General features: G+C 33.6%; 4 protein-coding genes across 5 annotated transcripts; 3 read left to right on the top strand and 1 right to left on the bottom strand.

Annotated features, from left to right (window-relative positions):
* Positions 1-24,090: 24,090 nt before the first annotated feature.
* Positions 24,091-26,200, top strand: LOC123654044 (fungal protease inhibitor-1-like). Its single transcript, XM_045590006.1, has 3 exons — positions 24,091-24,198; positions 24,882-25,081; positions 25,698-26,200. The coding sequence occupies exons 2-3, from the start codon at positions 24,883-24,885 to the stop codon at positions 25,814-25,816; spliced, it is 318 nt and encodes a 105-aa protein (XP_045445962.1). The 5' UTR covers positions 24,091-24,198; position 24,882; the 3' UTR covers positions 25,817-26,200.
* A 5,692-nt stretch (positions 26,201-31,892) lies between these two features.
* On the top strand, positions 31,893-52,105 carry LOC123653845 (sterol O-acyltransferase 2). The gene is made up of 9 exons (XM_045589824.1): positions 31,893-32,110; positions 33,571-33,722; positions 37,242-37,378; positions 43,115-43,257; positions 48,320-48,449; positions 48,890-49,036; positions 49,614-49,751; positions 50,076-50,253; positions 51,772-52,105. Exons 1-9 carry the CDS (start codon positions 31,893-31,895, stop codon positions 51,927-51,929), a joined length of 1,401 nt encoding a protein of 466 aa, XP_045445780.1. The 3' UTR covers positions 51,930-52,105.
* Positions 52,106-56,279: 4,174 nt separating this feature from the next.
* Positions 56,280-60,408, bottom strand: LOC123653590 (syntenin-1-like). Its single transcript, XM_045589581.1, has 4 exons — positions 59,913-60,408; positions 59,499-59,830; positions 59,137-59,400; positions 56,280-58,154 (listed from the first exon to the last, which is right to left on the bottom strand). The coding sequence occupies exons 1-4, from the start codon at positions 60,144-60,146 to the stop codon at positions 58,106-58,108; spliced, it is 879 nt and encodes a 292-aa protein (XP_045445537.1). The 5' UTR covers positions 60,147-60,408; the 3' UTR covers positions 56,280-58,105.
* A 1,722-nt stretch (positions 60,409-62,130) lies between these two features.
* On the top strand, positions 62,131-69,450 carry LOC123653589. Of its 2 annotated transcripts, XM_045589578.1 has the most exons (6): positions 62,131-62,360; positions 62,557-62,756; positions 62,839-62,949; positions 65,441-65,611; positions 65,689-69,086; positions 69,166-69,450. In XM_045589578.1, the coding sequence occupies exons 1-6, from the start codon at positions 62,323-62,325 to the stop codon at positions 69,175-69,177; spliced, it is 3,930 nt and encodes a 1,309-aa protein (XP_045445534.1). In that variant the 5' UTR covers positions 62,131-62,322; the 3' UTR covers positions 69,178-69,450. The 2 variants fall into 2 exon arrangements, with proteins under 2 accessions (XP_045445534.1, XP_045445536.1); XM_045589580.1 differs by lacking the exon at positions 62,557-62,756 and having other exon boundaries at positions 62,288-62,360.
* Positions 69,451-72,089: the final 2,639 nt, after the last annotated feature.

Raw genomic sequence — 72,089 nt, 5'->3', positions numbered from 1 at the left:
GTGGAGGCCTATGTCCAGCAGTGGACTGTATAGGCTGTAATGATAATTGGAAGTGTGATTCAAAGGGTCGGCATGAATCGTGGAGGTGGTGCGAGACAAGAAAGAATATATTAGTAGAAAACCAAGCAGAACAGAAGAATGCCGCGAACGAACGTTTATTTAACCATATACGCTTCGCACAAATTCTTTAATAACTCTTTAATCAAATTGCTTCTTTTGTACAATTTTTTGTTATTTAGGATTGTTAAATTAATATTATTTTATTAAATAACAAACAAATATTATTTTTATGGAATCGACTCAAAATGGAATCACTCTAAAATACTTTAGACGAATTACCCTAACGAATTAATAATTGCACATGGAATTGTAAGAAAAAATGTGTATGAGCTTTGAAATTTTTTATCAAAAAAGAATAAACAGTACTTAATTATAGTAACAGTGCTTATATCTCAGAAAATGTTTATCTACCATAACTCGAACATCACTTGCTGTCGCCACCGCTTGTCCTCCACATCCCTCGCTTTCTTGAATCAGTTTCTTTATATCAGGATATTTTTTTAAGCCCGATATAACTTTGAATTGTAATAAATAACACAATAATTAAATGTTACCTTAGTCAACACATTACTTTAGACACTCAAAGTCGTAAAACTTCAACTGATGAGCTCCACTATGTCGAATCTCGCCATTTTTAATCGACTTCCAAAAAAGGAGGAGGTTCTCAATTCGACTGTATTTTTTTTAATGTATTAACACCTCAGAACTTTTAACCGGGTGGACCGATTTCGACAATCTTTTTTAATCGAAAGGTGGTGTGTGTCAATTGGTCCCATTTAAATTTATTTGAGATTTAACAACCACTTTTCGAGTTATATCTAATAATGCGTTTTTACTTGACGCTTTTTTCGTCGACCTACGTTGTATTATACCGCATAACTTTCTACTGAATGTACCGATTTTAAAAATTCTTTTTTTGTTGGAAAGGGGATATCCTTAGTTTGGTACCATGATAAGGAAACCAGGATCTGATGATGGGATCCCAGAGAAATCGAGGGAAACTCTCGAAAATCTGCAATAACTTTTTACTGGGTGTACCGATTTTGACTATTTTTTTGTTGATCTACGTTGTATTAGTCGTCGATGAAATTGAAGTCGGTTTTTTTTCGTTTGTGAGCAAACACAATTATTTCTGTTAAAGTCTACAAAAAATGTTCTTTAATTAATATTGTAATCATATATTCAATGAAATAGGCACGATGTATATGTTTGCCCTCTATATATTTACAATAATTCTATTACGAGCAAGGAGAAATAAAATAGGTCATTGCGGCTCACTTGCTAGCAAAGTTGACCACGCGATAAAAGTAAAAACATTTATGGAATCTAGTATATATACTTTATTGTACTTAAAAATACATATAGAAACATTAAATAATAATAAGGTTTATGGCGAAGGTGGACTTATCTCTAAAAGAGATTTCTTCCAGTCAACCCATGGTCATGAGTAAGTGTTTCATATAGCGATGCAAACAGTGCAAGAAGTATTTATTAAGAAGAAAAATAAAGAACACCAAAAAAATAAAAAAATAAAAGGTAATAAAATTTATATATATTTAAAAATGTAACATACTACATACTAAAAAATACATAGAAATAAACATATACATACTATAATATATAAGTAAATACATACATATATAATATATAAAACAAAGTCGTGCTAGTTACACCATTTATAACTCAAGAACGGCGGTTTTTATGATATTTGTTTTTTTGGATTTCTCTTAGTCCCGAATAGGATAATAAGTATTAATAACATAGGAAACCTGACGAAAACATAAAAAAAAAAAAACAACAAACATTTAATGTTCATCCCGTTGATACGGTAAACTCTCCCTTAAAATTAAAGAACGTATATAAATAAAGCTTTCGAATATATATATATATATATATATATATATATATATATATATATATATATATATCGACCGCGTATCGTTGGTCCATCGGGCCTGAGAACGTCCCAATCTGCGTTTGCCAACATGCGGTCGGTACTCCAAGACACGTCTGCTCCAGCGGCCACGGATATTCATTTGTATTTTTCTTTGTAAGGAGTAAAGGTAAATAAAATTTAGATAACTCCAATTTAGATAATAGGTTTCCTTTTTATGTCTGGGTTGTCGGGAAGAAATGGCGAATTAGCCATAAGTAAATAATTAAATAAATAAATAAAAAAAAATTAATTCAATATCCGTTTTAAATATATAAATACTTGTGGTTAATGTATCCTTAAATGAAATTCTTCGTTTATATTTTTTTTTATTCGAATTAACGTAAACAATACCTAATTTCGTTTAAATACATACATTTCATCGATGTGTATCCCGTAGTGATACAATAAACATCCTGTTGATATTAATTAACGTTGGATGAAATCAACCATTATTGACGTACATTAATATATCCCTCATAACTTTAATTTATAGGCAATTAAAGAAAATCCTCACGTATTGCATATAATATATATTTCAGAATGTAGTAAAGGAGGCAATTAAGGAAAATATATCAAAGACTCAAAGCTAAATTGTAATTATAACATAAGTCAGTTCATTTTCTGTGTAAGTATGCATGCGTTGAATTTAATAATTTAATTATAATGTCAACTTTGAGACAGTGGAAAATGCAATTACACCATTTATTAACCAGAATAAAGTCGATTAAACAATATAAAGTTAAAATTATTTTGAAAATTTAAACATTGCACATAAACTAAAACCCACTATCCTTGCTAGGAAAATATTTTTTCCTAGTTGTATACTACTATATTAAACACCGAATCCAACACAACCATTCTTTGTAACTTATTTACATTACGAGACGCTTCCAATCCGTAGCTGGTGCACTCACTCAGTACAGCTTTATCAATTTTAAATAAAAAATATCGACTTGAGAAAATATCACTATATAATAAATTAATCCCTAAGAAAAATCAAAAAATATTTTAAAATGCCAATCTATTTTATCGCTTTGAGAGTAACGCCAAGTTTTAGGGCTTAGTTGTAACATTTTTATCACACGTATTATTTTACTGTCGTAGACCTCTACGACACCTTAACTATGTCAAACTTTTAACTACCTTAACTGTGTTACAAAATGTATTTAAAAGCAGATAAATATATATTTTGTTAAAAATGAGATAAATAATTAAGCTAGGCGAACCTCGCGCAATTTTTTTTCTTATCAATCGTAGTTTTTTTAATCGACTTCAAAAAAGGAGGAGGTTACTCAATTCGACCGTATATATATGTATATATATATATATATATATATATATATATATATATATATATATGTATATATATTATGTATGTTCGGGAATAACTCCGTCGTTTATGAACCGATTTTGATAATTCTTTTTTTTTGTTGGAAAGGAGATATCCCTATTTTGACACCATGATAAGGAAACCAGGATCTGATGACGGGATCTCAGAGAAATCGAGGGAAACTCTCGAAAAACCGCATAACTTTTATACTGGCGTACAATTTATGGCAAAATTTTAAATATCTTTTATTGACCTTATTAACGAGTGATAACATTAAAAATCGAATAATTATGCCAACTTACAGTAAATGTATTAATTTTGGGCTAAAATTATTACAATTACTTACTAAATAACAAATATAAAAACAATAGCTTTTAAAAGTGAAACCAAGTCAAACGGCGCTGTTTCAAGGTTATGTCAACTGTTAGTTTTTGTAGTGATGTGACAAAATAACGAGGCAATTGTAATCGAATATTTTTGTAATCTGTCGGTGTAATATAAAATGAAACGTTATTATATAATTTTATAATATATAATAGTTAGTTAATAATAAAGCTAGTACGTCCAAACAAAACTTAAGAAAATTAGTGTCATAATATCAGTCAGATGAATAATAATTGTGTTTGCAGGCAAACGAAGAAAAACCGACTTCAATTAGGTACCTATATCGACAAGTAATACAACGTAGGTAGACGAAAAAATAGTAAAGTAAATACGCATTATCAAAGATTACTCCAAAAGTTGTAATCAGATCTCGATGAAATTCAAATGTGACCATATGATAAACATCGGCTTTCGATTACATTAAAAATTATCAAAATCGGTACACCCAGTAAATTTTCTATTTTTTTTTTTTTTTGTATTGCTCGAAAAACCTATTTTTAATGTATATTTTCGTAGAAAAAAGAGAAAAAGCTATAAAATACATATAAAACCACAGTTTTCGTGAGTTTATACTCAACATCGGCACTTAACAAATCATTCAGCGTAAAAAATCGAATGTTTAATTTCGGTACTATACGCTGTTACAAGGAGCGTGTGAGCAGGACGAAACTACCGCTTACCGTTTTTTCAGAATTTACAGGCCAAGTATCGAAACGTTGTAAAATACTTTGACGTAGGTACTGTATCGGAAGTGACACTTCCGATAATTTACTAAGTAATATATAATATATGTACAACGTAAAAAAACGTAACGTAAGTCGAAAGAGTCACGTTCGATAAACTTTGATAAAATTATTCCCAAGTAAATAATCGAAACTGCCTGTTTCGATTGTTCACACTAATTGATGAACGTAGTGAAGTATTTAAACTAACATTTCTCAAAAACTATGAAGAATTTTGGATAAAATGACATATACATTTAATTTTCGATAAAAGTTTAGCATATATCTAAAATTATTTGCAGATAGCATAATAAATGACAATTTTGTACACAAAATTAACCTCATAGTGCTCTTCTGTAAAGTGCCTTTTTTCAAGTCCGATATTATACGTAGGGACAGTAGATATATACGGTCGAATTGAGTAACCTCCTCCTTTTTTGAAGTCGGTTAATTAAAAAAACTTTGAAAATAAAATAACTTATCACTTTGATTTTGAAAAATATGAAGATGCTTTTAAAAGAAGCATGCGAAAAGTCACAAGAGATGACTGGATGAAGGTGCTTGAAAAAACTAAAAAGATTATATTTGATGACTTTAACCGCGATATCCGTATAGATACTATGATTGACAATAATTTGATTATACACGTTAGTGAAGATGACTGCGACTCCTCAAGCAAATTGGAAAATTAAATTGTTTGGCATAGTCTTCAGTTATGTATTTCATAATATACATTTTCCAATAAATAAAGCATTTCTATTTTTTTCTCTTTACGATTCAATTCAAATAACTGATTCATTAAAAATTTATTTACATTGTGAATATTTATTGAATATATTGAAATATAATTCCCATAAAAAATAACAACATATAAATTAAATTGAATAAATCGACTCATCCGTAGAATAAAGTCCGATCTGTAGATTTGATAGTTTTCAGTAGAGGCTAAAGAAGTTGTTGACTTTTGTAACTCTTAAACGGTAAGACTTGACATTTTGATTTTTTGGTATGTTGTTACATTGCCTCTGTCTTGTAAAATGCTTTATAGCGTATATTTTTAAATCGTTTATTACACGAGATAGTGAGTTCTATGTTACCATATGACGTTTTACTATGGAATAACTTGGGTCCGTAGTGTATATTATACATTGTTTTACGGAAATGTCTAAAATAAGCGACGTCCCATATTAAAATGTTTCGTTTTTTATTGGAATTACCCATAACTTTAACAGTCCATTGTGAATAATAACATTGAAATATGAAACATAATTTTAGCCTAATTATAACTAAACTCTAATGTAACTATATAAAAGACGAAAATTATATTTTAATTGTTTTTTAATTTAAAAAAAAATCACAAAATAGGCATAGATCAAGTAAAAAAAGGTAGATAACGCACCTAGAACAGAAAAGTGAAGCCACTTTTTTAAAGATGTGTGAGTGAGTAAAGTGTTGACACCTTTTAAAAAAACTCCCTAAAATTTTTATTAAACAATTAATTTAATATAGGTAAAATGGGTATGTGAAAATAAAAACCTGTTTATAGTTTTAAATAAATTTACTAAAAATAAAACAAAAAATCGGTAGAATAATAAAAAAATATATTCGTAAGATCGTATGAATGGACACTTCCTATCCCCTCTGTTTATCTCTTTTCAGTTTGCAGTCGGTTTTTTTTAACTATTTTTCTTAAACCTAGAATCCTTTATGTTGTATAAGTTTTTTAAATTTTTGTCGCTTAGAACTCAGAGTCATCGTCATTGTTTGCATTTTACTGATATGATTTAGTCTTATGTTCAAATATTTTTCAATCACTAATCGTATTAAATTGACTTTATGCGCATGGCCAGCATAATCGTGGTCATTTTCCAAGTAATGAAAAGTTCTGTTATTACCTGTAAAAGAACCCAAAATCTGCGTGACTATATAGTTATGCTGGCTTTCTCTCACCAAATTTATATTCTCCATGGACAGTTTTCTTATTATGAGTTCTCAAGTTGCGCATATGTCAAAAACATCTTGGGAAGGAAAACACAGTCCACCTTTATTTCGAGCCAGGATTAATTTGTGGAAGTCGTGTTCTTCTTCAGACATTAAACTATTGAGACACTTTTCACATTTTAGTATCTTTGAAATGTAGTGTACAGTGCTACCAGCGATATAACCAATTATTATTTTTTTAAAATCATCGTATTCCGCAACATTCAGAGTGCTTGCGAGTTCTGCCGTATCTTGTTGTATTTTACGGAGAAAGTCTAGTGAAGCTAATTCGTGTTCTATTGGATACTCCTGTTCTTCATGTCTATAAGATGTCCTGGTTGAATCAATAGTTGACACAGTTGTAGATGTACAATTTAAAATGGCTACTTCTTCTGACGGGACACAGTTCCCAGTGGATAAGCATTTTAATTCGAGATGGAATGGAATGAAAGAAAGATGGATGGAAGAAAGATCAGAGCTTAATCTACCATGCTGCTCTAATGCGGATCGGCGGATATATTCTATGAGTAACGATCATAGAAATCGCAGGTGTACATGATAACAAGCGGGACCAACGGCTTAACGTGCTTTCTGAGGCACGGTAGGAAGATCCACAAGGACTGCACAAACACAGCAAACGTCTGTATGGCCAATACAAATATTTGTCATGTGCGGGGATCGAACCCGCAACCGCCAGCGCAACAGCCACAAACCAGTGTTGTGACCGTTACGCCAACGCGGCGTCCTATATAATTTTAATATAACATAATTATACAGGAAGAAAAGGGTGAACTTTTTATTTGAAGTCGGTTAAATATACCTTTTTTTGGATATCCTGTTCTATGGACTCTGCGAAGTCCATGTTTTGTATCATACATGTCAGCCTTATCAAAATGGTCTGAACAAACCACACTTGATGAGGATGGCTGCCATTGTGGTTCATTTCGGCTCAGTCTTACAGCCGCTACCCATTCACCTCTTATTAAAATATTCGTTGGAAACCTAAAACCATGAAATTTGATAGTAAAATATGGGTACCTAGTTTACTCAAAAATTGTAAAAAGTTAAAACATAAAACAAACGAGTTAATAATTCATAAATATATTTTGATTTTTTTATTTTCAATTTATGTAACATAAAATAACACGAGAAAAAAAAACAATAACTATGTCTACTTTTTACTTAATTATTTTTCTGATTGCGTACAATTTACTTACCCACATTTTGGGGTATTGAAAAAAAGAACTACTGGCAACACTCCCGTGGTACGTCATTTCGTGACATTGAAATTATAAGTTCCGAATAACCTCAATATTATTTTGGAATAACAAGAAATATAAAGTTTTATATGTAAGTACTTACGTGTGAAACGATATTCCTTCAGATTTTTTGTTTACTTTGGTATTGTTTTTGCACCATTTAATCACACAAGACGGCATTTTATAAGCAAAGTTACTGTATGAAGCCTCGTGACATACTAACGAAAATGAGCGTAGTTTGATGCATATGTGTGCGTGAGCGCGTGTATTTACTTGAAGGAGCCGAGTTTTGTGGCTTCACTAACAACAAAGGTCGCGCATTATCTACTTTATTTTACTATATCTATGAAAATAGGTAACAAAACCATTAGATGGCATCACTTTGATTAGCAATCACATCACAGTTAGATTAGGTTAAAAGTTACAGATCTATGCTCCTGATAAAACAAAATAAATGCTTTAATTATAAAATAAACAATAACATAGTTTTTTCAATAACATTGACCCTTTATCATTTTATAATTAGAAGCACCTAGGCGAGGATCTATACTTTACAATTAAATTGTATGTATACTATAACCTGGTGAATTCCTGGTGACGTAACAGTTAAAACTTAAAATAGTAATTAAATGGCATATCGTATTATATTATTTATTGTATGGTAGGTAACTATTAAATAGGTAGCCTAGAAGAATTACAGTAAGGACTTAAATATCAGTTTTAAACTTATAAAGGTACGTGGTATGTATTATAGAAGAAGATAACAACAGATAAAACGCATTTTTAATATCATATCCAAAATTGACCGTTCCAGCGGGGATCGAACCTGCACCTCTAGCTAACTGTGTCAACGTGTTACCATACAATAAATAATGTGATACGATATGCCATTTAATTACTATTTTAAGTTTTAACTGTAACGTCACCAGTTTATAGTATACATACAGTTTAATTGTAAAGTATAGCATAAGATATTAAAAATATTTAGAGTTCCCTAATGTGCGGGTAATACAAAAATAAATAATACGGATAAAACGTACTTTTAAATATTTCACTAGTGACTGACTCAAAATAAGTCACTTAATAATCAGCCTCATTAATTTATCAATCACTCTTGCATCGTAGCCTAGACGTGTGTAGGTAGGTACACATACTTAATAGCAAGGAAATATTACGTAGACAAACAATAAACTACAGTGTTGAGTGCTTCTATAATTACTTATTAAATGCCTTGCAACCTGCTTATCAGTCTGGTGTTTTTCAAAGATTCTTTTTTCTGGACATTCATCGCACTGATCCTTTTTGGGAATATGGAAAGCTAAATTGAAGTTTAAGTTGACAATTTCACGATACTGGTGTTCTTTTATAGCCTTAGATGTGTATTTCTCAGAGTCGAACCATTGAAGATATAATTTGAACATTTTCGCAATACTAAGTCCCCTTGTAGGTAAAGTTTTTAGCTGTTCTTACGGATATAATGCGATTCAATGAGTACAAATGCCCGAACATGGTCACAAACACTTTGTTTCATTGCATAATTTATAACAATGTTGTGCTTTTCGTGGCGACCCCGTCTGTCCTTTTCTAATATAGCACTTCCATCGTACTTCTTCCATGCAGTCTTTAAGATAAGAGTTGAAACTGCAAGACTATAAATTAACATAATTTGTTATACTTCAATTTTTTCGCAGTGAGATGCGTGGGATCACCTGTAATCAGCGGGAGATTATACTTAAAACTATGTTTTCTATTATTAACAGTGTCATTGTTTAGGCATCTTTTTTTCTTTATTTTATTGGAATATTTGAAAGAACGTTTGTAACAGTATTTACACGATGGTCCTATTGTTTTTACGTCTACGTACTACGTACGGCTTTACCGTTTTTTGTTACGTATGTTTTACCAAAGTTCTCAAAGGATTTGCGTTTAAGGTCTGTCCATTCTTTTGGGTGCCTCTGCCGTTTTCTAGTCGTTGTAGTAGGTGTAGTGTAATTGCTTTAGTACAAAAGAGCAGGCGTATTCGTAGTGCTAAATGAGAACGAAGAAATCAAAGAGTCTACATGATTAGCGCAGAATATGCTATCGCAGGACTTATCGACATTAGTAGGAAACGGAATGGGAATTGGCACTGATAGTCTCAAATTTATCGGAGCAAACCTATCGTCAGAAACTTCTAAGTCTTCAACCTGGCTATTGGCGAATTTTTGAAACTAGAAGGTGCTTCCAAAGAAAGTGTACTAGGTTAATTGCTGTAGACTCTCTCGGTAGACAGATCAGACGTGGTATTCGTCATTGAGTTGTCGCAAGTAATTTCTTTGGTTCCATTATCTTCATGCAGGATTTCTTCCCATACGTCAGCTAGTTCCTGACAAATTTCTTTTGCACCAAGAGGCAATGATGAAGTTTGATGTGTCATAGTGGTTTCGTTATCATACACAACTAAAATTAAAAGAAAAAACTGTATTTATTGTAGGTATTCATAAAATACTATTAATATAATATGTTAGCAATTAATTGAACAAATGTTAAATTAAAAATATTTATAAATAAAAATATTTTCAAACAAACAACGTCCTAACTGATTTAATTTTCCCTGTAACAACGTCCCATCTTAATATCGAACCGATGAATTGAATCACAGATTCCGTAGAAAAACGTCTGATAGTCACATATAATGCTTCAAAGTTCACTTTTGTTCGTATAAAATTGTCCTAATATTACATAGGACTTCTACTTTTTACTATTTGTTATTACATTAATAATTGCTACCAAGTGAATTTGTATTACGACAAACGCATTTTCGTACTCAAAATGCTATTTCACTACCCCTCCGTCAAAAAACGTCTTATGTAAAAATCGATCGCCCACAACTAATAATTGCGATAAAAAATACATATAAATAATATTTATCAATTTAAGACCTAAATGTTATATAACGAAATAATGGAACAAAAAATCGTCAACTTACCAGTATTTACGCTGTTCTTCGTATAAACCGCATCATATTCTGTAAATTTTGAATTAAGATCAAGCTCTTCTGCGTCATCTTTGAGCATATCCAACATTTTCCGAGATCGTAACATCTCTAAAAATATGTTTTTTCATATAAAGCACCGATAAGTTACACTTTTATATCAAAGGGAAATAAAGCTAAGCGCATGCCACAAAAATACCCGTTTTTCAACGAACAACGGCCAGAGTGACGAACGGACGGGGCGCTCGCGCCACTCCTGCTGCCCGCGCGCCGTCGCTTGATCACTTCGTGCGTTATTATGCGGAGCAAATGTCAGATAGAACGTTATTCGATTCTGTATTTCCGAACTAAATAAAATATGAAAATTCTAAAAACGTACGTCTGTAGAGTTCGAATTACTTCTCTCGTCTAGCTATATAACTCGTTTTTGCTTCATGATCACATCGGACTCTCTCTCTCTCTCTCTCTCTCTCTCTGACTACGAATACGTCGAAATATGCATAACAAATGCAATAAATAATGTTACTAAATATTATTAATATTATTTATTTTACATCACTAGTCATGATGAATTGACAGGTGTCAGAAACGCATTCTTAGAGCGGCCGGATTGATGCGAAAGCGATCCCGTGGCGCGCCGCTAATGCGATAAGAGTACCACGGGGTTTTAGTGGGTATTCAAGGTCGTTCCCTCCAGGCCAGGAGCCCCACACTCCCGTGGGTCTCGTCGCCAGGCTGCGTAAAAATTATTTCCCAGCGATAAGAATATTCAAAGAATTTACCGACCGAAGTCATTTTACTAGATTTCTATAGATGGCGTCACGACAAAATACTTAATATGAGCACAAGCACTATCGTCATCAAGATTACTCAAAAAGTACTCATTATACCTCGATAATATTTAAATTGGACCACATGACAAGTATTAGCTTTTGATTTATAAAAGAAACATCAAAATCGGTGCACCCAGTAAAAAATACTAACTCCCCAAGTAAAGCGTGCGTAAAGAAGTTTTACTACAAACAATAATTGTGTTTGCTCGCAAACGAAAAAAAAACCGACTTCAATTACATCGACGAGTAATACAACGTAGATCGACAAAAAAAGAAATATCAAAATCGGTATATCAAGCAGAAAGTTATGCGGTATAATACAACGTAGGTCGACGAAAAAAGCGTCAAGTAAAAACGCATTATTAGATGTAACTCGAAAATTGGTTCACACACACACACTATCACTTCAGCCTATCGCAGTCCACTGCTGGACATAGGCCTCCCCAAGTTCGCGCCACATATCCCGGTCTTCCGCAATCCTCATCCAGCCTAGAGCGGCAATCTTACGTAGATCGTCGGTCCAACGGGCCGGAGGACGTCCCACACTGCGTTTGCCAAGACGCGCTCTCCACTCTAGAACCCGTCTACTCCAACGGCCATCGGTCCTGCGACACAGATGACCAGCCCACTGCCACTTCAACTTGCTAATTCTGTGGGCTATGTCGGTTACTTTCGTTCTCTCGCGGATAGTCTCATTTCTAATCCTGTCTTTGAGAGAGACCCCAAGCATAGCCCGTTCCATTGCACGTTGAGCGACTTTAAACTTGTGGACCAGTCCCTTGGTCAGTGTCCACGTCTCGGCTCCGTATGTTAACACAGGCAGGACGCATTGCTCGAAAACTTTTGTCTTCAAGCATTGCGGAATCTTCGAAGTGAAGACTCGACGGAGTCTGCCAAACGCCGCCCAGCCCAACCGAATCCTCCTATCGGCCTCCTTCTCGAAGTTGTTGCGGCCTAGTTGGATAGTATGGCCTAGGTAAATATAATCCTGAACAACCTCGAGAAGGGTACCATCGACCGATACCGGTATCGGTATGACTTGGTTGTTAAACATAACTTTCGTCTTATCCAAGTTCATACAGAGACCGACACGTCGGGAGGACTCGTTTAGGCCGGCCAGCATTTGGCCTAACTCATCCAGCGTCTCCGCAAAGATGACAATATCGTCGGCGAAACGAAGGTGAGAGATGAATTCACCGTTGACGTTGATGCCTCGTTCCCCCCAATCCAAGGTCTTAAAAACATCCTCTAGCGCAGTGGTAAACAGTTTCGGTGATATTACATCCCCCTGTCTTACCCCACGCCGGAGGGAAATAGGTCTAGTTCTTTGGTCATTGACATGAACGGTCATCGTCGCCGCGTCGTACATAGATTTTAGTACCTCGATATATCGCCAGTCGATATGACATCTCTGCAGAGAGTCCAGGACAGCCCAGGTCTCGACGGAGTCGAAGGCTTTCTCGTAGTCCACAAATGCCATACACAGCGGTTGATTATATTCTTCCGTCTTTTGGATAATCTGCCGAACAGTATGGATGTGGTCCACGGTGCTGTAGCCATTTCGAAACCCAGCCTGCTCTGGTGGTTGGAATTCGTCGAGTCTTCTGGCGAGACGATTCGTAACAACCCTCGAAAACAGCTTATAGGCGTGGCTCAGAAGTGAGATCGGTCTGTAATTCTTTAACAGAGACTTATCGCCTCTCTTAAAGAACAGCACCACCACACTCCTGGACGACGCCTCCGGCGTGGTACCTCGGTGGATGACGGCGTTAAATAGTCTTGCCAAGGCTTTCAGGACAGGTCGCCCTGCGGCTTTAAGGAGTTCAGTGGTAACTCCGTCATCCCCCGGGGCCCTCCCGTTTTTAAGCTGCCCGAGCGCTGCACCAATCTCATCCTCTTCGAAGTCCGGGATACACTCCGAATAATGGCGCAACAATGGTGCCCGTGGATCTTCGGTGTCCCAAGTCGCAGGCTTGCGTGCGCTCGACGAGTACAGCTGTCCATAAAAATTCTCAACCTCTTCTCGGACCTGAGGGCGAGAGCAGACGGTTCTGCCATCTGCTGTTTTAAGCTTCGCAAGAAGGCTTCTCCCCAATGGTCTTTGGAAAACTTTGGACCCCCTATTCTGCTCAATCAGAGTAGCAACCTCTCTCGTATTTGAGCAGCGGAGGTCTCGGCGAATAATTTTCCGTACCCTCTTGGAAAGAGCCCTCTGTTCTGGCGAAGCAGCCGGCAACTCGCGCCTCTGCCGCATCAGATCCAAGGCTTCGGGAGAAAGTTTGGACTGCTTCGTTGGCTTTGTTGGTGGAAAGTGCCTGCGACCCAGTGTACAAACCGTCTTCACCACGTTGTCGGTTATCTCGTCCACGTCGCTAGTAGTTTCCAGCGAATCGAATCGGTTTTGGAGTTCCAACTGAAACTGCTCGGAGCCACATAGTATTATCGAAAAGTGGTTGTTAAATCTCAAATAAATTTAAATGGGACCAATTGGAACACACCACCTTTCGATTAAAAGAAAATTTGTCGAAATCGGTCCACCCGGTCAAAAGTTCTGATGTAACATACATTAAAAAAAAATACAGTCGAATTGAGAACCTCCTCCTTTTTTGGAAGTCAGTTAAAAACTGACTTCAATTGCATCGACAGGTAATACAACGTAGATCGACAAAAATAGTCAATAACGTAACTAGTCAAATTATAACCTCATAATTTTCGGCATTTAAAAACGATCAGAATTCCTATATGCAGGATTCCGGGATCAAATTATCTAGTTCTGACTAAATAAATTAAAAATTAAATTGTATCGTATATGTTTATTTATTTACATGCCTTTTGTGGAGCTTATACCATAAGAAAAAATTGCCCAACGTCTGAAACGGATAGCTTTTTTGTTCCAAAATCATGGTCTTGCCTAGAAGTAGTTCTAAAGCCAAATTGGACGTTCTAAAATCTATTTGACATTATTTATTAAATTTTGTTTAAATCTGATCTACATTTTAATGTACTAAAATAAATAATGATGTTTAAATACGAATAAATTACAGTTTTAACCATAACAAATATAAAATTAAAAATATTAAAAAAGTGTAATTTTTATTGTTCTATTATAAATGTTTTAAATATATTATTAATCAAATACATATGTACATTTTATGGTACTTTAAAAACATAATAATAAATCATTTTTACAAAGGTAATGGCAACGGCAAACTTATCTCTATAAGAGATCTCTACCAATCTACCCATAACGGTGAGAAACGATGTTACCGCCAGACACAGTAGCGCAAGCGTTGATAAAGGCTGATAATAATATTAAAGCTATAAATAAGCTTATTCTGTAATATATACATTCAATATTAGTTACCAATATAAAATAGATATATACTTAACTACATACACATTTACGTGCACATATACATACATGAATATAGAGAGTATAACAATTATGAGAGGTTCATGACTTCGGAGAAAAGGTGATTCTTCAACTTGATTTTAAAACATAATTCGAAGTGCTTTCTTGGACCACTTTCGGTAAACTATTCCAAAGCGTAAATTATATTAGAAAAATAATCGCAAAGGGGTTGCCTCACACACTACACTCACACATTTCAGCCTATCGCAGTCCACTGCTGGACGACTCCACTCCAAGACACGTCTGCTCCAACGGCCATCGGTCCTGTGACACAGGTGACCAGGCCACTGCCACTTCAACTTGCTAATTCTGTGGGCTATGTCGGTTACTTTCGTTCTGTCACGGATAGTCTCATTTCTAATCCTATCTTTAAGAGAAACCCTAAACATAACCTGTTCAGTTGCACGTTAAGTGACTTTAAGCTTGCGGACCAGTCCCTTCGTCACTGTCCACGTCTCAACTCCGTATCTTAACACAGGTAGGACGCATTGCTCGAAGACTTTTGTCTTTAAGCATTACGGAATGTTCGAAGTGAAGACTTGATGAAGCCTGTCAAACAAAGCCCTAAAAATCCCCAATCCGGGCCAGGCTATTTTTGTTACCTACCGACAGTATAAAGCGTGTAGAAAATGGAACCGTTTGGTTGTCTATTATTTTCGCGGCATTACTACTGTTTACTTTAAATACAATTAATTGAACAAGTTCTTTAAAAAAATAAATCAAAACTACAACTAAATATATATAATTTATATATATTTCATAAATATTTATATAATGTTCACTATTATTATTATTTTACTGAATGTCACTCCACCCGCCCAATACATAATAGATTATTAATTATTATAATAACTACTTATATAAATAATATAGTAAATTATCTTATACTTACATGTATAAATATAAGCGGGTGAAGGAATACGCCCCGGCAGGGAGATCAAACGGCCGGAGGTTAGGGCTGTAGGCTGAGAAACCGGCGGACAATCCTAGCCGAGTCAAGTAACACCGCCTTCTGCATCCTGGCTGCGAGCGAACCGTCCCGGATCCCCAGTTGCCTCAGATGGTGAGCGAGGCTAACCGGGATCAAACCGTTGGTAGATATTACGATAGGGATTATTTCAGCAGACCCCACACCCCACATATCGACAATCTCGTGCGCCAGATCCAGATATTTACGTTTTTTCTCAGTCTCGGCTTTCACGAGGTTCTCGTCATGCGGGACGGTGATGTCCACTAAAAATACCCTCGACTGTGCCCTGTCCATCACCACGATATCAGGCTTGTTCGCCAGTATCGTCCTGTCTGTGGCGATAGGCAGGTCCCAGTAGAGCCGGACTCCGTTGCGTTCGAGTACTGGCACCGGTGAGTATTGGTAATGCGGCATCCTCTGTTCCAGGAGACCGTACATAAGAGCAAGCTCTTGGTGAAGAATCTTGGCCACTTGGTTATGTCTGTGCAAGTACTCAGTATTAGCAAGCGCGGAACAACCCGAAAGCACATGCCTGAGTGACTCACCGGGATGACGACAGGCTCGACAGAAGTCGGGAGTGCCATCCTTCAGGACGTGCTTTCGGTAGTTGTTCGTCTTGACCACCTGATCTTGTATTGCACAGACAAAACCTTCGGTTTCCCCAAAGAGGTCGCCGAATCGCAGCCACTGCACGGAGGCCTTACTGTCTACGTGTGGTGCGTGAAGCGCCTTGTAGAACCGTCCATGCAGTTCCTTCTCCATCCATACGGTCTCCCGGTCAGAGGTGCTCAGTATGACCGGTTTCTGCCAGTTCTCTTTGGCCAAGGCTAAGGGGCTTAGTCCTTTGTCACACATTGAAACGTCACCATGCAAAGCGCTGTCCCGTCTCGTTTCAAAGTAGGCCCTGAGGCTGCACACCTCGCGGTTATGCATGGTCTTAGCGCTTAACATGCCTCGACCACCACACTTCCGCGGGATGTACAGTCTCATGACCGACGACTTAGGGTGATGCACGCGATGGTACGTCATAGTTGTGCGGACTCTTCTGTCCAGGGCGTCAAGTTCGGTCTGAGTCCATCTGAGTATGCCAAAGGTGTACAAGAGAGTGGGCATGACCCAAGCGTTATAGGCTCGGACCTTGTTGGTTCCAGACAAGTAGCTCCGAAGAACTTTTGTCAGCCGTCCAAAAAAGATTTCACAAACTGCCTGTTTCACTTCCTTCACTCCTATGCATTGTGACATACCCAGATACCGGTAAGATTCAGCTTCGGAAAGGGTCTTGAATGATGGTAATTCGAGACTAAGCGGCGACGATTGAGTCACCTGACCCCTGTCCACATGCACGACCGCACACTTATCCACTCCAAGCTGCATCCTGATGGAACTGCTGAACTCCGTAGTGATTTTCAGCAGTTCCTGCAGGCGTGCAGCGTTAGGTGCCACCAATTTGAGGTCGTCCATGTAGAGAAGGTGGGAGACTTTAGTACCTCCTCTCCGAAACTGAAAGCCTATCCCCGAATGCTCCAGCAGGGTGCTTAGAGGGTTCAAGGACAAGCAGAACCATAGTGGACTCAGGCAATCACCCTGGAAAATACCCCTCCGTATCCTGATTGGGTCATCCGCGCCCGTCAGTCGCTCGCCCTGGAGACATCGGATCGTGCTCCATTGCCCCATACATACTCCGAGGAAGTCTCGAACTGCCTGGTCAATCTTGTACAGCTCGAGGACCCTCAGGAGCCATGAATGAGTTCTTTTTGTAGTCGATCCGGCGGCCGAAAAGTTCCGACGGTTGCGTCTGACAAGCTGGCCCGCCACAGAGTCGACGAGAAGGAGCTCCTTTGTACCGCGACCGTCTCCACGACATCCGTTCTGAGCTGCAGACAAGATATTAAACTCACCAATATGTCGTGAGATCTTACAGCTCAGAACGGACGTCAGTGTCTTGTAGATGGAGATCAGACACGTTATGGGGCGGTAGTTGGTGGGATCTGCGGTGTTGGTGGACTTAGGAGCTAAGTGAGTGATCCCGGTAGTGAAAAGGTTCGGGAGTGTCTTCCGATCTATTGCCTCTTGGTATTGTTGAGCCAAGGTCGCATGGCAGACCGAGAACCCTTTTAGCCAGTAGTGATGCAGACCGTCGGCCCCCGGACTTTTCCAGTTCGGAGCCCGCCGAACCGCACCACTGACGTCTTCCGTAGAGATGGCGATTGGGTTCATCGGTTCGATTTTAGCACATGCGTCCTGAACTACTCCTTTTTGGGCGACTGCTCCCTCAGTGATCGCCTCCATAGGCGCTTCGCTACGAACGCTTTCTTGTTGCGTTGACCCTGCGTTGCGCACTGTGGACACTGGTTCGACTTCAGGAGCAGCCTCACGTCGAAGTCGTTCGAGCTCGGCGGCGTCGAATATGCCCTTTCGTTGGATGTACCGAGCTCGATCTGTTCCGTGACAGTTAAAGTGGGCTCAAGCAGTAGAAACTCGCGGTGCATTACTGCCCGGTAGCCAGTCCGTCCGGTCTCCCGTCCCACAGCCCTACAGTACGCACGCATGACACTCTCGTTCATCTTCTGTGTCCATCTCATGTGACGTACTCCACCAGCGGCGGGCGCCGAATGCTGAGTCCCTTGGGACTCTGTCGTCGCCAAGCCAACTAGTGGGGATGGTGGATAAGCCGACCGGTCAGGTGGTGGTGCCGGTCGGCGGGGTTGGCTGGCGGTCCGCATGCTGCCACGTCCAGTGCCAGCTCCAGACGCGCCCTGGCGTCCCCCAGGCAGCGGCCCTATGCGCCTTTCTAAATCATCCTCCATCATTTTTATTTATGAGTGCTAATATACTCACTCGGAGAGGCACTCACGCTCTCCGAGGAGGCTGCGCAGGTGTTATGCAGCTTTTGTTGCCTTTAGTCGCATTTTACGACACCCTAGGCATAGGAAGGGGTGGCCCTATTCTACTCTGCCGGAAACCACACGGCTATTATTATTATCATTATTATATATGTTATATTTCCTTCCATTTAGAGTTAATTGTTTTCAAATTATACTTCCCAGGGGATATAGGTTTAATATGAAAACAAGTTTTTTTTGTGTTTTTCCTGTTATTTTATTTTTTCACGTTTGATAATTTAAATTTTAAACGGATGGATGGTCGTAATTGGCCTTTTTGATTATATTTCATTCTAGTTTGTTTTATATTTTTTTCTGTGCTGTGTACCATCCCTTATAAGTAAATAAATAAATAAATAAATTACTCTATGAAAGTCGAATACTTTATCACTAGTAGATATATCAAGCTACAAATGCACTTTACAGATAAAAGTTTTCCATTAATAACCGAATGAGTAACGTGAACAAGGGAACACCATTAAAACACATATTATGTCACTCAGAAATAATAGCATTGGCCTAATTTGATGCAGTAATTTTTAAGTTTGTTCATTATAATCCTGCAAATAAACAAATATTTAAATTAAAAATAATTTTTAAATATTTCCTCTTTATACATAAATATAAAATACATAAATGTTTATGAGAAGGTAAAAGTATTTGGTAAATTTAATATAATATTTTTCTTTTCAGGAAATAAGTTAACGTAACCTTATTTAATTAATGTGACACTCGCCTGGCCTAAAATGAGATACGCTTCTTGCCTATTTTCGTAAAATTTGTTTAATGTCACATTGTGTCGTGTAATTATTTTAAATTAAGATTTCTTATTACATCATCATCATTACAGCCTATACAGTCCACTGCTGGACATAGGCCTCCACAAGTTTACGTCAAAAATAACGTGAACTCATGTGTTTTGCCCATAGTCACCACGCTGGGCAGGCGGGTTGGTGACCGCAGTACTGGCTTTGTCGCACCAAAGACGCTGCTGCCCGTCTTCGGCCTGTGTATTTCAAAGCCAGCAGTTGGATGGCTATCCCGCCATCGGTCGGCTTCTTAAGTTCCAAGATGGTTGTGGAACCTTGTTATCCCTTAGTCGCCTCTTACGACACCCACGGGAAGAGAGGGGGTGGCTAAATTCTTTAGTGCCGTAGCCACACAGCACGTTTCTTATTAAAAATTAAGTTATTATTATAATGAAATTTGGTTATACGTATAATCTCCGATTATACAGATATAATTCACTATACAAAGAGTTCAATAAAGAGTTTTAGGGGTTTTTTATATGTCCCATTTTTTTAGAATGCAGTTTCCTCCTCCTGCAAATCCATAATGCTGCAGAAGAACGTGGTAGAAACGGAACAAGAAAAAGATCTAAACTCGCTCCCGATTCGTTGCGGAAGGCGCGACGTAGGACCTACCTGGTCAATTTGCCGCCGTAACGCCGGACCAGCGGGCGTTGTATTCGAGGAAGCCTCTCAAGAGCTATTAATCACGATGGGCCCTTAGGGCAACCGCTAGTGGTATCGCGGAAGTGCAACCGTGTCCCCGTGATTCCACCTAGGTGTATCGAAGGACCCCCCAGACACCCCAGACACCCCAGGAGCTTTGGTCCGTGTGAGTCGGACGTAACCCACGGAAAAACCGTTGGGATGTCCCGGTAGTATGCGAAAACGATCTCGTTTCAGTGGGTATTCTAGATCGTTCGGAGCGGGAGCCCCACAATCCCGCCGGCCTCGTCAGCGGGTTGCGTAAAAACATTTCCCAGCGGAAAAAAATTATTTAAAGAAAGATATATCTACCTATTATTGTGTTATTATTACACTATTATTTTTTTCTCGAAAACAAACCATTTAAGCTAAGCCGAAATAAAGGTCTTTATTGTAATGTAAACTAAAGAAAGGTTTAATAATATGTTCAAAGACTGATAACTATTTATTTTTTATTTTTAAACGAAATGGGTAGGTGAAAACAGCAATGTTAAAAAAAGACTATTGTTGCGGATGCGTGTTTTGGCATTTTAACTCAGTAACTGATATCCTAAAATCATCTTGACCTTACGCGTCACATAAACAACTCGTTAAATAATAATCGTTTCAGCATTTCTCGCAATATTAATACACAATTATTTATTTTAATAATTAACTTAATTTTCATAATTTTATTTTTACAGTTAACCAGAATTTATTATAAATTATATGCATTTTTATTTTATACTAGCGAACCGCCTCGGCTTCGCACGGGTGCAATGCTGATACTAAATATACTACAGAATGTCTTTATTTATAGTTAGAAGCTAGCTTATATAGCATGGTTATTAACATAATAACAACAACATTCAAATATGCGTCGTTAGATTACACGTTGTTACAGAATGCGTTGAGGAAATAAAGGTTCACTGCTCGTTCCCGGTAGGTGATAGCATGATAATATGTAGCCTATATGTTGACCCGACTTCTTAATAATATTCGTGCCAAATTTGAAGTAAATCAATGCGGTACTTTTTGAGTTTATCCCGGACATACATACAGACAAACAGACAAACAGACAAATAGACAAAAATTCTAAAAACTATATTTATGGCTTCGGTATCGATTGTAGATCACACCCAAGTATTCTTTTAAAAAAATATTCAATGTACAGTTGTGACTTTCCTACCATTTTATTATATGTATAGATATATAAAAAAGTCATTTTAACTCATTTACATTCTCCTCCGAAACGGCTGGAGAGATTTTTATGCAATTTTGGGTAGGTCTGTAATGTATATTTATTTTACACCATCAGAAAGTAGAGATTTCAACGAACAAAAAACCCACCGACTTAAAAAAAGCTGATATTTTGACGTGAGAATTTTCGATTGAAAAGGTGCTTTTTCGATATTGAGATCAAAATAAGGTGAAAAAATAAATATTTTAAATCAAAAAAATTACACAAATTAATTAAATTTTCACAAAATTTTGTAAAAAAAAGAAGAATTTAGTAAAAGATAAAAATAAAAAACAACAAAACTGTTTTTTTTTTCACGAGAATTTTGAGGTTATGTGAAATAATTGTGTTTGCTGGCAAACGAAGAAAAACCGACTTCGATTAGGTATATCTATAAGTAATACAACGTAGGTAGATGAAAAAATAGTCAAGTAAATACGCATTATCAAAGATTACTCCAAAAGTTGTAATCAGATCTCGATGAAATTTAAATGTGACATGATAAACATCGGCTTTTAGATTAAATTAAAAAACCATTAAAATCTGTACACCCAGGAAAAAGTTATTCGGATTTTCGAAGTTTCCCTCGATTTCTCTGGGATCCCGTCATCAGATCCTGGTTTCCTTATCATGGTGTCAAAATAGGGATATCTCCTTTCCAACAAAAAAGAATTATCAAAATTAGTTCATAAACGACGGAGTTATCCCCGAACATACATAAATATATATATATATATATCGAGTCCAAAGCAAAAACTGCAGCAAAAAAACTAGGTATTCTCTCTAAGGTCAGGCGATACTTCACTCCAGAACAGCTGCTTCAACTATACCAAGCACAAGTTCGGTCTTGTATGGAGTATTGCTGCCATCTTTGGGATGGATCCGCCAAATACCAACTGGCAACTTTGGACTCGGTGGAAAAACGAGCTAAGAGACTCATAGGTGACCCTACTCTGACAGACACCAAGTTGCAGAGTCTCGATCATCGGCGTAGGGTAGCTCGTCTGTCGGTGTTCTACAAAATATATTTCGGTGAGTGTGCGAAGGAATTACACGATCTAATTACCCCAACAACCTTCCGCCATCGGGACATCAGGCGCGGTCGATCGTTCCATCCTTATGTCATCGATATGCCACCTACGCGCACAAAACGCTTTGGCTCTACTTTCCTGATGCGCACAGCTAAGGAATGGAACTCGTTGCCCGCGTCTGTGTTTCCCGAACGATACAATCTGGGTGCCTTCAAGGCCAGAGTGAATAGGCTGTTATTGGGCAGGCATGCTCCACCTTCGACCGCATCGTCACTTAACATCAGGTGAGATTGTGGTCAAATGCCTGCCTATTTGTCATAAAAAAAATATATATATATATATATATATATATATATATATTTATATATATATATATTTATATATATATATATATACGGTCGAATTGAGTAACCTCCTCCTTTTTTGAAGTCGGTTAAAAAGTGCAACTACAAAAGTTGTAGATCTTTTTACTATCTACAATTTTACCATTGAACTTTTTTCCATACGACTTGTAGTTTACCCCGGATATCAAAAAAAATCCTTTTCGCCTTTACAATAATTCTTTACAAGACTATAAAATTTCTTATCATTTCAGTTGTGAACACAGTTTTTTATACACATAGTAGTGGTGTCAGGGTAGAACACGGTAGGACAACCACCGTGCCCGGTTTGGAGTACTCCAGACATTGTTCACAATTTTTTCAACTGTTATCTTCTGTTTATCGATTGAAAATTCTAACCTATTGCTTGGGATTACATATTGAGCAACGCTGAAAAAGTGACACGCGTTGTGAAGTAAGAACGTGCAGTTTTAGAGTAGTCTGTAATCAAATTAGTGCCATCCATGACACTATAATTACTTTGGTCTTTGAATCAAAATCAATAATATGAAAGTAAGAAAACTGATGATAACCAATGAGGAAAGAAACTTTAAAGACCGATTAACAAATTATCACGAATCTTTCTTTTTTTTCGAATTGACGAGTGCTGTTGGCTCTATCGGCTTTTACAGCAGCCAGACACCGGCCGAATATCAAGTATCGAATACAATATTAGACTACACTTTGACAGCGCAATTGATCTACGAACAACGCTATCTGTGTTTTATTGTATGAACTAATAATTATTAAATATACATTCAACAGAGCGAGCGGAACATTTCATTTCTATTATGAAAATAAATCTTATTGATGACAGCGACGGTAGGTTCTGTAGGCTGAAAGTAAAATTCTAAAATCATAGTTTTGGCCTCCATGGCCTATTTTTTGGACTTTAAGGGCCAAAAAATAGGCCCGGGTTATAACTTTTTTTTATACGCATTTTATTACTTGACCATTTAAATTGAAGTGGATTTTTGTATGGAGAAAAAAAACAATCTAATATGTGCTAAGATTGAAGTAAACATAGTTGGGTAATAAAATAAAACCTTTTAAAATATTTAATGCTACATGCATATATCACAATTATATAAAAGCGATAAGTGACTATAAAATAACAAGATGAGTGCAGCATCATTTTCTTAAGAACTGTGAGATATAGGAATATCTTTTATGATATAAGGGTTCATGACATCAAGCTAATATAAACATTAATCGGGGTTATCTCGAATTATTCGTATAATTACTTATAGTGCGCTTTTCCTTTGGCATTTAATGTGGAATCCTCTGCATGGTCTGCACTAGTAAAACACGAATAAATATTTCTCGAGAATATGTAAGTTATTTAAATATATTTTTTGTACAACTTTTTTATTTATGGACAAAGGTTTTTTTTTATTTTAAGGAAAGTGAACTTTCAATTATATATATATATTTTTTTTTATTTTGTTTTACATTTATCAAATTAACGAATGAAATTAATCTTAAAAAAATATTATATGTAAAATTGATAAAAAATAATTATTTTTTGAAATAATAACAAAGAAATTAATTTTAAATTTTTAAATATTATATATATCTATATATTACAGAAATTAATAACTTTTCCATTGCCGTTTGCTGTCGCTTTTACAATATTTATATCTCAGTAGCAGCGGTGTTTTTGTGTTAGACGCGAAAAGCTTACAAGGCAAATATCTTGCAATAATTCTTAGCCCAGATCAAATTTCTTATTCAGCACATGACCGAAGGATACCTTTTTTCAGTATCTCTTTAGGCCTTGATTACTGTTTTTGCGATTCAGGAATCGTTATTAAAAACATCTTTAGAATGTAACTTAAAGGATGTGTTTCCTTTAAGTTCTTTGAAATCTACTTAAAGGAGGATTTTTATGTATAGGATATAGATTTTTATGAATTGATATAAGAAATTATAACACAATAAACTACATGAATGTGTAATCACTGAGAATTAAATCACACTTACCACGAATTAGAAAACATTTTTTTTTTTTTACAGCATGAAGGCCGTATTAATATTAGCAGTCCTTGCTTGTGCCTTGGCGCTGTCCTATGGCGACTTGATCTGCGGCTCGAACTACTGTAAACAAAACCCGTGCACGGCCCCTATCACTTCCTCTACTTGCCGTCCACCATCTACTTACCGCCAAAACCACGCTGGCATGTGCGCTTGCTGTCCAGCCTGTGTTACTTTGCTCTGTAAGTATTCATCAAAATTTTACATTTAGGCTCTATCTACTTTATTGAAACACCAACTAGAAGACAATATTTATCTTCAAAATATGTTTAAGAAGAATTAAAAATTAATCTTTATATCCCCAAAGAAGAAGTTAGAAGAGTGTTTTACATATTTCTACGTACAAAGTTAAATAGAATAATATTTACTATAAGTTACTGTGTCATATGAAAAGTAAAGAATAAAGTAAATAATTAATCATTTATTTAAATGAGTAACTAATTACTAAGTTACTAATAATTTATATTTAAATAGTTGCAAAAACTTAGTTTTTTTTGCGATCGACTCGGAATAATTTCAGAATAAAATAATTATATACCTACTAGAGAATAATTTTGTAACTTTTGCTCTTTAAGATTTTTATTTGGTTCGTTTTTTTTAAACATAGTAGTTATAATTTTAATTAATAAAAAAGTTTATATTAATTTTTTTCTTACAATTACTTACCGTTTTCTTAATACTGATCAATATAGCTTTTTGTACGCTTTTCAAGAATAAAAAAAGGAGTTGTGATACTTATTTGTCTGTAAAATTATCTTGCCGTATTTTTTATATGATTTTCTTCCTCATTTTTTTTAGCCGAAGGAGCTGCTTGCAAGGTTTATAGCAAGGAATTGGGAGAAACTCCCTCAGCAGTCTGCAAGGAACCACTCAAGTGTCTTAAAGGCGTTTGTACGAAAGTCACTCCTAGAGGATAAATTCTAATTTATAAGTGAAACGGCTTAATATATATGAATGTTTAAATTTGAACAAATATTATTTTTGTATGTTTATTTCAACTAAGTTTATGTCACTATAGATATAATTAAAAAATTTGTTTTATTTATAATATCCTATGTCAGTTTTTAAACGGTTAGATAAAAAGATTTGTCGCATATAAACCACCAGTCTAGACATATTATGCACATAATGTTATTTAATAGTTTGCTTATTTTAACGTTTTGCTAAAAAACTCACACGATATATTTTTATAGATTCTACGACTTTACATATTCTTAGGTGATAAAACAGACACGAATTTTTGCTATAAATAGTTTTTTACGCTTTCGTGTTAATTTAAAAAATTAACTAAATAAATTCGGTATCTTGTTTCGTGTAAACTAATGAAACGTTATACTTCGGCTCCTCTATTTCCCACTTTTTTTTTTCTTTTATATCTGTTGCGTGTACTAAAATTATCTATACAAATAAATAAAATTAGAGACTCTTGAATGACGAGATTTGCACTTTTACTAACAATCAATCGGACTTCGGCTAAATAAAATAAAGTCCTGCAAAAACTTGACGGGTAAAAGAAATTAGCGTCAATCTATACAAATAAACAAAATTGGAATGTATGTTTGAAATATTAAAATATCCGCTTTTTAATAAATTCATATGTAATTATATGTATACACGGCACATATCAAAATAATTTTTTTTACAATTTTTGTCTGTCTGTGTATTTGTTCCGGCTAATCTCTGAAACAGCTGGACTGATTTTAACGGAACTTTCACTGACAGATAGATGATGCAATAAGGAGTCATTTAGGCTACTTTTATTTTAGAAATATATTTATTTTATAACTCTGCAAACTGAACAATAACTTTTTTGTTAAATTCCATGCGGGCGAAGTCGCGGGCACAGCTAGTTCTTATATATATTTTTATGACTATTTCTTCGTTTATGACAGTTAATAATATAATGTATAGTTGAATAAATCTTGAAGTTTGCCTCTGAAAAGAACTATGTTTTGCCTGGTGCTCGTTTTTAAAATTGCATATGTTACTCATCATATACATGGGCTCAAAATGTTTCTGATGAAATTGTTAGTCAATATTAGAGACGAAGATTTTCTTATAAACGACAAATAAAAAAATTGCTTCCTAATAGAGGCAATATACACACTAGTTCCATCCTTAATGACTGGTTGTCGTACATTGCTATGTCCATCCATTTTATGTTTTTGTTTAACCATATATCGTAGTTCACTTCTGGAAAGTTCGCGCCAAAAAAGACGTGAACTCTGGTGTTTGCTCATAGTCACGCTGGGCAGGCGGGTTGGTGACGAAGACGCTGCTGCCCGTCTTTGGCCTGTGTATTTCAATACCAGTTGTTGGATGGCTATCCCGCCATCGGTCGGCATTTCAAGTTTCAAGGTGGTAGTGGAACTGTGTTATCCCTTATTCGCCTCTTACGACACCCACGGGAAGAGACGAGAAGGCTATATTCTTTACTGTTGTAACCATACAACATGTATAGTGATTTAGCAATCTGAAAATTCGCACATTCAGCATGCAATATGCACACAACAGAAGTTTAATTATATTTTGACAAAAATACCTTTTATGAAACAAGCATTTATTGCAGTTTATATTCAAATTTTATCAGATTGTGTGATTTATTAGCTTGTTTTCAAAATTTCACGTCAATATTTTAATGAGAAAACATAGAAACAAATATTACAAATGAAAATAATGCCATAGCAGAAATAACCTAGCTAAAATTAAGTCCTACAGGAAAGTAAGACATTAGGCGAATGTTTACATTCATTAGTAAGAAAATTTTACAGTTACTTTAAATTTTTAACCGACTTCCAAAAAAGGAGGAGGTTCTCAATTCGACTGTATTTTTTTTTAATGTATGTTACATCTGAACTTTTGACCGGGTGGACCGATTTTGACAATTTTTTTTTAATCGAAAGGTGATGTGTGTCAATTGGTCCCATTTAAATTTATTTGAGATCTAAGAACTACTTTTCGAGTTATATCTAATAATACGTTTTTACTTGACGCTTTTTTCGTCGACCTACGTTGTGTTATACCGCATAACTTTCTACTGGATGTACCGATTTTGATAATTCTTTTTTTGTTGGAAAGGGGATATCCCTAGTTTGGTACCATGATAAGAAAACCAGGATCTGACGATGGAATCCCAGAGAAATCGAGGGAAACTCTCGAAAATCCGCAATAACTTTTTACTGGGTGTACCGATTTTGATAATTTTTAATTTAATCGAAAGCTGATGTTTATCATGTGGTCACATATAAATTTTATCGAGATCTGATAACTACTTTTTGAGTAATCTTTGATAACGCGTAGTTACTTGACTATTTTTTCGTCGATCTACGTTGTATTACTCTTCGATGAAATTGAAGTCGGTTTTTTTTTCGTTTGCGAGCAAACACATATATATATATGTATGTTTGGGGATAACGTTTATGAACCGATTTTGATTCAATTTAATTCTTTTTTTTGTTGAAAAGGAGATATCCCAAGCGTGGTACAATGATAAGGAAACCAAGATCTGATGATGGAATGCCAGAGAAATCGAGGGGAACCTTCGAAAATCGTAGTGACGACTAGTGCGTTTGTTAATTTTTTTCGTCTACTTACGTTGTATTACTTGTCCATGTAATTGAAGTCGGTTTTTTTTGTTTGAGAGCAAACACAATTATTTAACGTTGAATAAGACGATATTACGCACAATATAAAGTTTTACTTGATTAAAATTTTACATTACTTTATATAATGCCTATAAATATTAGTAAGTTAGTATTTATTTATTAAGTTAATATTTTAATTATACCTGCCTTGCTTGTATAGTAATATGACACATTTCATTAACACACATTATAATTGTAAGATTTTTTTAATAATTAACTGATAACGTTCCTATTTAATCAATAATATAGGTAATCTACGGCAACCGCTGGACTGATAGTCATACGCAGTTTCACGTGAGCTATGAACTCCGTAATTGATAAAAGATTGCAGATTTCAATTTCAATACTTGCTTTATGTGACAAACATGTGTTAAATATTTATTTCAAACAATCGTGCAACAATAAACAAGTTTTACGTGTTATATCTTATATCTACCCGCAAATATATTAGGTCAATCAAAGTTTACGATAACTAATTTCATAAACAGTACTAATCTGAGCGAGCGCATCATATGTTTACGGACAACGGACGATAGTGATTGTGAGTTAAGTGAATAATGAAGAATAGGAATAATATTTTGAAGAATATCTTCAAACGGATATAAATGAAAATTTAATCAATAATTTATTGAAAACATTACTGTATTTTATGATTGTTATCTGAAGTGAAAGGTTAGTACGATAAAAGGTAAAGCTTTAGATTAGGAAAAACCGAATTTCGGGACCGTGGGAGGAAGGGGGGGGGGGACGCCACCCCTGGTACCACTGTCACACTTCGAAACCCCATGGTTATGGAGATATCCATGGTTAAAGTTTTGAGGTAAGAAGAGGAATTTCGCAGCTTTCATACATTATTTTCACATTTCACGCACCTTTTTTTTTAACATTTCACACGCTATTTTCATATTTCACACGTTTTTTTCACGTTTCACAAGTTATTTTCAAAATAAAAACGATCTCGACTCCAAGATCAACAAACGATACAACTTACGTTACTCATGCTCCGTTCCATAGTTTTCACATGTAATAACATAACATTCACATTTCGCACTTGATTTTAACATTCCACACGTTAATTTAACGTTTTCACACGGTTTTTTAACAAAGGATACAACTAATGTTTAACAACTGAGAAATAGATGTTTTAATAAAAAATGACAGGCCCCTTATCATTTCGCTCCAAAACAATGTAAGCATAAATTCATTGTTTTTGTTTAAATAACTGTAAAGGCAAAGGTCTTAGACCATACAGCCTTGTTTCATGTTATGTTTTTTAATTAAATATATTTTATTTTTATTTATTTACTGTTATGAACGAAAAATACCCAATATTTTAGTTCATTTTATATGACAATAAATAAATAAATAAATAAAATATAATAAAGTGAAAAACATGACATGAATAAAATTTTTTTACCATAATCTGACTTCAGAAAGGGGCCGTTTATAGGCGTAATTCCGTTACAAATAAACCCTAACCTATCTAATTTAAAAATTACACCGTTTATAGACATAGTTTTGTTACTAAAAAAAACCCTAACCTATCTAATTTTAAAAATTACACCGTTTATAGGCATAGTTTTGTTACCTAAAAAAAAAAAAAAATAACCCTAACCTATTTAATTTAAAAATTACACCGTTTATAGACATAGTTTTGTTACTAAAAAAAAATAAAAATAACCCTAACCTATCTAATTTAAAAATGACACCGTTTATAGACATAGTTTTGTTACTAAAAAAAAATAACCCTAACCTATCTAATTTAACAATTACACCGTTTATAGACATAGTTTTGTTACTAAAAAAAAATAACCCTAACCTATCTAATTTAAAAATTACACCGTTTATAGACATAGTTTCGTTACTAAAAAAAAATAACCCTAACCTATCTAATTAAAAAATTACACCATTTATAAACATGGTTTTGTTACTAAAAAAAATAACCCTAACCTATCTAATTTAAAAATTACACCGTTTATCGACGTAATTTTATAACAGTAAATAAAAAGAAAATATATTTAATTAAAAAAACATAACATGAAACAAGGCTGTATGGTTTTAGACCTTTGCCTTTATAGTTATTTAAACAAAAAATGAATATATGCTTACATTGCTTTGGAGCGAAACAATAAGTGGCGCGCCATTTTTTTTTAAAAACATCTATATCTCAGTTAATAAACATCAGTTGTATCGTTTGTTAAAAAACCGTGTGAAAACAATAACTTAAAGTCTGAAATGTTAATCAAGTGCGAAATGTGAATATAACATCTGAAAGCTACGGAACTAAGCATGGTTACCGCAAGTTGTATCGTTTGTTGATCTTGGAGTCGAGATCGTTTTTACGTACTCCTGTTCGAAAATAACTTATAAAGTTGTGAAACGGCGCATGGATTGCACTGCCCGCAGCGCCGGAGCTAAGGTGAAATCAGATGCGGAGCTCAAAGGTATTATAATAGCTTTAAATTCTTCCTCTAATCTCAAAACTTTAACCATGGATATCTCCATAACCACGGGGTTTCGAAGTGTGGCAGTGTTACCTTGTATAGCTTCCCCTACACCCTCCGCCCCCCACACCCAAAAACCCCATAATTCGGTTTTTCCTAGTCTAGATCTTAGCCCAATAAAATACAAAGCTTCGAGTATGTTTATGTATATAATATTAAATTCGTACAGTTTTATTGTTTATTGGTTAAATAAACATTTTCATTGTTTCCATAACACAAGATACTATAGTTACCAGTGGTACATACCCATTACAGATTACTTAATTAATAGTGACGAATTTTCATCACGAAATATAAATTTGTGGTCACAAATTTAATTAAAAAATTAATATCGTTTGATCAATCTTCGAAAGAATTTACTTGGAAATAATAGTAACTGATTCATATTTAATAATAAAGTATCTACTTCGAAATAATAATTACTAATTTTATTATTACAGATGAATTCGTTATGTGTTATTTAATTAAAAAGTGTTTTAGCTAGGAACAGAGATTTTTTGTACATTAAAAAAGATATATGAAGTCTTCACAGGGTCAATAGTAGCCAAAATTATTATTTTTTATTGCGGGAAAAATCTGAATCTGAATTTGATGCAGTTTTCCCAATTGTATTGCTGGTGGTCTGACTTAAAAACCGACGCATATTTTTACGTCCTCGTTCACTGCATTATTTACAATAACTTCATAGAACGAAGTTATGGGCACAACTATTAGTCACCATGCTTATACATTTATAGTTAGCTCAGATTCATATGATATTATACCAATCTAGATAGAGCTTCTTGCCTTGTTACGAATAATTTCTAAGTGTTAATTATATATTATATACTTTTCAAATTTTAGAAATGAGTTTACGCAGACCGAGAGGAAACACTGCTTTACAAAATGGCGCCACCATAGAAGAGGAGAAGACTAAGAGTCTCGATTTCACTCATCGAGAATCACCATTGACAGTTCTCATCGAACACTCGCTTCACATAAGAGCAATATATCACATATTCGTTGTCATTCTACTGATACTACTGTGTGACACCGTGATATATGACCTCGTCGAGCGTGGAAAGCAAGTAAAATTATCATTTTAATTATACACAAGTAGGGATTACAATCCCGTGGATATTATAAAATCGAATTGAAACTACAGGTTTTTTTATCATATAATATTGGGTATATTAAACTTTTATCTGGCGCGTCATATATACTCGTAATTTAACAATCATTATTTGTTTCCTAACAAAATAACAATTATAGTATCTTAAATTTTTAAAAATGCGTTTTTAAAAGAAAATGGGAAATTGTAATTTCGTTTCCCATTCGGCGTCTTAGCGAACTGCCAATATATCCTGAGACTTCTTGTAAATTGTAATAATTTACGATACAGGTAAGACTGGATAGAAGTTGTGACCATACCAGGCATAAATCGATAATTGTTAATTGTTCAATATATTAACATTGCATTTATAATATTTTAGTAACAACTAGCGACCCGCCCCGGCTTCGCACGGGTGCAATGCTGATACTAAATATACTACAGAATGTCTTTATATAAAGTATGAAGCTAGCTTATAGCATGGTTATTAACATAATAACAACAACATTCAAATATGCGTCGTTAGATTACACGTTGTTACACAATGCGTTGAAGAAATAAAGGTACACTGCTCGTTCCCCGTAGGTGATAGCGTGATAATTTGCCTATATGTTGACCCGACTTCTTAATACCTAATATTCGTGCCAAATTTGAAGTAAATCCATGCAGTACTTTTTGACTTTATCCCGGACATACATACAGACAAACAGACAAAAATTCTAAAAACTATATTTTTGGCTTCGGTATCGATTGTAGATCACACCTCAAGTATTCTTTTAAAAAAATATTCAATGTACAGTTTTGACTTTACTACCATTTTATTATATGTATACTTTTCATAAAAAATATTGAATATTATTTGAACGTTAGACTTTTTTAATTAAGTAGTATTAATTTTGAAATAGCGATCCGAGTCTTTAACTGACCGTATTCGTATGTATGCTAATGAAAAGCTTACGAGATCAATTTGGGTCCCTAAGGATTGGTCCGCAATACGAAGATATACTGTTATTAATGTAATGAACAAAAACTAATACTGTTATTAATGTAAATGTAAATTTTTATATGTATGTTGTAAGTGTGCTTTTGAAAATAAATAAATAAATAAAATGAACGAAATAAAAATATAGTAAAACGATAATCGTCATTCTACTTGTTAGAATACAATAAGCATAAATGGAAGAAAAACATAACAACTAATTAGGTACATTTTTTTTCTCTAACAACGTCATTCAAAGTTCTTTAACATCAATTTGATACTTGATGTTAAAGAACTTTAATAATATATTAATAAACATATATTATTTTACAATTATATCTTATTGCATTAATATTCATATACAGTTCATTAATATATTTTTAGATTTCTGTGAATTCACGCATCTTTGAGATTCATCATTTTTTAAATAATGTGTTGGAATGTATTTTTCTAGAATAAATATTGGCGTGACGTCAGTCGTGTATGGGTTCGGTGACATCAGACGCGGCGCCAAGCTGTGGTTGTTTGAGCTAGCCGTCGCACTAGCTTTTTATCCCGGCTTGAAAATCTATGTCGCGATATGGAAGATTATCAAAGATTATCCAGGTATTAAAATGTCTGTCAACAATATCAAAACTTATTCTCACTCTTAAAGACCCAAAGGCTCTACGGAGACGTTAGAGCTTCCTATTTTACCAGCCTTCTCTTCTTATAGTTGGAACATATTTGTTTTATTTTTCGTATAGTTTACTTAAATGCTGTACAAGAGATCATCACTACACCCTATCGCCGTCCACAGCTCGACATAGGTCTCCACAAGTTCGCTCAAAAAATGGCGTGAACTTATGTGTGTTGCTCACAGTCACCACGCTGGGCAGGCGGATTGGTGACAGCAAGGCTGACTTTGTTGCACTGGAGACGTTGCTGCCCGTCTCCGGCCTGTGTATTTCAAAGCCAACAGTTGGATGGTTATTCCGCCATCGGTCGGCTTTTTAAGTTCCAAGGTGGTAGTGGAACTGTGTTATCCCTTAGTCGCCTTTTACAACACCCACGGGAAGAGAGGGTACAAGAGTACAAGAGATTAACTTTTTTAATTTGACTCTTGAAAATTGAACAATACACGCGCTAATTTGATCTCAGAGCTGGCCGGTAGCGTATCATTTCCTACCAATGGAACTATCTCAGCAATTATTTACATATAATTATATATCTTGTATAATAGATCTTGTTAACGATGATCTTTGTTTTTATCACAAGTATCTGATAAAAATCGATAGCAGCGTAGCCGAATAAGTCGCAACTCATCTCCAGCTTAGTAGAAAAGGCTTTTGCCATGCTTTGGGACGTTTACAGGCTGTTTTAGTACACTTATTTTTTAAGTATTGACGAATACAATTTTAACGAAATTAAAAATAGTTAATTATTATTTAACTTGGGGAGACTTATGTCCAGCAATGGACTGCAATAGGCTGAACTAACTAACTAATTATTTTAGTTATTTAAACTTCTTCGCTTATATACTACACGTATAATTATGTGTTAAAGTATTTAGAAAAGGGATATTTACTACGGCTTCAAATATGAGATAAAAATTAAGTGAAGGGTGAAAATGTTGTGTGCAGTGTCGTAGCTGTCAAGGGGGTATTTTGTTCAAGAGACCACTGCGCTTTACGCCACTTCAAATTAGTCACTTCGTTGGCCATAAACACGTGCCACCGAACTACTAAGTTCACTTCACTCCAATGGATAGCTTATACAGTTGAAGTAGACGTAACCTTTAAACTTTCAAGAGTTTGCTTTATAAATTGACATTTCAAATATTATAAAGCTGTAAGCTCGCATAAATCTAGTAGCTTATTAAATTTTAAAGATTTGAACAGCAGTCGCGTGCAACATTGCAACATTGCTTTATTGTTTTAGCAAGTAGGTATACTATTTTTTATATTCCATTATACTTTTACATGATTAATGTAGGTGAGAATCAGTTCAATATAATCTATTTATTTTAATGCATACTGAGCATGCATTATGTCTAATTGCTATTGATAAAAAAACACCAAAGTTCCCTTAACTCACTGCAACCGGACTGAAAATGGTGTCATGATTCTGGTATCATAATTAATCACAATAACACAAATTTATTACGTTTAAAATCCCATAACTTTGCTCTGTTCCCGGTAAAATAGTCATTGCTCACGTCCACAGCTGCTTACGTAATTCGAGTCCTACCACTTCTCCAAGCTGCTGCAGCCACCCAGTTTTTGAAGAAATGAGCTCTTAAAAGTCGAACTAATCTATTACCTCGGATTAACAACAACAAGCTCCGGCAGTTTTTAGCTCATCACTTCAGCCTATCGCATGTCATATATCGCTGGACATAGGCATCCACAATAACACGCCAAAAATGGCGTAAACTCATGTGTTTTGCCCATAGTCACCACGCTGGTTAGGAAGTTGGTGACCGCAGGGCTTGCTGTGTCGCACCGAACACCCCACACAGGCCGAAGACGGGCAGTAGCGTCTTAGGTGCGACAAAGCCAACCCCGTGGTCACCAATCCGCTCCACAGTGGATTTAAAAAAGAGATAGATAGATTTAGATAGAGATAGATTTAGATAGAGATAGATTTAGATTTAGATTTTAAAAAGTGGTCAACTCGATGTGATGACAAATTGTTAAAAGATAGCAAAAAAAATGACACAAGAAGAATTCCGGGAAAGAACTGGTTTGTTAATCGATATAGTTAAACAGGGATTTTGCACTACCAAAGACGGTTGCACGACGGTTTTTTACAAATTTTGAAATATCTGCTGAAATAACTGGCATTCACCTTGATTTAATCAAAAGATTTGCAGCTATTTTACAAACTATTTCATCTGGGCAACTTATTAATAAGCAAAACAACTCAACTCAGCAATACTTTATATTAACTTATATACATGGTATTACATACCTTCAAGTGTCTATAAGCTGTTGCTTCATGGTGCAGACATTTGTGAAAGTTTCTCATTTATTCCCATAGGCATGCTTTTCGAAGAAGCATCCGAAGCGCGAAATAAAGATTTCTGGAATGTTAGACTGGCCCACACAAGAAAAATCGGTAGAGTTGAAAGTAATTTGAACATAATCCACAACTTTCCAATTAACTCCGATCCCTACATCACTCATATTAAACCAAAATTTGTTCGATCGTAAAAACAATTATTCCCAGAGGCCAGCGCATTGATCTTAAACAATGAACTTTCAGAGGAAACAGAGATTTCTCAAGAAAACGTTGACCCAAATATTATGTGAGTTTTGTTTCTAGTGGACTAAACTACTACTCATAAATGAAGGTTGCTCCCCGCAACCGCGTGAATCCGGCTGCGTTGAGTTTTTATTTCTTCAAACTTATCTCAAAAACTATTATTAAATATAAAATTTTAAACATTGTAAGCATTTAAGTTACTATATAATTCTAAAGTAAGGAGATATTTAATATAAAAAAATAGTTTTTTCAACTCGCAATAACTCAAAAGTACGCAGAGATAAGTAGAAAGTATCTTCGAATAAAATACTCAGAATCACTTGTTTTCTAACATGTGTGATCGCCATCTCGACAACTCTTGAGAATTTCGAGAAATTAACAGAAATTTAATTTCTTTCATACAAAAAAAAGTAATTATTTTTTTTTACCAAGAAAATAGTCATGGTAGGATAATAACATTTTTTTTGTCTTGTTAGTTATCCTAATCTTAACCATCAGTAAAATTTTCGTGCCTCTAGAATCAGTGTCCATATTTTATTAAATCGGGACTACTGTGTGCCTGCCCAGCGTGGTGACTATGGGCAAAACACATGAGTTCGCGCTATATTTGGCGCGAGCTTGTGGAGGCCTATGTCCAGCAGTGGACTGCAATAGGCTGAATGATGATGATGATATTATACTTAAATATATATTTTATATCATATCCTAACAGTGAAAACTTGTAATTGACCTTTTAGTAGTAAGTCTAAAACTATACTATAATTGTCTAGCTGTAAGTTTTCCTAAATAATAAAAAATAAAATAAAAGAAATAAAAAATACTTATTAACACATTGTACTTAAAGTCATACTAAATAATTAACGTATTTTTTTTATAAAGGTCTCTGCAGAGTCTGGTCTACAACTGCAATAATCGGTGTGATAGCACTAGAAATACTGCTAGTAGCCGTTCCAGTGTATGACTTAGCTCAGACGCATTTGGCACTGGGATCTTCAGCCATTGTCACCTGCGAAATGGTAAGTATTATTAGTCTGTTATTATGAAACAAGTGATTGCTTTTCTCCTAATATTTCGTTTTGGAGGCTAAACAAAATAAAAATACGTTATTCATCATAATATTAAGAATATTATAATAATTTATACGTTATTCTTAATTAATTATAGTGTATTTGTTTCGTACATCTATTACACCTTTATTTTATTATATATCTTATTATATATTGATTTTACCTTTATATAAATATCGATAATAGAAACAAGTAATTTTTGCCTACAGTGGTAACACCACTGCCATACGGTAGAATCTCTAAAATACCCTTTTGCTGTAGCTAGAGAATCTGTTTGGTAGTTTATCCGCGCTAAGAAAATAGTGAGTCATCTCTGTCACTTAGCTTATACTCGTAGCCACACCCGTTAAACAATTTAAAAGTAGTAAATTAGAACGTCTGTCTGAAGGGCTTATTTCAACTGGTCAATATGAACACACCTTTTTAGTATAAAAATATCTTCTTCTAGTAAAAACTTTGTAGCCCTTTTTACGGAAATTGCGCGGACGGAGGAGTATGACATTTCATACACTTAAATAGTTTATATAGAGAACGAGTACAGAATGCTAATATATTTTATTTAATTATGCATAAAAATATATTAAAATAATAAAAAAACATTACATACACTACCATTTATTTGACACACATGCATATTATACTCTTTTGTTGGTTGTCAAAGTCTGTAGTCAAATTGAAAATTTAAAAACAAAGGTTCTTTATTTTCATCATTTTTTTGATTTTTTTATTAGTTTTTAATTATGGTCGAATTTCGACCACTAGGCGACCACTAGTAAGAATAATTTAAACAAATATGATAACATATTTTTGTAAGGGTGAAAAATATGTTATCATATTTGTTTCGTCTTATTCTCCATAAGACGAAACTGCATGAAATCACATTTAATTTTTTTTTACATGTATTTGTTAAAATGAAAATAAGACAATAGTTTAAATTCCAGTAAGCAATACTAAGATTCAAATGCTACGGTTTACGTAATCCGCCAGTAAATTAGAAGCTTTACCCAAGCAGGAAGATATATGCATGTGTACGCTTTATGACTTATGTACATTTAGTAGGTAAATATGATTATCTTGTTGTTTAATGATATGCGTATTTTATGTATGTAAATGTTATCTGTCTGTTTGTTCGTTACGCTTAAAGTCTAAGCTTAGTAAAAGTACATAATATGAATTTTCGGGAAATAAATAAAAACCACACACTTAGCTGCTCCCACTAATATTTACACCTGGTTAGTATTTCCGGAAACACAGTACTCAAATGCGAATGCCTAGACCATGGCAAACATCTGTTCGGCCTACACAAACGATTGTCTTAAGCAGGAATCGAACACGGGCACAGAAAATGAAATTTAAAAAATAAATGATTGAGTACCTAAAGACACGTATTTTTTTTCTCAAACTTATTAATAGCAGACGATGCTGCGGGATCCATTTTTGTTGTTTTGAACTTAATCTCTGTGCATAAAAGTATGTGTTCTACGAAATTAAATTTAAACACTGAAATATTTCTATATAAGATTAGAAATTTCTTGCGGTTTCACTCTCGTTGGGTACTTATATATATTCATTAAACATACTTTGGGGTGCGAAGACGTCGGGGTTATCTTTTTTTGGAAGTGTGAGGAAAGGGTATTAAGTTCCTCGTCCGCCATCGCAAAGGGAGGATCCTCCAACCAGACGGGTATTGTGTCTGGTGGGCTACCGCCCCGGTTGTTCTCGGGTTCTTGTATATAATATGTTCAATTGTTCTGATAACTTTGATATCGCGATGTAGGATACGTCAGTTCTTAGTTCGTAGTTCGTATGTTGAGCGATAGATGTCGCTACAATACAAACGTATATGAAAATACTATACACCATTAGATATATATGTATAGGCGCTCTCGTTCTGAAACTACCTTCTACAGATTATGTTTACTTTTTTTCTTTCTTTGTAATATTATAAATGCATATAGAAGGCACAGTTTGAAGCGCCTTTGAAGTCTCGCTACATATCACGTTTTATAGATGTTTTTGAGGCCTGCTTGACAGATTAGCTTCTTTTACCTACCCTTTTTTTTAATTTGCTTTTAGATTAGGTTGTGAGTACTTTATAGGAATAAATTTACACACTTCTTTTGTATATTTAAATAATAGTTAATTACTTTTCTATAAAATAAAATTTTAACCAATGCAAAGAAAATAAGTTAATTAGAAAAATCCTTACGCTTCAGCCTTTAATATCCCACTGCCTCTGCCTATAGCCCTCTTTCCCCATTTAGGAGAAGCGTTAGAGCTTAATCCACATAAGCGCTACCTGCCCAGAAAATAATTCAAGCGCTTTTTGAAATACATTATTACAGCCTATACAGTCCACTGCTGGACATAGGCTCCAAAGTTCACGCCAAAAACAACGTGAACTCATGTGTTTTGCCCATAGTCACCACGCTGGGCAGGCGGGTTGGTGACCGCAGGGCTGGCTTTGTCGCACCGAAGACGCTGCTGCCCGTCTTCGGCCTGTGTATTTCAAAGTCAGCAGTTGGATGGTTATCCCGCCACCGGTCGGCTGTTTAAGTTCCAAGGTGGTAGCGGAACTGTGTTATCCCTTAGTCGCCTCTTACGACACCCACGGGAAGAGAGGGGGTGGCTATATTCTTTAGTACCGTAGCCACACAGTACACCGTAGCCACACAGTACAATTTACGTTTTGAAATACACAAACGATTACTTAATAACAGGCATATTTTTTTAATTCTTTTTGGGTACTACAATGTCAGCATGCTGGGACATTAAGCAGTATGTTGGTTGGGGTGTATTATGGGTATAGTATGGTCGGTATGTGACCTATATCACATTCTACTTTAAATCAAATGAGGACGTAAGTATATCCTGAGGCAATTTCCATTTTGTTTGTGAATTTTGTAACTTTCTTCCGTTAAGCGTTTAGCCACAAATCTGGTGTGCACAGTGATCCATTTACTGAAGGTATTTATATATTGCAGAATTTCAGGTTTGAAAGTTTTATCTTGTAGGTCGTGATGTAACAGACGATGACTAAAAAATATATGGCAAGTAAGTAAATAAATCACTTAATTCGTGATAAAAATTTCACAACCATTAATTTTAAATAATTTTGGAGTTTTAACTAAACGAAACAAATTAGAAATCGAAGTGCCTAATTCAAAAATACACTATTTGATATTAAAGAACCTAATAATAGTATGTACTGTGTGTAGGTACAAAATATATACCTACATGGTTACGTAACACGACTAATTTAATTAATTAATATACCGCTAAATTTCTTCGAGAATTACTGTATATTAACTAAAACTTACAAGAAATACCAGTATCTAATCTGCTTACGGTCGAAGGTGAAGTAAACTAATGGAATTAAAGTCAGGAAAAGTTCGGCATTCTGTAAGATAAATAATTAGAATGTAGGAGAACGAAATAGAGCTACTTGTAAGTCAAAGTTCTATGCAAACCCAAAAAAAAAGGTGAGCAAACATACTCTCAGAATAAAGAAATTAAAAAATAGTTTTTTATTCTTCGGTGCCATTATTCAAATCATAATAATATCCACTAAACGTATACTAAATGATATTACAAACAAATTAAACAATTAATTAAATGTTGTAGTCATAAGATGAACTGTCACAAAACTTTTCAAAATAATTTGTTTTCTTAAATGTTTGTTATTCGAGCTCTATCTTTACCGCACACTCTCAATTTTAGTCGATCAATAAAACAGATAAAACAGAGACAAAATTAACCTAATGTCACAAAGGATATGTACAATATTTATTTTCATATTACGTTTGCAGCTTCATAATTATGTTCTTAGTTGCTTTGTTGTTAGGTAGTTATTATAATTAGTAATAATTTATTTTTGTGTTACCCACACATTAGGGAATCCTAAACTTTATTTAATATCATTTCAAAAATTGACCGTTCCAGCGAGGATCAAACCTGCATCTCCGACTTACCTTGTCGGTTTGTATTCGGTTCTAAGCGACCGTGAGTTCTTTTACAGAAGCCGTAACTATTCAAAGTTTCATATTACAATGACAATCTTTGACAGGGGACGACACCATACATTTTTTTTAATTCGTACTAACTTATTTTTGTGCTATCCACACATTACGGAATTCTAAACAAATTTGTTTAATGAGAGAGATGTAGGTGTAGGTTGGATCCCCGCTGGATCGGTCGATTTTTGATATGATATTTAAAAAATATATAATTAGTAAATATTAAAATTTAACAGTTTAACAATATCATCCTAATTTGTGACACTATAAAGACTAGCCATGAACATATACGCAAATAGTAAGTGTAAAATGGTAAACTTTTCGAATTTCCAGTTTACACTATGAACTGAAACTACTTAGTTCGCAACGTTAAGCAGTAACGAAGCACAGTTCCGTGGCTATTAGTTAAATGTCGTATAGTGTGCGCACAACATTGAATAAATTTTTTGACGTGACATTACAACAATAATTTAAATAGATAAAATATACTTTATTCATAATACTATATAAATAATACTTTTTCTTTATTAAATCCAAACCAGTTTTGAAATAATTGACTGAAACTTATTTATCGTGGGAAATAATAACCGATTAAAGTAATTATCGGCACAATTACAATGGTTGAATATTGAAAGCCTTTAGATGCCTCTAAAAAATACAAAGATATAAAGCGACAAAACAGTGTCGAAAGTGAAATGTAACATAAATCAGTAGAGACCCTTGTCAGGGCCGTGGCTGAGGCCATTAAATAACGGCATCGCACCGGCTGGGGCTGACGAAACCCCATTATTAGAACCGCGCCACCTGCCAACCCCCTCACACCCTTTTAACTCCACGTCATTTATTTCATTAGAATATCACCCTAATAAACATTGCTTTTGCAATTCACGTTTATGTGAGAGGCTGTGATTACAACTTCACGGTAATGTCGTGAGCAAAATTACTAGCTAAGGCGACGCCAACGTGTAAGAACGTCAATGAAAAGTGTCACATAGTTTTATTCATATGTTGATTCAACTGAAGAGGTGAAGAGAACTTTTAATCTAAATCTGAATAATAATTATCAAAATAGTTACTTGTCATTGCAAAATTTTTTAGTGTAAGAAGGACATTTATTTAAAAATTGAAATTGATTAGTAAACTACACTAAAAATGTTAAGATGCTACTATAACAATAAAAAATTAGCACGTTTAACTGATTAATAAAAACTAACGCCTAACAAGTTGCTGTTGGCTACGACACTAAAGAATATAGTCACCCCCTCTCTTCCCGTGGGTTTCGTAAGAAACGACTAAGGGATAAGACAGTTCCACTACCACCTTGGAACTTATAAAGCCGATCGATGGCGGGATAACCATCCAACTGCTGGCTTTGAAATACACAGGCCGAAGACAGGTAGCAGCAACTTCGGTGCGACAAAGTCAGCCCTGCGTTCATCAACCCTAGCGTGGTGACTATGGGCAACACACATAAGTCCGCGCCACTTTTGGCACGAGCTTTTGGAGGCTTATGTCCAGCAGAGGACTGCAATAGGCTGAAATACTGATGATGATGAACAAGTTGAAAGAAGTGAGACCAATTTTCTCTCGTAATTGATAAAAAAGTCGTTTTAACGTTTTACACTATAATTTATTTTTTCATTAATAATAAAACTGTTATTTTTTTCAGTTTCGTTTCGTGATGAAAATTTGCGCGGTCGCTGTTGCTTGTGCCAATCGATGTAATGACGGAGGCACAAAGCTACCCTCTTTTTCACATTTTGTTTACTTCTTGTTCGCACCAACGCTCCTGTATCGAGACGAGTACCCCAGGTAAATTATATAGACTTGATTGTTAGGATTACTATTTTATTGTTGAAATATTCAAAAGAAGTTATTTCAGCACTACAACTAACATATACGCTGGAAAATAGTAAAAAATACATAAGCAATACATATAGCATCTGCTTCATCTGCATTGTAGAGAGATAATAATAGGGATTATTTATGCGTCACGTACATATATATTAATGCTGGTAGATTCGATAATACGGATACTTAACACTAAAAGAAAAGACTGTAGAAAAAACAAAATAGCATTGTTTTATTATCATAATAAAGACGCATTTCCTTGCAGCCGTCACCATAAACGTTAACCCTTATAACTAACCTTACCAAATAAATTACCCCTACTAATTAAATAGAGTAAATACATTTTGAGATATCAGCATACGCTTTATTTTTCAAAACGAAAATTTACTTGCTTCAAATGAAATAAATCCGAAACTTCATAAATTCAGTCAATTCATAGGGATCCGGAATGTTATTAATCAATTAAATATTTAGAAAAAAATATACAACAAAATGGACGTCGATGGGTACCCAGGTTATACAAGGGTTAACGGAGACGGTGAGAGGCAAGTGTGGGCATAACCCGGATGGTAGTTTTACGACTCAAACTGTGTTTTAACGAGATAATAAGGAAATCAAGCTTTGTTTATTTAGGTAGTCTTACACAATGCGCGCCACTCACAGTCTCAGGATTTCATTATCCTTTTGGTCGTTGACTGCGAGGTGCATGATGTGTTTATTGACTACTATAATTTGATTAAGTTGCCAGTTAAGTTGCAAATTTATATATTCTATTAGAACCTTTAATGATTTCCTATTAATATTTTGTACAAAAAAAAAAGCCGAACTGAATTCGAAGCCGAACATTTTACGTGTCAAGCTTCTTTTATTATTATTTTTTCTTATTAGTTTTAATTATTAGTAGATGAATACCATATAATAATTTTATTAATTATTTAAAATATTAATTTTGTAATTATTCATAACAATGATACAGTGCAAAAGTGTAAGGAATTCCATATTGGTAACAATGTTAGTCACATCCACGTTTATATATAAATCGTGGTAAATAATGGTGGATATAGTACTCGTCAAATCACACGCCCCGCCTTTTGATTTAAAAAAATCATCGAAATCGGTCCACCCACTAAAAAATTCTGATAATATGCATTAAAATAATTGTGTTTGCTCGCAAACGAAAAAAAACCGACTTCAATTACATCGACGAGTAATACAACGTAAATCGACGAAAAAATAGCCAACGCGCAAAGATTACTCAAAAAGTAGTTATCAGATCTCGATAAAATTTATATGTGACCACATGATAAACATCAACTTTCGATTAAATTAAAAATTACTTATTAAAATCGGTACACCCAGTAAAAATTTATCGCGGATTTTCTAGAGTTTCCCTCGATTTCTCTGGGATTCCGTCATCAGATCCTGGTTTCCTTATCATGGTACCAAACTAGGGATATCTACTTTCCAACAAAAAAAATTTATCAAAATCGGTACATCCAGTAGAAAGTTATGTGGTATAATACAACGTAGGTCGACGAAAAAAGCGTCAAGTAAAAACGCATTATTAGATATAAATTTAAATGGGACCAATTGACACACACCAACTTTCGATTTAAAAAAAATTGCCGAAATCGGTCCACCCGGTCAAAAGTTCTGATGTAACATACATTAAAAAAAAAAGAAAAAAATACAGTCGAATTGAAAACCTCCTTTTTTGGAAATCGGTTAAAAATACAATCGAAATGAGATCCTTCTCCTTTTTGGAAGTCAGTTAAAAATTGCTCATAAAGCATACTGCGGAAATCGCTTCCATTTAGTTTTTAAATGTCATTACCGCGTCACAATGATAAGTTCTAGAATAGAATTCGAATAATGGAGCCAAGAGCAAATGACATTATTTTTTTCCCTACATAATGAATCAGCATTTCGATGCAATCGTCAACATTAATATTTACGCATTCTCTTAGTGTTTACGCATAATCTTCGTGTTTTTTCGCTTTGTTATTTCCAATTTGTTACAAATATGTTATTGACATTTAACTCCAATTAACATTAAATCTCTTTGACCTGGCACATTTGTATTTAACAAGCAGCAGAATGTTGCCTGTTTACCACTTGCGTGCTCTACCATTAGAAATATATTGTTATTGTTGTGATTATGAGAAGTAATATCGCTTTGAGAAATAATAACAACGAAGCGAGGCAATATCAAGGCTTTCTTTGAAACAAACCGTGTGCCTATTGAAATAATTCAGAAGTCTTGGTTAATATAACGGGTTCTAAAATTAAATATTATTGTAATAAAAACACCTTAGTGTCTCATTTTATTATCAATGGGTATAGTTGCTAATATTTCTCGTGTAATTTAAAGTAGCGTTAAAGATTACTCTTAAAATGTATATCTTCATGGGGCCGTATCATAACTGTATTTAGCTCTTAAACCTCAAACCTAAAGTACATGAGTCCTGGGTAAAGTAAAGGGCAAACAAGCAGAAGGGACACGATCGGTCCGGATTAGAGAAATCCTCTGAAGACTTTCTCCACTGATGACATAATATACAAACAAATAAGCCTTCTAAACATAATTGAAACCACAAGAAGACTTTTATTTTTGTGGCATTGTACTAATATTCTAGCTACTCCACAATTGTAAATAGTTAAAAGAAAAAGAAAGTGTTTTGTGTAGGTAATACTTATACAAAAATAATAAAATATAATAATTTTTTATCCTTTTATTTTGAAACTAAAAAAAATTTGCAATATTTTTTTAACCGACTTCAAAAAAGGAGGAGGTTTCTCAATTCGACCGTGTGTGTGTGTGTGTGTGTGTATGTATGTGTATATATATATATGTATATAGTCGGGGATAGCTTCGTCATTTATGAACCGATTTTGATAGTTCTTTTTTTGTTGAAAAGGAGATACTTCAAATGTGGTACCATGATAAGAAAACCAGGATCTGATGGTGGAATCCCAAAGAAATGACGACTAGTGCGTTTGTTAATTTTTTTTTGTCTACTTACGTGGTTTTACTTGTCGATGTAATTGAAGTCGGTTTTTTTCGTTTGAGAGCAAACACAATTATTAATACAATGTTTTTCTTTAATAAGAAAAATCTATATATACAATAAGTGTTGGAAAACTTTTTTTAGAAAATAGCGTTAACACCCAGGGGCTTATTTACCGTCGTATCAGACGTTCCTGTCAGTTATACAAGGCTTTCGAGCTTCCTAGTTTAATAGGACGCAAGATACCGAGACTGTAATATTATTATAACAGTTGTCTAATAAGCAGAGATCATTGCAATAAATCCGTCGTAGAATAAATAAATATAAAGTTAATAAGGACATTAAACAATATTATATTGTTAACAGCTTATTAGATTTACTAATTGGAACAACATTTTAATAAAATCAAATACCTAATTAAAAATTAATAATATATATATATATATATATATATATATATATAGGTATATATTTCATGAAACACTATCAGCTTCTTTAGTCAACTTTCTTATAATGAAGTAAGCCTGACCCACTAAAAATCTGGAGCAACCCGACTGGGGAATTACCTCGGCCTTACAAAGATCATAGCTAAATAATACTGCTTTCAAGCTGTATTGTGTTCCTGTAGTGAGTTAGGTGACCAGAATTTGTGTCTATAAGCTACGGTAAGTGTTTTGCAAGCGTCTATAAGCTATAGTAATCGCCAACCATCCTGTGACCCGTACGCTTGTTTAATTGTTACAAAAAAAATGCATTCATACTGAATTTAGTTTAATTTATTTGATGACGTTAAATTTTTCAACAAGAAACAACGATTTTAAAAAATATATAATGTTCTATTTAGTTATATAAGTGTTAATTTTCTATTAAATAGATCAAATTAAAATTAGTTAAAAGAATAAAAGTCTAAAATCATAAAAGAAATTGGCACTTTTATTAGAAATGCTACTAATAACGCTGTAAACTGTCACTCTCAGCGTAACCCTCACCGTTGTTTTACAAGTTTTCACTCCCCATATTTATTTTCATTCCGCGTGCTTCATATCGTTTCTTATAGAGGAAACTCCAAAAAACTGTATGGACAAAACACACATTTATCATGAGCAAGAATCAAATCCTCAAGTTCTAGCGCAGTTGCTGGGATCGTTGCCCCTGATCCGATACCAAGGAAAAATAAATTCTTAGAAATACCTACTACGATTCGCACATATGTCTCTTTTAAACATTTTAGACACCTAAGTTAAAGTTACTATGACCATTGCACCAAACGGTTGCCAATGTAACAAATATATAAGGATATAGATACACTTATATTAATACTAGCTGACCCGCAAACGTTGTTTTGCCATATATATTATTAACCCCTTAACCCCCCCCCTTCCTTATAACTTAGTGGTATGAAAAATAGATGTTGGCCGATTATCAGATCTACCCGATATGCACACAATATTTCATAAAAACCGGTTCAGCCTTTTCGGAGGAGTATGGTAACTAACATTGTGACAAGAGAATTTTATATACATATAAGATTAACAACCGCTCTGGTGTAGTGATTCGTGTACCATGTACACGCCTAAACACCGGCGGCTTGCGGGTTCGATTTCGGCTCGGTATGGATATTTGTATTAGTACAAATATTTCTTCCCGGTTTGGATGTGTGAGAGCACGTTAAGCTGTTGATCCCGGTTGTTATCATATACACCTGATAGCAATCGTAACTCATAATAGGAAAGATATCCGTCAACATCAACTGCAGTGCAGCAACGTGTTGGATTAAGCTCCGATCCTTCTTCTACATGGAGAAAGACCTATGCCCAGCAGTGGGATGTTACAGACTGAATCGTGAATGGTAAATAGTGATATTAATATTTAATATTAAGTACTAATATTCTAATATTCATATCATATTATTCTTTTTACTGTCTATACACTCTTATCAAGAGGTAATAAGTAAATCCGCTTTGGCCGATTATATTTCATTTTATTTTAATGTTTAAGTGTATCATTTTTTACAGAACACAAAGAATAAGATGGGGCGTGGTTGTGTTCCATCTTTTAGAAGTTACTGCCATTATATTTTACAACAGTTTTCTATGGGAGCGCTTTATATTGCCGTATTGGTCGGATTATGGGAAAGAACCAAAGGTAATTACTAGTATCGGAAATTTATTTATCTACTTATTAACAATAGCAAAAATTACTTTGGGAGGTTTACAAATATTTATTGTATATTCTTGAACCTTAAATTAGACTTCAAAGTAAAATTGGCAAGAACGTAACTCTCGTTATTTTCTATGAAATGATACATGGTGTATTTATTTTACATTATAGCTATAAAAAACTGTATTTATATAATCAGTAAAGCTACTTAACTAATTGTGGAGATTTTTTAGAATAATTACTGCATTATTAAGAAGTAACATACGCATCGCGATACAATTCATGAGAAATGAAGGAAGTAGGTATCATAAATGTCAACATGTTTGAAGCCATGGGGATCGATTAGTCCGCTAAAATTATTTTTGTAGCGTATTATTTTTAAATAATTCAACTTAAAGAAAACTATAAAATAAACAATGTTATAGGTGGAAGCCGGGACAGTTGTACGCGGAATGTTTGCTTGTGTGCTGCCCGGTGTTATATCCTTCCTCTGTGGATTTTATTGCATTCTACATGCCTGGCACAATGCATTCGCAGAAATGCTCAAGTTTGGAGATCGTCTTTTTTATGAAGTAAGTATTATAGATTTAAACGAATTATTTTGTTTTCACCTATTAAATAACTTAATACATTCATTAGAATGACAGTAATAAATAAAGATCATTAATATAGTAATGAAAAATTAAGGTAAATATTATAGGTCAATTTAAGGTAAATTTTTAAGAGTATGTACCCTCTTTTTTCTAAGACCATTGGTATGTATCCAAGTATTTGTTATCACACACAACTGTGCTTTCTGATGTGTATTTATTATATTTGAATAATCTAATATTTTTTTACTAACATTTAAACTAATAGTTTAAACTTCGTATGTTTTTCATCATAATATATAATATTTATAACAATATAACAATTTTTATATCAAATTTCCAGCGACTATAAATAAAACAGCTGCAATGTGTCATCTGTTGGTCATGTTTCTTAATTTCATCAAGTCGAAATTTAGTTGTATTAAACTTAAATGAAGTTAAAAACCAGTCTTAGAAAATTGGAAACTTGACCATGATTAATTTATAACTATTATAATTTATAACTATTAGAATTACATAATATTCAATACTATAAATAATTGAAATATACTGTTTTCAGGATTGGTGGACAACATCTCGTTTTTCTCGCTACTACCGAGCCTGGAATCTTATTGTACATTCTTGGTTACGCGATTACATTCATCATCCTTTAGCCCCATACACAGGTCGCGCTGTGTCTACTTTTATAGTATTTCTAGTAAGTGAAATTATTTAATACAGTTAGTATTAGTTGTTTAAGGTTTTTGTCACAGAGAAGGAGATAACAAATAGTGTATGAATAATCGTAAGCTACAAATATAGAGTTAGACTAAGTATAGAAACAAAAACAAATCATATGCTAATTTATTGTTTCCTAACCAGAAGTCTGAAAATAACTGAGCTCTAATACAAGATTTATGCTCTGTTATAGTCCACTAAGCTGACAAAGAAACTAAAATATAACATTTCGTACCTAATCCAATCAAAAATAAGTGAAACAAACTTTTCTCACCTGATTTTAATAACTAATCTTATTTTTCAGGTATCGGCTGTTGCTCATGAGGTAGTGTTGGCTCTCTCCTTTGGATTCTTTTATCCAGTGTTGATGATAGAGTTCGGAGGTTTTGGCCTTTTAATGTTGCCTTTAACGGCTTCCAGTGGATCTCGCTTTCCTAGCGTATTTAACCTTTTAATGTGGTTATCATTTTTTATCGGAAACGGTAAGTGATATATACCTAACTCTACTTAATTAACAACAACATTAATTTGATAGAAAAGTATATTGATTATATGCACCCTAGAAATAGTATACGTAGTCATATTATATATGCTTATACGCCGACACGGTCGGAGACGCAGGTTCGATCCCCGCTGGTACGGTCAATTTTTGATATGATATTCAAAAATGTTTAGAATTCCATTTGTGTGGGTAACACAAAAATAAATCCTACATATTAAAATATTATTTACTTGTGCATTTATATATAATAAACATTAAAATCCTTTTTAAATACGATTATAGCTCATACGAAGCCAATGGTGGCTAATAATTGTTAATATAAAAAGAAGTGTATGTAAACTACAAAAATGTATTTCTCATAGGCTACGTGCGTTATTTGTCTTCACTGCTAAACTCTAAATAGAATCGCTACGAGTATGAATATTTTCTTATTACTACGTAATTTAAAATATTTATCAATTTTTTTCAGTAAATTATATACACTGACTAGAAAATTTAATCCTTGGCTTTTTTCTAAGCCGGGAGTTTCGAGTCAGTTTTGATTACATACGATATATAATAATAGACAAATAGCAATGAAACAGTGTGTATGCTATATGAATCAGCTGTTTTATTACAGCTGTTACCAAGTAAAGCAAACAACAGATTCAGTTTAAATTTCGTAGACAATAATTAACTCGTGAATATACTTTTACATTATCATTAAGTACTTATACGTTTATCAAGATCGGTAGTCACTGATTATGACCTGATTATTTAAAAAAGCAATAAGAGTAAAAACAATTTTACCAACTAAAAATATCCTTATAGCTACCTATATAAAATTAAGTTTCTGACTTCGAAAAGTAAACATTTCCTTTATGGTTCAAGTTATATGCAAACATAATATAATCAATAAAAGAATTGCCTATAAAACAACTGTTAAGCGTATATTAATAACTCTTTAATAACTAAAGCATATTATTCGGTTAAAGATGTCGAGTACCTTCAATATTCCTTTCATCGTAATCTATGTTCTGTATCAATAGCTATCATTGAAGCAGAACATAGATTACCACATTAACATAATAATATATCTTATCATTAAATAATATATCTGAAACCAATAATTGTAATCAACAATTAAAATAAAGACGTTGAACTTTATATAATCAAACTAATATGTCTTGAGTTTCAGTTATCAACACAATATTTTGTACAAAAATAGTCTAAAGAATAATAACGCACCCAAGTTTCATCTCCCAGTCAACTTCGCATTGTGAACATTGCGAAAAAAAAATTCTTTCATTTTGTTAATACCGAAAATCACTTGACCGGCTAAATTTTATTACTGAAAATTTCAGGACTGTAAAACGACCGGATTCCCAGGATTTCGCATCCCGATCGTTTTCAGTCATAATCATTCATCAAGTACACTGAATCAATTTTCATACAATTCTCTAGTTCTAACTAAAAATACTATACGTTTAATTTAATGATATTTTTTTTTTATTTACAGGACTTTTGTGGAGCTTATATTCGATGGAATATTTTGCAAGAAAAAATTGCCCACCATCTGAAACGGACAGCTTTTTTGTGCCAAAATCATGGTCTTGCCCAGAAGTAGTTCTAAAGCCAAATTGGACGTTCCAAAATCCATTTGACATTATTTATTAAATTTTGTTTAAATCTAATCTACATTTTAATATAAATATAATCTTTAAACATGAATAAATTACAGTTTTAAACGTAAGAAATATTAAATATATAATGATTATATTATGAAAGCTCAAACGATAAGTTGTGACATTATTTAATTATATTGAAATAAATGTTTCCTTTTTAATGTGTAATCTTTAGTGTTCTTCATTTTTCCTTTTAGACACGTGAAAAATTCAACCAACCATTATTCCATTGTTTATTTTTTATATTATAAATGTTTTAAATATATTGTGATTAAGATACATATATATTTTATTGCACTTTAAAAACATAATTGAAAATCATTTTTACAAAGGATATTGGCAAGAGCGAACTTTTATCTATGATAGATCTCTACCAGTCTACTCATGATGCGACGGTGAGAAACGATGTTAGCGCAGCACACCCAGTAGTGCAAGAGTGATAAACTAAAAAAAATGAATAAAAAGGTTAAAATAATATTAAAGCTATAAACTTATTCTGTAATATATACATTCAATATTAGCTATCTAATTGCTGGCTAATGGCTTTGAAATACACAGGCCGAAGACAGGCAGCAGCGTCTTCGTTGCGACAAAGCCAGCCCTGCGGTCACCAACCCGCCTGCCCAGCGTGGTGACTATGGGCAAAACTCATGGGTTCGCGCTATTTTTGGCGTGAACTTGTGGAGGCCTATGTCCAGCCACTGCTGTCCACTGACTGCGATAGGCTGAAGTGTGTGTGAATGTGCAACACCAGGATAAGTGGAGCGGGGAGGGAGCAAATATTTTTTTATTATTATTTAATCATTTACACATTTTATAACTAATTATTTAACTACTATTTTTACAGTTTGTTAATTCACTTTTCCTTATGACTACAGAACTGCATCAAAAACTTACAAAAAAAAACTTACGAACTATTCCTTAAATTATTTAACCTTCGTTTTTATGTTGACTTAAATATATATATGCAATATTTACACAACATAAATTTTCTACGTCTTATTCCTATTGTTTGCATCCATTGCGGCTTTTTTGCAAAACTGCAGTAACAGCTCTCTGCTATTTGCGGTTTCAAATAGTTTTGACAAAACATTTTGACACAATTTTGTTCCCAGCCGGCTTTCAAGACGCAGTCTCTCACAGTCCAGGGTTGGGCACTCCAGGAGGACGTGGAGGACAGATTCGGAACACCCAGGGTCGCAGATGCACGACGGACTCCCCTTACACTTGAAGCGGTGCAAGTAATCGGAGAATCCGCCATGCCCCGTCAACACCTGGGTGACGAACCTGTCCACCTTTATTTTGCTCGTGATCCTGTACGTGCCTATCGCGTCAGGGAAGAACACCCTGGTGACGCCAGCCGTTTCCCCGTCACGATACCGCTGGTTCCATTCATCAAGCGATTGCATACGAATGCTCCGCTTGATAAACGAAACCGGGGGGATAAACAAAACCTAGATAGTCGGCACGCTCGTTCTCCTCTAGCCCTGCGTGGGCTTTGATCCAGAACAAACCTATATGTTTGTCCCGGAGCAGAGCCCTTCGCAGGTATTCTCGCGCCTCTACGGCCAGGGGATGGAGGGCTTTCGGATTTTTAAGTGTGAGCAGTGCCGACAAGGAGTCTGAGTATATCCCAACTGATCCGGCCAAGTGGTTCGCGGCCATCCGCGCCGCCCAACCTATCGCCAAGAGCTCCGTCTGGTAGACCGTACAGTAGGACGGTAAAGCAAACTTGAGGGTTTTTGTTTTAGCGGCGCCAGCCCATATGGACAACGCCGCCCCCACTTTGCTGCTTCAGGCAGCCTTATCGCTAATACAGCGATTTCTTCCAGGCAACCTTTGGGCAGAGGACTAAATAAGAAGTGTGGGATGGGGCGCAAAAATGTTATGTAACATACATATGAACATGTTATAGTCACAAACGTACATGTACACCAGGGTCGTACATTTACTATACATTTACATACATTCAGATATATACATATACACATACATATACATACACATACACATACATACACATACACATACATACACATACACACACATACACAAATACATATATATCAATAATAGTAAAAAAAAACTTGATGAATTTTAAATGAAAGACAAAACATCATATAATAAAGTACTCATTGAAATAAAATTACTCGACATACATTAAGACGATAAATACGTTTCTTTTGTGAGTTTTTTGAATGTCTCTAATGTTTGAGCATTCTTTATAGACAGTCGCAATGAGATCCAAAGACGACAAGCTTCCACAGTAAAAGATTTAGAATAAAAGGATGTAGAATGTGGAGGGATCTTCAATATCCGACTTTCTTTCGAACGGAGAGGCCGTTCGTGAGAATTACAGAGAAACTCAAATCGATTTTTTAAATAGTGCGGAGCAGAAGGATTGAAGAGGATAATATAAAGAAGGGTCAATATGTGAGTATTCCTGCAAAGTCGTATTAAGCCACTTGAGTTAAAAAAAGAAAATATATTATAGTTATTTTCGCAATTCGGGTTAAATTGATCTTGGTCGACCAAGCACTTGAAATCGAGTTCGACATGACAGGTGGGGTGCGGAGACCGCAGAGCCGAGGTCATCCGCTCCACCTCCCGATCCACTATCACCCGCTGCGGCACCCCCTCCGCGCCTCGTATAAGGTCGCTGCTTCGCGAACGCGAAGGTCGAGGGGGAGTATCCCAGCGAGCAACAGGGCGGAGTTCAGAGAGGTGGTTCGGTATGCCCTGCAAAGCTTCTGCGCGAAGCCCCGTTGGACCACGTTTAGCTGCTTGCGAATACCGAGTTTATACACGGCCGGCGCCCAGACGGCAGCCGCATACAAGATCACAGGCTCAACCAGCGCTCTGTAAATAATAGTAATTGTGTTACATCTCAATTAAATTTAAAGGACCTCCTGGAATCGGGAAGGGTAATCTGGTGTTGGGTAGCGCGCTTTCGATGCTTTTAGTGTTGCAGACGTCTGTAGGCTACGATAATCACTTACCATCAGTTGAACTGAAAGTTTGTTTGCTGACCTAGTTATATAAAATTATGTGATATCATGGGACACCAGGTCGGAACGAAGTTCCTTCGGATTGTATAGAAGCAACACAAGTAAAAAAAACTGTTGAATTTTATATATATTTTCTAGTTCTTGATTTTTTTTATTTTGTTGATTGGTTTTTAATTAAGAACATAAAAGTATTTAGGAAATTTAGTATTTTAGAAAATAACAAATACCGTAAAATAAAATAAATCAAACAAAATAATAATAATTCAAACTATTAAGTGAAATAATTGTGTTTGCTCGCAAACGAAAAAAAATCGACTTCAATTAAATCGTAGTAATACAACGTAGATCGACGAAAAAATAGTCAAGTAACTACGCGTTATCAAAGATCACTCAAAAAGTAGTTATCAGATCTCGATAAAATTTATATTCGACCACATGATAAACATCAGCTTTCGATTAAATTAAAAATTATCAAAATCGGTACACCCAGTTATTGCGGATTTCCGAGAGTTTCTCTCGATTTCTCTGGGATTCCATCATCAGATCCTGGTTTCCTTATCATGTACCAAACTAGGGATATCTACTTTCCAACAAAAAAAGAATTATCAAAATCGGTACATCCAGTAGAAAGTTATGCGGTATAATACAACGTAGGTCGATGAAAAAAGTGTCAAGTAAAAACGCATAATTAGATATAACTCGAAAAGTAGTTGTTAGATCTCAAATAAATTTAAATGGGACCAAATGACCACCTTTCGATTAAAAAAAATGTCGAAATCGGTCCACCCAGTCAAAAGTTCTGAAGTAACATACATTAAAAAAAATACTGTCAAATTGAGAACGTCCTCCTTTTTTTGGAAGTCGGTTAATAAAAAAACGTGTCTTTATTTAATTTTAGTTGACAGTATAAAATTACATAAATAATTTTAAAAAAAAGTTTACTAGTAATATTTTAGTTTTACGAACGTCATATTATACAATCGTGTGACTGACGTCACTTCCGTTATATATTTTTCTTATGGTTTTAGTATCACATTTTTTTCAGTTCGGTCGCCTAGCCAAATGTCAAGCCTGCCGTAAGGAACTTCGTTCCAAAAAAACACTTTTCGATTAAAACAAAAATCATCAAAATCGATTCACCCAGTCAAAAGTTCGGAGGTTAACAAATACATAGAAAAAAGTACAATCTAATTGAGAACCTCTTACTTTTTTGGAAGTCTGTTAAAAATACGATAACGAACGTAGAAACGTCGATGTAGCGTATCCTACCTACCTATATTTTCATAAAAATAATTATAAAATATAGTCTAAATGTGGGTAAATAAACAAGAATATTATATTGATATAAATTTATTTTCCTGTAATAAAAAAACTTATCAATAATTATGCTACAAAATTGCAATAATCACAAAATTTCTTTAACATTTTGAAACCTATATACTCAATTAGAAGTTTTATATAAGAAATGTTTTGATTTCAGTAATCGACATGGTCATCCTCATTCATCCACGTTAGACTTTCGAGAAGTACCAATAAACCGGATACATGACGTTTCAATACGACGTATCTTTGAGTTCCATTTTTAATCATGAAGAATCGCACAATGATTGTCGAAAGTGAGCGAAAGTCATAATGTGTAGTTCGTCTTAGGAAACTAATAAAAAAATTCAATTTCATTAATAAAACTCGTCTAAACTAAAAAATTGGCACAAATAATCTCTTTGGGTCACTGTGTTCGCAACTAACGTTTAAGATTTCGTGCACTTAATAACACTCTTAAAATTATCTACATAATAAATGATTATATACTAATTGAATATTAAGAATGTGTTTAATCATCTGCTGATAAATTATAAAACTATATATTTAAGCTCCATATAAAATTTATTTTATCAAAAACGTGTCAATAATCTATACTTATATCTTATTAATAAACAAGTGTTTTCTCTTACAAATTAAATTTTACACGCATTTATTTAGTTTAGCGTAGATATTTGATTTTCTATTAACCCTATTGTAGATATGTCGTGGGTAAAATGAGTAAACAATGTCTATCGGTAATGAAAGAATGTGAAAGATGAGGTTTTTTTTAATATTAAAAAAAAATTATACAAACATTTTAATATTTTTACTTGAAATTTAATTTGCAAAAATATTTAACTTCATAACAATTAATATTAATTGAAAATTCTTTAATGCAGTCTTAAATCATTTTGTTCATTAGTGGCGAATATAATGGTTTTACTTTCTTATACATATATCAATTTTGTAATTTTATTTATTCATGTATTTGCTTAACATATAAAATATTTATCATAATTTTCACGTAGATTCGTATAAGCTTATTATAAGTCAAACAAAATTTTGAAAGTGACTAAAAACGTGAAGTAAAACTAACTAATAATACTAATAATAATTGAATTCAATAGTTAGGGGTCATCCTTAAATTACGTCACATGAATTTGATGATTTTTGGACCCCCCCCACTCACACTGAGAGACATTTATGAGACCCCCTTACCTAGGGGGTGACGTCACATATTTTGCCAATTTCCCATTAAATTCTTATTTGTTAAATTACAACATCAGTTATGAGAATATATTTATTTCCATTTAACTAAAAATTCTATAACGATATATTGTATTTTGAAATGTGATGTCATAAAATATTGGACCCCACCCCGCCCCTTGTCACTTAATGACATACCCCCCCCCCCCTCTCCCAACAACAGATAACATAATTTAGGGATTGCCCCCTATTTTGCACAAAGAAATAACCAAGTCATTATCTTCACAGCCCTTACCGACTATAATATAGTATATAAAATAATTTAGTCATGACCAAAAATAAAATCATTAATAACAAAGCTGTGTAAACATGCAGCACCAAAGTAAAGGCAAAAACTATTTGCTACAAACAAAACGCATCTTTCGATGTACGTGTTCTGGTAATAAAATACAATGTTTTTGCAAATATTGTATTTTATTTATACAGAGACAGGAAATTTTGTGAATTATTATAAACTGAGTTTATAATTTATAAAATTATGACAAATAATTTATAATGCACTATTGTGATTAATAGAAAAATCAATTTTATATTTTAAAAAGTATGCGCTTTTGTTTAATTTGTAATGGCATTTAATTTTTCATTGTTTTTATTACACTGCAGGGGTGCGGTCCTGTTCCTTAAACAATGAACTTGACATTCTGAAAAAAAATACAATTTATTTCATATCAGTACACATTCAAGCTAATAAAATACTGTACATAATCATAATTTATTATCTTTTCTACTATTGCTCCAGTCTTTGTATGTTATCATACAAAAATCATACTTTTTTGTCACATACTTTTATTTTACCAGTCAACACTGGATAGAACATGTAAAATCAATAAAAATAAATATATATGGGTTGAATCAGAATTTTTTGACTGACTTCAAAAGTAGGTTCTCAATTCAACTTTTTTTTTATGTGTTTTACCTCATTACCTTTATTGGGTGAACTGATTTTGATGATTCTTATTTTTAATTGAAAGCTGGCGCTTGTCATCTAGTCCTATTTAAATTTAATTAAGATCTATTCAGTACTTTTTGAGTTATTTCTAATAATATAATATTTACTTAACTATTTTTTTCTCTACCTTTGATGTATTACTTGCCGATGTAATTCATGTCGGCTTTTTTTCATTTGCAACCAAACAGAATTATTGTATGAATATATATGATTAAAAAGACAAGTGTATACATTTAAGTAATTAATTTATCAATACTATACTATCAAAAAACTTATGTTTATTTATTACTTTTACTGATTAACTATATTCTGTAGTATTTTTTAGATCAAGAAAAGCATTATTAACCGTTATAAGTACTAAAAAATGAACACCAACTTTCCCTGTTAATACAAAATGTATATATAAGTCATTACCATATACTAGATTAGATAGTATGTGGTCAATACCACAGGAAAAGGAGCAGGAAAACTTGATGATATATATGGTAATGACTCATTCTACATGTTGTGTGCAAAATTCTCTCTGATAAAAATGTTTGGTAATATAAATATTGATTTTAAATTTATTTAACCTAAATCAGATTATATTACAATTTGATATTTTGTAAAATTATTACGCATGTCTTAAGATTATATCTGCAGTATAAATGTAATAAATACTGCAAAATACTTACTTGCTTATCATATGCTTATAAATGTAATGTGGTATAATGGTCACATTCACAACTGATGGACTTGCTTCTATGACCCTTGATATCTCCTTATCTTTCATGCCTACGACATTAATGGTATTTATTTCAAGTAATTGATGATCAGTCAACAACCCATTGCGTGCAGCTGAGGAATCCTTGACTAGTCCAACAATTTGTCCATCCTTAAATTGAAAGCCAATATGACCGAGAGAATCCTTGTGTAAAGTTACAGTTCTTTCGAATGGCCTAAAAATGTAATATTGCTATAATTATTTTTTCTGTCATCAATAGAAAAATAAAAGTAAAGTTAATAACCTTAAATAAATTTAAATGTAATCATTTACCTGTCACGAACTGCAAGTCTGATTCCATTAGTTGGAGCTTTCTTTAAAAGTGCATGACTTTGTTCCATACTCAATCCAGCCATTGCTACATCATTTATCTCCAATATCTGGTCACCAAATCTTAGTCCAGCTAAGGCAGCTGGGCTTCCGGCCTCAACATAACACACAAAAATCCCATTATTGACCGAATGCAGTCTTAAGCCACATTTACCATGCTGGTCTTTACAAATAATAACTTGTCTTATCCCTTGAGTAACTGTCGCTTTTAACAAACTAGGAGACTGCGATGAAAGTGGAGCCACAATATTGGTCTCTGCTCCCGAAGGATGAACCTTAAATAAAAAATGAGGATATGTCTTATTAACAGATTCAAATATCATAATGGAAATATAGTAATGGAATTGTAAAACTTACTGTTTGTATTTGATACTCAGGCATATTAAGAGCAATAACATCAGGTGAGAGCTCTAATCCCATATATTCACCTAATGCAGGATAAACATGTCTTGGTGCGCTAGGCGCTACAGCGGCTGGTTGTGGCTGGTACGGCAATTGATAAGACGGTGGTGCATGATTTTGTTGTTGAGCCATCTGAGCCCTTACCATATTATCAACTTTCATATCTTCTAGAGATGGGTAAAGAGACATTTTGGCCGTTTGAATATTGCACAAGATTTAATATCTAGTTACCTTACACGCCCTATTGTATTAATAGGCAAGTGCGTGCTTTTTAAAGTGAATGTCGTTAAACTGAATTTAATTATTACTTCAAAACCAATTAAACTAAATCGTCCTTGATTATAGACGCACAAACAATCAACAAACTCAACTGAGAGTTATCACCAAGTTATCACGATACTATATAGAGTGACCATCTAGGCATCTACTATTGTACGCAGAGTATGACTAGTTGACATAGGGTTGCCAACCATACTTTATAATAAAGTATTCTACTTTATTTTTGGTAAATATACTTTATACTTTTGCATACAAAAATACCTTATTTTCAATCTTTACTGTGATGCGTGAAACAAAATACTCATTATGGGTACTTAACTATTTAACGGTACACATAAGGTAAAACGGATGATGGAAAGGATTTAAAATTACTGAACGAAATGTTCGATGTCAGATGTGGTGTTTTGAATGTGACAGGACAGGTCAACAATCTGACATTTGTCACAGATGTCACTACTCACTATCAACGATATTGTAGAAAAATTGACCATTGGCTTTGTTTATATGTAGTTAAGGAATCAATGGTTGGAAAAATGGTTTGACCTTAGCGAAGATAACTGGCTTTCAATACTTCCTAACGTGTCCTTAAAAAATGCGGTTAAATTTGAACATTGTGAAATGATAATTATAAAAACTAAATTACAAGACGGATTAAATATTAAGATGCAGGATATATATTGCGAATGTATAGTAATGAATCTAAAGTAGCGAGAAGAGAGAAATATAGCGTCAATAAATTAAATTAGAAACGAATTTTTATTTATATAAATATAAATATTCATTGTTAAACAAGTTTGAAACATTTAAACATAACAAAAAATTGTTAGCATGTGCTAAAGGCACACAAAAATACGTTTTTAAAGCAATAAAAACATAAAATTTGAAAAATACTTTTTTTTTCTTCCAAATACTTTATTTTTTCCTATCCAAACCATTTTATACGTTTTTTTTTGTCAAAAAAAGTTGGCAACCCTAAGTTGACAACAAAGAGTATATAAGTAGTTGACAACTAAATGAAGGCGGAGTAAACAAATGAACGATGATTCAGATGTATAATTGACGCTTGTTTTCACTAGTATCCTGTTTGACTTTGGCAAGGAGGACTTTGGTCTAAAAATATACAAAGTAAAGCTTCTTATAACTAAGAGGCGAGGAGAACTGGAGAATCGAGTACAGACTTTTTAAAATATAATTTCTACAAAGTAGATAGTGAAAAGGCGCGGCAAAGTAAACAAATCTTAATATGGTATCCCTAAATTACTTCTGTACAACCTTCTTTACCCTTCTGTACCTTGAGGCTTGAACTTACTTTGTTTAGTAAGTGACAAATAGTCTAAAATAACTAATTATTACAAAAAACTAACAAGATAGTTAAGACATATATATAATTTACATTCAAAGGTTGTCTGGAAGAGATCGCTTTTTTAGCGATAAGACCACCTTTGTACACTGATCTTTATTTGTAATATTTTATTGTTTTGATTGTTGTTGTGTATAATATAGTATTATTATTATTATTCAACAAACAGAAAATAAGCTTTCTTAGAATAAATTATTTGGTCTTTATCGTCTTCAAGACCAGTTGAATAAAAAATTAACAATTACCAAATAAAGAATATGAAACTAGTTGTTGGGGAAACAAATCATTCAGCCAAACAGTCGATTTTAATTAAAAATTACAATGTTAGTGTTGTAAAATATTGTAGATGTCGAAATGATTCAGCTACAATTCTTTTTAAATTATGGACTAGCTATCGAATTCAGCGGCAACTTTATCTTTAAATAAATACTAAAATAAAACAATCTAAAACCATACTTTTGAGAAAATTATAATAATTAATTTTACAACGATTTCAATGCTATCGTAGTCCGTAGGCGTCGTACCACAATTTCGTCCAATTATTTATTATTTATTCCATTCTTAATTTATTAGCACTAGCAATGATTTTGAAAAAGTCTTATGTTGTTATGTCAATTGATAATTATTATGTTTTTTAAAGAAAAATTTTGTATGTTTTTGTAAATATAACTAAATACCTATAGAGTTAAGCATCTCCTTTGAATAAATATTTCATGGACCACCTTAATGGATCCACCGTCTAACAATAAACAGCGTACACCAAGGTGATTAAAAATAACATGCATTTGAAATTAAATAATGATATTACTATACACATCAAGTATTATATTGTTTAAATTCACTTTCATTTGAATTTTGATAATGATATTGTACAAAATATATTATTTTATTGTTCAATTACAATTAAGTATATTTAATATACATACAAATTTTATTATTATTTTTTTAATAATATTTCAGTCGATGTCGAGAATGGGAGCGTCAAAGGCGTTTAAAATTCAACGACGCTATATCAAAACTTGGAGAAATTGTTAAATCTATTAATAAAGCAAATAGTGTTAGTGGAGATGAAATTGATAACGTACAATATCCTAAAATTGAAATAGTCCAAAAAGCTATAATATGTTTAACAAATTGTGTTCAAGAAAAGACACAACTAAGTAAGTTATTTTTGCTATCCTTTGAGTTTTGAACTATCACTTTATCCTAATGTTCACATCCAATTTAATGTTGTTTTTACAGAAGCAGAGATATTGGCCTTAGAAATTAAACTACAAGCTATAGAAAAGAAACAGTGTGATAAAAAAGACGTATCGTTACAAGTTACATTTGGTACAAATAAGAAAAATCAAAGTGAGTGTTTGGTTTTTTTAGCATTTTTAAGATCAAGAGATTTTAAACTCCATGTTTTATGATTCTGCCTTTATGTAATTAGGGTGAATTTAAATAAAATTACAAACAACATAATGTAATACAGAAATAGCACATTAATAAAGCTTACCACTTATCAATATAAAAAACATGAATTGCTTTAAAAAAATTTAAAAATAGGACCTGAACAGTGCTCTGTACCATTGACCAAAAAGGACCAAAATTATCCTAAATTCGGATTCAGCAATTCGAAATACATAACCCTAGGTAAGTTTAATCAAAGGTACAGACACTATTTCTGGGACATTTTTTATTTTATTCAAAATCAAAATAAAAAATAGCTTTATTCAAATAGGCTCCAAGAGCACTTTCGAATCGTCATTTTACAAATTAAAACTTTAAAAACAAATTATTATTTTTGTAAAAGTGAAGCTACCACCGATTCGGAATGTAGATTCTGCAGAGACAAGAAACTCCGCAGTTACTCTTTTGAAAATAATATATAAACTGTGTTTTAGTACATAATTAGAGACATGTTGCATGAAATACAGCGTCACTAAGTCCACATATCTTTATCAACTATGTAATCCTGCACCGAGTAATAAGCTTTATCTATTTTTTTTTTTTTTTAATAAAAACTTTAAATTTATGTTGAGACAATTCCAAAATTATTTGTGGTATTTTATTATACATGCGAATACCATGACCCAGAAAGAAAAGGTTTACCTTGCGCACTCGGAAACTTGGAGTTACAATTTTGTTATTCCTTCTCGTGTTTACAATGCGATTATTACTATTTATTTCAAAACAATGAATATTTTGATGGATATACATAATATTGTTATAAATATACTGCGACGGGATCCTTTTGGAAAACATCCCGTAGGGAGACTCGAGCTCCAAGATCGTAAATGCCGCGAGTAGCCCTTTTTTGCAAGATAAATATAGTTTCAATATCTGCAGCATTACCCCACAGTAACAAACAAAGTATTTTATTTATAAGATCGCCAACATAATAATAATAATAATATATTCTTTATTGTATATCAAAATATAAACAAAACAGTAGTGAGTAAAAAAAAAGATATTCAAAGGCAATCTTATTGCTGAAGAGTAATTTCTTCCAGATAACCTTTGGGCACAGGGCATGATATAGTACATACTGTACACTGTTGCTACAAAAAAATATAATAATCACATTAATATAACTAAGTGCCAGCAAAATTACAGGTGACGACAACATGCAAATGAATAATAGTAAAATTGAGACCGCGTACGTTACAGTAGAAAAAATATTCTATTTACATAAGGAGAACAATGTTAAAATAGAACAATATAGAGTAGATCCAGTAGTCAGAATAGTTTTGGGAACAGAATAATAATTCATGATTACTCAAATGATATTAGAATTTTTCACAAAGTTATTCAATTTAAAAATGTCATTAAAATTAAAAACTATGAGTTACAAGTAATAAATAAAATAAAAGAAAAAGCGCATACAAAATTATTATCATTTGAAAAAAAAAATAGAAAATTCATTCAACAATGTCATAAAAATTGAAAATTATTGATTAAAAGAACCAATACATAATATAAATTAGAAAAATATCATAAACTTAGTTAATAATCGAACAATAAATCAAAAGTTGTACACAAAATTAACACCTATATGACAATTGACATGTTTACCCACTATCTAATCTTAATAATTTCCTTCTTAAATTTGTAGAGGGCTGTCTGAAAAAGGTCTAACTGAAATTTTTTTGCAGTTTTGTTGAATTTTTTTTAAAAATCTATTTAAAGGAGCATTTTTGCCTAAATTTGAATTAAATTTCGAACCATTTAAAAAATTATGGGACTTTGATATTCTTGGCAGCTTCATCATTTCATCATCATCATCACTTCAGCCTATCGCAGCCCACTGCTGGACTTAGGTTTCCACACTCAATCCACACTCACAACTCATGTGTGTTTTGCCCATAGTCACTCACACTTCGACCTGTGTATTTCAAAGCCAACCGTTGGATGGTTATCCCGCCATCGGTCGACCTTTTAAGTTCGTGGTTCGGTGGTAGTGGAATTGTGTTATCCCTTAGTCGCCTCTTACGACAGCCACGGGAAGAGAGGGGTTTGCAATACTCTTTGCCATAGCCACACAGCTTATTAGGGATACTACAGGCTGAAGCGAAATTACAATAAATTATGGTTAGCTTTTATTAAATTAAAATTTAGTGATAGATAAATTTTAAGAGAGAATTAGAAGCTATAGATAATATATTACTATAACGTCTGCCAAATGTAGTACCTATTTCAATTTCTAAAGGAGATTTGAGAAAATATCTATTTGGGGTAACATTATTTTACTGTTTCTCGTATCTCCTTCATCGCAATCTGTAGTGTCGTCATGCTTATTGTAATATTCGAATTTTTTACTATATTATAAAATACTGATGATTAATACGATTTTTTTCAGGTAGCAAATATGTAAAATTATTAATGCTTAATAAATCGAAACAGAAAAAACTGAAAGAAAAGGAAAAATCTACATCAGAAAAAACAAATGTTTGTTACAATAAAGAGAGTACTTTAAATAAAACACCTCCAAAGTTACCCAAATTACTACCATTAACTAATGTGAAGAAAGGTTTGTAACTTACTGTAATAATTTTTCGCCCAAATGACTGTTATGGAATAATTTTAATACATTGTCTTAATTTTCAGAAAATACCATTGTCATGCTACCAGCCACACCTTATATCTTTCCGCAAAGACCTGTTTTGTTTCCTCAACCACCAACAATCGTCTTAGTTGATGCTAATTTACAACCAATAAACAAATCAGCCACTATTCCTATTATCAGCAGAAACACAAATGATATTACAAAAACTACTATGGTTAATGTATTGCCAATATCTGCGTACTCACATCCTTTGTCAGCAAAAACTAAAAAAGGTAGTGCTAAGCCTCGAAACAGTAACACTAAAAAAGGTTCTAAAAAAATTAAACCAATTGATAAAAAGGATCAAATATCTGATAAAAGCTCAGAAACAGGTCAGGAGACGGAAAAAAAAGATGAAATAAATGGTGATAATGTTAAAAATGTTATCAGTCCAGATGAAAAAATTAAAAAAACACAAGCAACTTCAAATGATAAAGAAATCCTAGGTGAAGCTAATACAAGTAAATCAAACCCAGAAAACTCAATAACAAACAATATTGCAGTTTTAAACAAAATTCAAAATACCTGCGAAGAAACTATTAATAATCAAATAAAAGACTCACCAAAATGTACAGAACCATCAATAGCACAACCAAATATTGAAAAATCAGCGTCACCAACAAACAAAGAAGTGTCTCTGGAGAAATCTGAGAGTAGTAGTAATTTAAGTGTTGCTGAAGCCAAAGATAATAAAGTAACTGCTCCAAACAAAAGTGTTGAAGGTGAATTTAAAAGCAAAGAAAGTAAAATACATGCTATTTTAGATTCTAACATTTGTGAAAATGTAGTAGATGTTGGAAATGCACGATTAGAATTAGCAGAAGAGTTTTTAGCTGCTTCTCCTACTGCAGCTTTCTTAATGTCCTTTCCATTAGTCAGTGGCAATAGAGCGGATAGCCCGGCTGAAGAAACTCAGAATATTACTGCAAAAGAAACCAATCTACGAAATGAAACACCACATGAACAAGTCCCTTATTTTGAAAAACCTAATATACCTGCTAATAAACCCAAAACTCCTAGTAAGCAACAGATTACACCAGTTACGAATATTGATAAATCTATTGACCATAATAAATATGAAAATAGTAAGTCAATAGAGGTGAAAACATCCACAACTGTTTCTAATCTGGTAAATAACGAAAACCCTTTTTTGAGTTTACCATTACCATCAGTAATACCATCAAGTTGTGCTCTTACAGATTCTACTTTTGGCTTAGATTTTGATTTATCTGTTAACAAAACTGGTACAACGCAGTCTACATCATTCAACAGCACAACCAATAACATATTTTATAAAGGTGACCCATTTAATACAGTTAAAAGTACAATTTATAGTACAAGCAATATTTCTACGAGTCACGAATTTAATAGCTTAGGCTTATATCCTTGTGCAATGGACAATTACGCCAGTAAAAATAAAACTGACTATTCTAATGTTGATGATAACCTTATGAAGAGATTAACATATGACATTGACTTGGGCTGGTCTCACAAAAGTTTTGATTTTGTAAATTGTACAACTAATGCTAACAACTTTCACAAAGATAGTATATTGACCAATACCACAACTCCATTTTCGTCGACTTATAATCCCTTTAATCCTGATTTTCATGTCCCAATAGTTCCAAACACAGCAAAAAAGAATCCGACTAGTAAGAGTGGCAGTTTTCCAGAGCAAATTACTAGTTTTTATAATCAAGGACCCAATTTGTGGCCAGATGATATTTCATCTATTTATACAAATAGTAATGTTTCAAAAAATTTTATTTCGAAACAACAGAATTATTTTCCTACAGATCATTTACATACTAACATGTCTACGAAGATAAATGCTAATCCAAAACAATTTTATACCAAGCATATGACAGAAAATGCAAATGAAGGCATTTTAAAATCCTCTCCCATAGTAGGACAGAATGTTGAAAAATATACAAAAAAATCTCCTAGTAAAATGCACATAAATTGGATGACATCTGAAATAAGGCCGCAAAATAATTGCAATCAAAATCAAACTGAATTAAAAGAAGCCACTAAAACACCTTATTCTCAAAGTGATCTGGGATCTAAAAAACATACACAGAGTGAGAATAATTACTTTCCTATTAATATGCACCATTTTCCGTCCCAATCAAATCACGAAGAGCACAATGTGTGGCCACCAGCACGAACCGCAGGAACTACAGAAATTAGTATGGAACCACCTCCAATCAACCTTCCAACTTTAATAGGAGACTTGGCTTTGGGTCCACATGATAAGAAAAAGACTGAGACTATCAACAGAACTTTGCCTCATACAGATTTACAAAACTGTAGCAATTTTCTCTCAGTTACTCAATTAATGAATCGGTCATCCGAAAATATGCCGTTAAGACCAAATGGGTTACTAACAGATACACAGAAGTCAATTCCCACAAAACAAAATGGACCTCATAACAACGAAGTTAACAGAAAAACGCGCTTAGAAAACCATCCTCAAACATGTTACGGTTTTAACGATTCTAAAGTTTCACATACATATGACAGCATTAATTCATTTTCACAAGCAAAAACCAAATCTACTAAGACTGATAAAAATTCTAAAACGCAGAAAAATAGCTATTCTGCCGAAGCTTTAATAAGAGGAGGAACAAATTATAGTCAAAAAATTCCGGATAATGGGGCTAAATTTGTGGTGCCACAGAAATATAACGATTTTAATGTATCTCAAGATAGTGGTGTTGCTCAAGTATCCCATTTCCCATCGATAATTGATTATTCCGATAATAGTTACGCTGGACAACAATTTTCAGGCACAACTTTATATAATTCTACTACAAACACCATATCAAACAGTTTTTATTCGAATTTTATGCCTGGGAGTGGTAATTTAATGAGTAGTAACTACACAAGCGGAGCGTTTCCAAGCGAATTTGTTGATTACAACCAAACTACAGATTGTAACAGTTATTCTAATCACAAGTACAGTGAATTTAAAATGAGAAATAACGTAACTACATTTTCACATGAGAAAGATCCTCCTAATTACAAAAGTTCAAAAAGAGAATCTGCTGCCAAACACAAACTGGAATGTTCCAAAAAGGAAACCAACAAAAAATACCAGAGTAAAAGAGCTAAATTAGGTAACAATGAAGTAGAAGAATGGAATGATACATCTCATGTACTTTGTCAAAACAAAGTTCAAACTAAAAGACATCAAAATATTATATCAGAAGAAATACCATTTTCAAATTATGTAGGAAATCAGATGCCTGCACAATATCAACCTGACATCTTTAATACCCACATTATGCAATCGAATATGCAAAATATGGGAACGAATGCGGATAGGTCGATTTCTGGCTTTCCAGTAGCTTCACGCGCAAACTTTAATCTTAGCGCATTGTTTCCAGAAATAACTATGGTGGGTATTGCACAAGTTTTTAACAGTAAAATATGTTACCGCTTACAAATGGTCTAATTGACAAATTACTTTGTTTCAGAAAGTGCAATGATATTAGGTGGAATTCTTGTTTAATTGATGAAATATAGTATACGCATTTTCCACTTATTAAATATAAATTATGTTGTTGATAATAATCATATTTTATTGTTAAATATTTACAAATTGGCAAATTCGTAATGAATTTTGAGATTAGTGTTATCATGTTACAAATGTTTTATTTGAAAACGACGTCTAGCAACATATTTTAGTCCCTAATTACTCAATAAGATGTAAATTAAGAGTATTTTACATTAATAACACTAAGAGTAATAAAAAATAACAATCATGTTTTTTATTTTGCCTTAAAATCCTCGTGAATATCATAAACGAAAATTACTCATTTAAGTTGTTTATTTTTAAAGAAAAGGTTTCATTAGTTTTTTGGTGTTTTCGTCTGAACTTGCACATTATAATGACTAATTTTTTGCTATTTATTAACGGTACAATATTCAATAAATAAATCTTACACTCAACACTAGTTCGTCCAGTTCCATTTCCAGTACCACCTTGGAACTCAAAAAGTCGACCGATTGCGGGATAACCATTTAACTGCTGGTTTCGGGGCTTCTTCGGTGCGACAAAGCCAGCCCTGCGTTCATCAACCCGCCTGCCCAGCGTAGTGACTATGGGCAACACACATGAGTTCACGTCATTATTGGCGTGAACTTATGGAGGCCTATGTCCAGCTGTGGACTGCGATAGGCTGAAGTGATTGATTGATTGATTGATTACGTTAGTGGAACGGCAATTTCAACGGTCGTGGTTGATGGCGTTGCGGGCCTTAAGTAGAACGTAGCCATAGTAAACGGTTGTATTCACATACAGTTTAATATATATATATTTTATAGACGCAGTTTAAGTAATCCTATTCTTGAAATTAAGCACATGGTAGATTATAACGAAAGACCTATGAGGGTAAAATTTGTTCTGCCTGTACTGTGCACCCGGGCGTCGTGATCTGCAGGCAATAGTACAATACAAATATCGATATATGTATTCATCTTTAAAAAACAGTTGATAGATATCGTTGATATTTTTAACGAAATATCGATAATTTCACATTGACATACTATAAATTTAAGCTTTAAGTGTGAATCCACGGTCTGTGGCGTAGGTATTATAAGATTCAACGCCCTGGATCAGTAAAGTTTGCCGTCCAATAAATTAAATTACAGATAACAAGGCAAAAATAGTGTATACAATAGAGTTCTGACATTTCGGAAAAAAACGAATTCATCCAAACTATGTTTACAAGCAATAGGTAGGTATTTAATACTTGATGAAACTAACAATACTCCATTATAATTAGCTGACTTTTTTTAGACCGCCCATTCCATATAATAATCGAGAAAAGGGAAAATATCCAGAATATATACGTATTCGGGTGATCTTTTTTTTAAGTTCCTTTGTTTGCACAAGGCACCGACTTCAACCCCATCAGTAGATAGCACACAAATAATAGTATTTTATTAAAGGTAGTAAATAGGTTTGCATAAGAAGACTTGTTTTAAATTTAATCTTTGTTAAGTTATTCACTTCAGTTATTCACTTCAGTTATTCACTTTGTTGTCCATCTGTCTATCAAGACCCTTTTTCTCAGAAACGCCTAATAGAGCTATCAAGCTGAAATTCATATCAAATATTTAGATCTACTGTCCCTTAGAGCTAAGAAAAAATAAAATTTCTAAGTCAACGCAATTAAAAGGTACCGCCGTTTATGCTGCAAATTTCAACACTCGCAAGGTAATCAAAACCTAAACGGTCCCATGAACCAGAATCTTGAGAATTGTACAAAGCAATGTCTTATAGCACAGATAAAGGAAAAATTGCTAAAAGCATAGATTTTTTGTTACCTACATCATATAATAAAAATATTTTTAATGATTTTGTTTGTACAGAACCCTCGATGCGCGAGTCCGACTCGAACTTGGTCGGTTCTTTTTCGCTTTTTAATTTTTGAAGTCAGTTCTTTAAAAGGTAGTTTTTTATTTGTGCTACTGTTGTAAATCCAGAAAAGGTATCCATTTTAATGTCACTACATATATCTTCTATCTATCATCGTCCTAACACACCTGACAATAAAGAAAATATTGAGCTTTAGGACCAATATTGGCTACTAGCAATACCCGTGCGAATAATATGCACTAAATAAGTACAAAATTAACCGACCGCCAATCATGTTGACATTGTTTCAAAATTAAAGCCGTCATATAGGTAATTTTAATAATTAATTAATTTACAAAAACAAAGGCAATAATAAATATTTTTTGTTGTTGATGGCGGCAGAGCAAGCAATTATCTATAAAATGATGTATAATTTATGTGGAGTAATTGTCAGGTTTTTTCTGGAAAGGGAGGCAATCATCTTAACCTTAGCGTATTCATATAGATATATGAATTTTAAACGTCGTCACCGTCACACTAGTAAACAATAGTTAATACAATAAGTTTATTTTTTTTGCAGGTGTTAGGACGGTCTGAGCCTTACTACCTGTTATTTCTTTGCATTTTCTGAAAACATTTACCATAGTAATGTGGGTATATTTTTTACACACATATTTACATTTTTTGTATTGTGGAGATAAAAAGGTAAGTTTTCACCAAATTTCATAAAATAATTTTATAAAAGATAAAAATAAAAAACCAATAACTTAGTTTTTTGAATTTTTCACGTGAATTTTGAGGATATGTGAAAAAGGTGTAAATAGAAAAGTTGTAGATCTTTTTATTACCTACAACTTTGCCATTTAACCTTTTTCCATAGGACTTATAGTTTAACCAGAAATTGAGATAAACCTTTTTTTACCCTTAAACCCTACTACTTCCTGGACCTCAGATCACCCGTAATTTATTTTTCCTTTCATTTTCGTTGTATTCTCTTCTTTTTACAATGGATTTCATCCTACTATAATTTTTTTTTAG

The sequence above is a fragment of the Melitaea cinxia genome, chromosome 5 (genome assembly GCF_905220565.1).
Source record: "Melitaea cinxia chromosome 5, ilMelCinx1.1, whole genome shotgun sequence".
NCBI classification, from domain to species: Eukaryota; Metazoa; Arthropoda; class Insecta; order Lepidoptera; family Nymphalidae; genus Melitaea; species Melitaea cinxia.
The sequence above is the reverse complement of the archived record's forward strand: the minus strand, read 5'-3'. Positions and strand labels throughout refer to the sequence as shown.

Coding starts and splice junctions, on each gene's coding strand:
- LOC123654044 (XM_045590006.1), top strand. CDS start 24,883: ATGAAGGCCGTATTAATATTAGCAGTCCTTGCTTGTGCCTTGGCGCTG. Junction 25,082..25,697: donor AGCCTGTGTTACTTTGCTCT/GTAAGTATTCAT, acceptor CATTTTTTTTAG/CCGAAGGAGCTGCTTGCAAG.
- LOC123653845 (XM_045589824.1), top strand. CDS start 31,893: ATGAGTTTACGCAGACCGAGAGGAAACACTGCTTTACAAAATGGCGCC. Junction 32,111..33,570: donor GACCTCGTCGAGCGTGGAAA/GCAAGTAAAATT, acceptor GTATTTTTCTAG/AATAAATATTGGCGTGACGT. Junction 49,752..50,075: donor CTACTTTTATAGTATTTCTA/GTAAGTGAAATT, acceptor CTTATTTTTCAG/GTATCGGCTGTTGCTCATGA.
- LOC123653590 (XM_045589581.1), bottom strand. CDS start 60,146: ATGTCTCTTTACCCATCTCTAGAAGATATGAAAGTTGATAATATGGTA. Junction 59,401..59,498: donor AGACTTGCAGTTCGTGACAG/GTAAATGATTAC, acceptor TTACATTTTTAG/GCCATTCGAAAGAACTGTAA. Junction 58,155..59,136: donor TATAAGCATATGATAAGCAA/GTAAGTATTTTG, acceptor ATTTTTTTTCAG/AATGTCAAGTTCATTGTTTA.
- LOC123653589 (XM_045589578.1), top strand. CDS start 62,323: ATGGATCCACCGTCTAACAATAAACAGCGTACACCAAG. Junction 62,361..62,556: donor AATAAACAGCGTACACCAAG/GTGATTAAAAAT, acceptor ATAATATTTCAG/TCGATGTCGAGAATGGGAGC. Junction 62,950..65,440: donor TACAAATAAGAAAAATCAAA/GTGAGTGTTTGG, acceptor GATTTTTTTCAG/GTAGCAAATATGTAAAATTA.